This window comes from Centruroides sculpturatus, unplaced genomic scaffold (assembly GCF_000671375.1).
Source record: "Centruroides sculpturatus isolate CEXI.00-Female unplaced genomic scaffold, Cexi_2.0 scaffold997, whole genome shotgun sequence".
NCBI lineage: Eukaryota > Metazoa > Arthropoda > Arachnida > Scorpiones > Buthidae > Centruroides > Centruroides sculpturatus.
Window position 1 is genome coordinate 71953 of NW_019385146.1, and position 69311 is coordinate 141263.

Below are 69311 nucleotides of genomic sequence, written 5' to 3' on the forward strand. Positions count from 1 at the left end.
TATTTTCATTTTTGGGGGGAACGAAAATCCGAAAACCGGTTAAGCCCGGTTCGGTAGAAAAGTCGAGATTACAAAAGCGGTATTCTAACGAGTCGATTTTTATATAAACCCTAGGAGGGACGGTAATAAGCCGATTTCGCTGGGCCCCAGGGGAGGAGGTACCCAGATTTAGCGCGGAGTAGAAGCTTAAATTACATAAATCGGTATAAAGTTATAAAATATATTACGTATTTTAAGGATTATCTCGGACGTAAAACCAGATATTTTCCGCGCGGATTAAGCATTTTTCCTCCGGCCACCAAGGTCTCTCCGTAGTAGCCAAGGACGAACGTCTAATTAAAATTCTTTGTTTTCTTCCGGCAGCGTAGTTTTTTTTTTCAAATAATTGGCCTGGGAATAGATAAGTATCTCGGTCCTTCCCGCGGTGGCTAGCAATTAAATGCCTACCGATTATTTTCAATTTTAAGCGTAGAGAAAAATTTATAACCGTTTAAACCGCGTGGAAACGAATTCCCCGGGACGAAGTTTGGCTTTACGTCTTCGATTCGGAATTATTTAACCGGGAGCGACGTTACTCGAAGAGAATTAAAAAACCGTTTTATTATCCGGTTAGACTGGAAATTCGAAAGTTTTGCCGGTCTAACCTTCCCCGGCCCGTTACTAAAGCCGAGAGAAAGCCTTTACTTAAAATTTGTCCGTCTATTTAAATAATTAAACTAATTATTTTATTTTTCTCGCGTTAAACCTTTGGAGAGAAAATTAATTTTATTAATTTCGTGGAAGTCGACGTTGAAAAATACGAAGCGCGGTCGTCGCGCGGTTTATAAATCCGAAAGTTACCCGGCCAAACCCGTCTTCCGATAAAGTATCGTTTGTTAAAATAAAAAATAAATCGGTTCCATTTTGTCACGGGCCGTGGCCTCGGCCCGTGACAAAATGGCAAACTGCCAAGTTGGCGCGTTAACCACTTTCGGAGTTCGTTTTTTTTTCTCGTAATCGGGTTTATTAGCCGGAGACTTTCATAATATCGATCGTTAAGGAAATCGGCGGAAAAAGTTTTAAACGATACGTCGTCGGTAATATTATATAACGATTCAAATTATTACGAAAGAAGACGGGATCCGTAAATTGCTCTACCCCTAAAGCTCTTCTTTGTCGAGACGGGAGAACCCCTTACTAAATGTACGATTTTGCGCGACGGAGGACGTTTTTTCACCCCATCGCGCCACTTACCCCTTTGAGCCGGAACGTTAACGCGTACGTAATTCTTATCTCTCGAGTAATCCGCCTATTCCCACCCAGCCGTAATTTGGAAATCGTAAAGACTTTTCGATTCGCTCCTAAATAAACCCGTTTCGACCGTAATTTGTTAATTCCCATTGTATTTGGAGAGACGATTTTCGTTTCTGACGCGTCGAACCGCTTTTACCCGAACGACGTCCGAAGTCAACGACACGGTCGTTCGTTTCCAGTTCGCTCGACTTTGCGCGTGACCGACGTTTCCGGTCGATTTAGAGGTTACGACTCCGGTTTCTATCGGATGAGACGCGTAAACGGCGATCATGTGTCTGAGGATAAACCGCTTCTGTTGCTTCGACGACACCAGAAAAGGATCGACGGCCTGCGCCTTCTACACGGGTGTAAGTCGCCTATTTACCCAAATCTGTAATCGGATAATAACGTAGATTCTTACCCACCGGGGTCGGTCTCCGTCATCGAGTAACTAACGATAAAACTGCGGGGGTCGGACCGGCACCCCGGCATCGACGATAAGTCCGACTCCGACCTATCGAAGTCGGATTAGTGGCGATTAGTCTAAAATTTTAGGCCGCGGTACGATTATTATAGTTATTTTGTAGTAGTGTTCTATTATACGAAAATCTTACCCGGTTTACTAATGGATTGTCGATATTTTGTCTGTTAGTTATGTTAATTATGTTAGTTATGTTAGGATGTTAATTAATTTCCTTTATAATTAAATATGTAATTAATGTTAATAATTGCAGGTATTATCCGTCGGAGGAATCGTGGGAAATTCCGTAATTCTCGGTTTATTCGATAAATACAAACGAAAGATATACGATTTTAATAATGGAAGTAAGTAAATTCGTTGGTAGTTAAGTTTAATCTTCCTAAAAACTAGAATATTGGTAATTAAATTACGACGTATTTTGGTAAATTCTTAGAAAGCGATTAAAAACTAAATATTCTAAAGCGGTGTTTCCCGACCTTTTTGCGCTACGCCCCACCTAAGCCTTTCTAAAATTCTTACGCCCCCTAACCTATACGGCGGCTATACGATTAACGTAAACTCCGGACGAGTCCATTTTCCAATTGCCCCCCTGTGGGGCGTGGGGCCCACGTTGGGAAACATTGTTCTAAAGAATTGTTCTGGCAAACGAGTCGATTACACGTACTGTACAGTACACCGGGGAGTCCTTTACGTCCGGAGATTATACAATTCTATACTCTCGTCTCGCTAATATTCGGAATGACGATTTTTAAAATTTACAAATATTTCCACGAAACGAACGTTCCGCGTCGCTTCTAACCAATTCTTATTAACCATTTATCTGTTTGCGTCGGATTCCTTCGTCCCTTAATCCGGAAGAACGAAGACGAAAGTGGACGAATCGGCTCTCGGAATCTATCGAAATTGTCGTCGTTATTATTTTAATTTAATATCTGTAGATTTCCCCCGCAAATTTAAATTTTTCGTATTTTTCTACAGAATACGTGCCAAACTTAACAGTAAGTATCACGAATGGCTCGTTAACTTCGTCCACTTGGTGATATTTTTCCAATTTCCGACCACGGTATATTCCCTCGGAACGTACTGTACCTTTGTCCAGGAAATTAGAAACGTATAATTTACGCATACGATACAATAAAATACATGTAATTTATACACTTTTATACAATATATAAAAATCGAATAAATCGTATCGCCGGTAATTTTATTGCCGCGCGAAGTAATAAAATTATCGACAAATAAATCTACAAACGTCGGTTTTCCAACTCGTATAAACATCGTCTAGCATCCGTCAACGTCTACGTCGGACGACGTCGTTTGGACGTTTCTCTTTACTTTCTTCCTTAACGTGATGCGAAGGTCACGATTAAGCGAATTTCTCGTCTTTCCTCGGAGAAAGTTATAATTATAATACTCGATATAACGTATAACACCGAAATAAATTAAGAGACGGCGATATAGACGAATAATACGATAATTTTGAACTATCGAATGACCGGAGGGTGCCGCCACTCACCGGTTCGAATTCGTTTACGTTCGAAACTACGAAGGGAACGTAAATAGAAATGGTAAATTTTTGCTCGTATTACACGAATTGTATTATACGAATTTCCTTTTAATTTGTCTATTTGAACTTTGAGGGAGTGCGGCCGGACCCTGTCCGTCCCTAAATCGACCGTTACGTACCGTAATTATGTACGGACGTCTACGGAAGGCCAGAATAGAGATTCTTTAATTACCATCGGCCGGTATACAGTAGGCCGCATACTTTGTTTTTATTGCAGAACTAGATTACGACGGAATAAAATTGTACGTCCTGATAACTTTATCGTCGTCGGTGATGTTTCTGGCCGCCAGCGCGTTTCTGTTAATCGCCGTTAAAAAGGTATTTTAAGCTTTTATTTACGTCCTTTAAATGTACAAAAGACCGAACAATCGTTTTCGCCATTTCAGGAGAAACGTCTGTTGATGATTCCTTGGATGATCTGGATGGCCATTCTGATAAGCGCTCAATTATCCACCGTCGTCTTTCTATTATTTGTAATCACTGCCAGTCCGGTAAATACCTTAACGTGTCTTTTAATATTTATCGTATAAACCGATTCTTCGTTACGTAATTTCAATTTTCTCGCGTTTCGTCGCCGGTACGAAACCGATAAAATTGCGTGCCGACGAATTATTATACCGTTTTCCGGCCCTTTTGTCCGTTTTTATATTAACGAAAAATCGTCGCACCCGACAAACGACTCCGGCCGGGGATCTCGAAGATCGTTTTAGGCGCGATTAGAGGCAATTAGAATCCATTGGAAAGGTCTAACGATTTAGCGCCGAAACGTCCAAGTTTTATAATCGACGTCGTGGCACCGGTAACGTCTACTTCCGACGTTTTCTTAGCGATGGTCCCGACTTACGACGTCTACGTACGCAATTTGCTCCCGGTCGCTGGCGGTTTCGCGGTAATTTAAAGTTTTTGACCATGTTTGTTTTCATTTTAAACGTAATTTGTATGATTTTTATTTTATTCCCGGCGAATGCGTAAATGTAACCTCGAGTCGTATCGAATTGCCATCTCCGAGATATCGTTTTTCGTGTTCGTTATCCGAGATCCGCCGATAATTTACCGGGTGGGTGGCGCCAAACCGGTTTCTTGCGTTCTAAAGGCAAATAAGAAAAAAACCGAGTTTTGGGAAATATTTTATCGACCTCGCGGTTCGATTTCCCAGATATTATCCTCCGCTACGGCAAGATGGTGGAATAAATTCCGGAATGATTAAAATGTAGGTCAAGGAGTTACATCTAAATGCCCGTAACTCCGCGTAACGGTTAAATTTACGACTGCTATTATCTCGGCAATTTATGTAAATTTACGTTAGAATACATTAAATACGATTTAGTATTTTTATAGGCAATTATTATTTATTACGTATTTTCAGAAGATTCTTCTTCAATGCCTAATCATCGTCGTCTTCTGTCTGGTAAACGTGAGTACAAACCCATCGGCCCGTCTCGTAATTTACGCTTTTGACCGCGGTCCGTAATTCTTTTGTCTTTCTTTGCAGTCGTATTGTTTCTCTTGCGTCTATTCGCAATACAGGACTCTACGAGAAGCTCGATATTCTACCCCGACGGATAAACTTTAGTTTTTCGTTTTCGTCCGCGCTAACGAAAACGTCGAGTAATTTATCTATTAAAATTTCTTTTATTTTAAATTAACCTTGTTCTTCGCATTCCTTTCTTATTTAATCCCAACTCGGAAACCGCGCCGGGCATCGTCCTCCCCTCGAGTATTTCGTCGGAGTTTAATCGACACTTCTCCCTACGAATTAAGAAGTTTTCTAGAAGAGCGATTCCCAACCTGTGGTATGCGTACCCCTAGGGGTACGCGATAGGTTGTTTAGGGGTACAGAAAAAAGTTAGTTATTATGTCAGAAAAAATAATATATTACGTATCACAAACCAATAGTATTAAAAAATTATTAGATAAAAAATGTTCCTTGCAACAATCACAACTTTATTATGCATTTTTTTCATTTACTTTTTTTTCTTTAATTTAAAGTTACAATATGTAAAATTAACAATACTGGTAATCACTAAATTTCTTAAATGAGGGGTACAATCTAGAGATATGACACGTCACGGGGTACGCTAATAAAAAAAGATTGGGAACCACTGTTCTAGAAGATCGAGTCCCAAAGTATTTTATAGAAAATCTTCCGGAAGATCCATCCGATCGACGAAGAAGTTATAATAGTAAAATGAAAATGCAAAGTTTTTCGACCGATAAACAATTAATTAAGATCCTTTACTACCCATTGTATCGCCGTTAAGAACCGACAATTCTGTATCGCCATCACCCTGCCGGGCGGCAGTTTTTAATCGTATTTTTAGTTTATTTCATTTAAAATATACTCATTCCACCCGAAATTAGTAGTGGCCGGCCCCCGTACGTCGTACTTTTCCTTTACGTAGTTACGTAAATTACGATTTGCCGGTCGTCTATTAACCGTTTTCGGGAAAATTTTTCGATGGGAATAAAATTTGCGACGTTCGGTTTGCGCCGGACGTTCGTATATACAGTAGAGCTTCGTTTATCCGAATCAATTGGGGACTGGGGTTGTTCGTATAACTGATATTTCGGATAACCGATTATGTACAAAAAATATGCTAACCTATCCCGTGTTGAAATTTTTCTCCGTTGCGTGTCGCTTGGCGTTGAATTCGACGTTAAGCCTAACGAAGACTATTGTATCGTTAAAAATTATTTTTTTATTTTGTACAAACAAAATAAATATATTGAAAAATATAAAAACAATAAAAAATTATACTTCAGAAGTTAATTTAGTATCAACAACGTAAAATATTTGAGTAGCCCGAGACATAGCCAAAGATTGCATCGCCACAGCACTGGCGAAAATTTAAATTTGCCGACTGGAATTCTTTGGGATAATTGACTTTCGGATAAACGACGCTCTACTGTAGTTAGTCCGGGCATCCCGCCCCTAAGGTTTTCGTATACGGTATCGTATTTCGCGTATCTAACTCGGTTCCGGAGATTAAGGAAAGACGTACGAACGGAGGACGGTGGGAATTTCTACATCTACGACGTATTCAAATTTCAACCGGACAAAATGCGAAGTAGAGATAAAAACTGGAAATAAAAGCGGTCCGTACGCTTCTATCCGCAGCGGGCATTTGGACGAAAACGATTAGGAGGTTTCTTTTATGGGTAAATTAAGTTAAACTTTCTACTTTATACGTTTTACCGAGTGTTACCCGGTGCGAGTAGAACGACTTTTATTCGATAAACACTGTACGATATACCGTACACTTAGCGCTTCTCGCGGTTAGGCTAGGTATTTCCTATTTACAAAGTCAAATTTAAGTCTAAAAGCGCGCGAGTTCTGGTCAAAATCCTAGTTAAACATACCCATTACGGACGGCGTTGTTTTTTTATTAATTAATCGTTAACTAGTCTTTGCGGCCTAATAATTTCTCCATCTTAATACCGTATCTGATTTTTGAACGAATTTCCTTTTTATAATTATATATTATTTATTAGTTACGTCGGGTGTAAGATAAAAACAGCGAGAGGAAAAACTAAAAGCGTCATTTTTACAGACCTACTTATCGTTTTAAACCGGTGTTTTTCGGAACGTTCTGCCTTTGTTCTCGTCGTCTCGGCTCCCGATTCTCTCCATTTCTTTCCGAATAGCGCGACCGTTACGTTATTTAAATCCGGGTTTTTATCGGCGGATAAATTTAAAACTTCCGGCCGAGTTTTCGCCATTTTACCGCTACCGCCGACGCTATTTGTTTAATTAAAACGCTCGCTCTTCGTTAAGTAATAAGCGTGGTTTTAATTTTTTTGCGCAGAAAACGGTTAATCCGATGCGTAATTACTTGCCCACCCCGACGCCTCCTCCGCGGAGAGCGAAGTTCGTCTTTAGTACTTTTTCCACCGATAGACAGCGGCCCGCCAAACGCCGGGCTACTCTCGACGGCCCGGAGTCACCCGCCGGATCGACCAAAGTTCTGTACGTCCGTGTATTTGAGGTACAGTACAGTACGTACAGTACGGTGTTCGAAGCGTCGCGACGTTCCCGACGAAGCGATACGACAATTACAGCGTCGTTTTATTTATTATTTTTTTCTAGTTTTGGACACGGATTATTCGATAATAATTTTGGCTGGACCGCGGTTAAAATTAAAATCTAGTCCGGGTGTCCGGTTATTTCGTAGATCGCTCCTCCGTTTAACTAAATTAGTCGCGATTTATTCGTCGCGTAAAAACGCCAGCCGATAAACGCGCTTTCTATTACAGCCAGAATTCGTCACCCTTAACGGATATAACTAAATCGAAACGATTTAGGCTACTTTTAGTCCGTCCGTTTCGTTACGATTGGCTCGGCCGCCCCCCGTAAGTAGCGTAACTTACCTCGGCCGCGATGTCATTCGCGTACGTATATGGCGGCGGCGCCATTTATTTTCCGACGTCCCATTCTACTTAATAACGTTTAAGTTTCTTCCGTTTTTACCGTTTTCTTTACCTTTCGAGCAATTTTCTCGGAATGTCGATTTAATTCCGTCGGTTTTTGCAAGCCGTCCGATATTAGAAAGACCTTCGTTCGGAAACCGTGTCGATAGTTCGGTGTTTCTTTACACTATTAGTTTTCGATAAATGATTTTTGCCGACGATAAACACGCGACTAGAAACTACCCGTACCGTACGGTCCGTACAGCGCTCCGTCGTTCTTATCCCCGCGTTATACTTTTCTGTACGAAAGAAACGCCGAAAAGGCGGGTCCGAATTAGCTAACTTCCTCCCGAGTAGGCATTATACAAAAATAACTTTGGCTTTTAATAAATAAATTACACGAAAACCGATTAAAAGGAAGGGAGAAGACTAGGCGGTGCGGGGACTTCGAAGTATTTGCGTTTCCTTAGAACACGGAATTTCTTGTAAGGTCTTGTATTGAGAATACACGCAGGCGAAACAATAAATCTGTAAACACAAGAAATTCGTTTTACCGGAAGGCGGTTTTCTTCCTTAAAATTTTTGTTTTACTTACGTTTACCGCGGAGAATAAAACGATAACGAAGCACTGGAGAAGAATTATCTAAAAATAATAATAAATAATACTTTAGAACGTACTCCACAGCACTGGCGAAAATTTAAATTTGCCGACTGGAATTCTTTCGGATAATTGACTTTCGGATAAACGACGCTCTACTGTAGTTAGTCCGGGCATCCCGCCCCTAAGGTTTTCGTATACGGTATCGTATTTCGCGTATCTAACTCGGTTCCGGAGATTAAGGAAAGACGTACGAACGGAGGACGGTGGGAATTTCTACATCTACGACGTATTCAAATTTCAACCGGACAAAATGCGAAGTAGAGATAAAAACTGGAAATAAAAGCGGTCCGTACGCTTCTATCCGCAGCGGGCATTTGGACGAAAACGATTAGGAGGTTTCTTTTATGGGTAAATTAAGTTAAACTTTCTACTTTATACGTTTTACCGAGTGTTACCCGGTGCGAGTAGAACGACTTTTATTCGATAAACACTGTACGATATACCGTACACTTAGCGCTTCTCGCGGTTAGGCTAGGTATTTCCTATTTACAAAGTCAAATTTAAGTCTAAAAGCGCGCGAGTTCTGGTCAAAATCCTAGTTAAACATACCCATTACGGACGGCGTTGTTTTTTTATTAATTAATCGTTAACTAGTCTTTGCGGCCTAATAATTTCTCCATCTTAATACCGTATCTGATTTTTAAACGAATTTCCTTTCTATAATTATATATTACTTATTAGTTACGTCGGGTGTAAGATAAAAACAGCGAGAGGAAAAACTAAAAGCGTCATTTTTACAGACCTACTTATCGTTTTAAACCGGTGTTTTTCGGAACGTTCTGCCTTTGTTCTCGTCGTCTCGGCTCCCGATTCTCTCCATTTCTTTCCGAATAACGCAACAGTTACGTTATTTAAATCTGGGTTTTAATCGGCGGATAAAACTTCCGGCCGAGTTTTCGCCATTTTACCGCTATCGCCGACACTATTTGTTTAAAACGCTCGCTCCTCGTTAAGTAATAAGCGTGGTTTTAAATTTTTTGCGCAGAAAACGGTTAATCCGATGCGTAATTACTTGCCCACCCCGACGCCTCCTCCGCGGAGAGCGAAGTTCGTTCTCGAACGGAAACGTCTTTAGTACTTTTTCCACCGATAGACAGCGGCCCGCCAAACGCCGGGCTACTCTCGACGGCCCGGAGTCACCCGCCGGATCGACCAAAGTTCTGTACGTCCGTGTATTTGAGGTACAGTACAGTACGTACAGTACGGTGTTCGAAGCGTCGCGNTAAATTTTTTGCGCAGAAAACGGTTAATCCGATGCGTAATTACTTGCCCACCCCGACGCCTCCTCCGCGGAGAGCGAAGTTCGTCTTTAGTACTTTTTCCACCGATAGACAGCGGCCCGCCAAACGCCGGGCTACTCTCGACGGCCCGGAGTCACCCGCCGGATCGACCAAAGTTCTGTACGTCCGTGTATTTGAGGTACAGTACAGTACGTACAGTACGGTGTTCGAAGCGTCGCGACGTTCCCGACGAAGCGATACGACAATTACAGCGTCGTTTTATTTATTATTTTTTTCTAGTTTTGGACACGGATTATTCGATAATAATTTTGGCTGGACCGCGGTTAAAATTAAAATCTAGTCCGGGTGTCCGGTTATTTCGTAGATCGCTCCTCCGTTTAACTAAATTAGTCGCGATTTATTCGTCGCGTAAAAACGCCAGCCGATAAACGCGCTTTCTATTACAGCCAGAATTCGTCACCCTTAACGGATATAACTAAATCGAAACGATTTAGGCTACTTTTAGTCCGTCCGTTTCGTTACGATTGGCTCGGCCGCCCCCCGTAAGTAGCGTAACTTACCTCGGCCGCGATGTCATTCGCGTACGTATATGGCGGCGGCGCCATTTATTTTCCGACGTCCCATTCTACTTAATAACGTTTAAGTTTCTTCCGTTTTTACCGTTTTCTTTACCTTTCGAGCAATTTTCTCGGAATGTCGATTTAATTCCGTCGGTTTTTGCAAGCCGTCCGATATTAGAAAGACCTTCGTTCGGAAACCGTGTCGATAGTTCGGTGTTTCTTTACACTATTAGTTTTCGATAAATGATTTTTGCCGACGATAAACACGCGACTAGAAACTACCCGTACCGTACGGTCCGTACAGCGCTCCGTCGTTCTTATCCCCGCGTTATACTTTTCTGTACGAAAGAAACGCCGAAAAGGCGGGTCCGAATTAGCTAACTTCCTCCCGAGTAGGCATTATACAAAAATAACTTTGGCTTTTAATAAATAAATTACACGAAAACCGATTAAAAGGAAGGGAGAAGACTAGGCGGTGCGGGGACTTCGAAGTATTTGCGTTTCCTTAGAACACGGAATTTCTTGTAAGGTCTTGTATTGAGAATACACGCAGGCGAAACAATAAATCTGTAAACACAAGAAATTCGTTTTACCGGAAGGCGGTTTTCTTCCTTAAAATTTTTGTTTTACTTACGTTTACCGCGGAGAATAAAACGATAACGAAGCACTGGAGAAGAATTATCTAAAAATAATAATAAATAATACTTTAGAACGTACTCCACACTATATAAATTCTTTTAAAGATAACGTATTTGTTACGGTCGAGACGATATTTGCGCGCTTAATAGTGTCGGGACGATTCTCGCTTCCTACCCATCGATATGGCGTCGTAGGCGAAATCCCCCGCCGTAAAGTCCGAACGAGATACTCGTACGGGTCTACAAATACCTAAGCGCGGTGTTCGAGGACGAAAGAGACTCGGCCGTCGGCTATCGAGCCCATAAGCTACGGCGGAACCGGCTTAGGAGAGATTTACCGGATAATCGGACACCGGAAACACCGAGTAAACGTGCGACGGATAATTAAAAAAGGAGAAAAACTGCGAAAGAAACTAAAAATATATATGAGAAATAAACGAACTTTGACTTCTTCCACCATAATTTCTCCAACCCAAAGTAACGATTGCGTAATTACGTTACGCGGTGGCCGCGGAATTGACGACGGAAAGAATATTAAACCTCGCCAACTTCGTCCGAAAACATTTCCATATTTTAAACATTAAATTATGCAAAGTTATAAAATCCCACGGTACTTATTAATAATTATAAATTGAACCGCAAAACCGGGCATTCGAGTGGTAAGTAGTCGTTTAGCTATCACACCGATTACCCAATCTAGTATTTATATAAATAAATAGTGTCGAAATGTCTCTAAATATTTATAAAAGTGTTCGATTCTAATCTGTTTCGGGTCGAAATTAAACCGTTTTGACGGGAAATTCGTTTAACATGGAATGAAAACTGCCGGCGCCATTGTCACGCGCGTGGCAAAAACAACGGTAGAAACGGGTAAAGACGGCCGTAGTTTACCGAATCGAAAATAATAATATATTTCTGTATCTTTCTAAAGAAAGGATCCTATTGTCGGGGTTTATCGTTAATAAAATCCCGGATTCGACCGTTATTCGAAGTAGGAACGCACTGTTAGAAGACGTCCCAGTATTTATCTTCTTTCTTTCGTCCGGTAGTTACGGGGTAATTACTATCCTTTATTAATTTTTTCTGTTTTAAAAGTTCTAAAAATACTCCCACCGGCAGTGGTGGAAATTCTCTTATTCGCCGGGAGAAAGAGTTAACGCCTCCTTTAGAGAGCCTTCTTTTCCCGTTCTTTTATCGCCTCGATTATCCGGCCGTCTATTATTTTAAAAAAAGCCCGGAAAACTTACGGGATTAGCTTTAATGATGAGGAATAAAAAGAAAACCGAGCAGAGTTGAACGGCGATTAGGACGGCCATCCACACCATCCAGGGGACGGTCAGCCGGCGCCTCTCCTGAAAATATTTCGTAACTTTATTAGTAATTATTTACGCGTAATTTTCCGCGGCCAAATTGGCTACGGGAAGGTAGAAGATTCCCACGCTCTTTACCTTTTTAATGCCTACGTATAAAAGTGTACTGACCAGGAACAAGACCACGGCCGACGATAAAGATAACCGAAAATATAATTGGATGGAAGCCTGATCTATTTCTGAAACAGAAACGAAAGGTTTTTACACTACGCAAATATTTAATTTTATTTCTAATAATTTACATATCGCGCGAGTAAGTTAATCCGGCCCCGGGTGCCGGATTAACGCGTTTAAAGGTGGCTTTTTTTACGTTTAAAGAAGGAGAAAAGCGAAAGAAACATCCGGAGATTTTATGGAAAGGAAACTTACGAAGTACTTAAAGTAATTACTTGGTTCGATAGACCGTAATCGGGAGGAAAGTTTGGAAAAACGAGAGAAAAAAGTACAGTAATTAATAAACGCAGAAAGAATGTTAAATCGTTATTGCCGTAGCGACCACTCGGTTTTTAAATACGTTTTTGGAATTTAAATACGTTATCGAGCTTTAGTTTAATATTTAAACGGGCGAACTACGGGAGAAAAGACGTTACCGGTGGCTTTCGAGGGCGCGTAAAAGGAAAGAGACTGACTTCCCGCCACATACCGGTAGTAATTTAAAGTTTTTATTAACGGAAGGTCGACGATTCGAAAGTAATTTAACGGATTTAGGGACCGTCACCCGTCGGGCGTAATAAAATATACGGCGAGGGGATGCCGGCGGTGTTACGTCGCCCTCCGCATTTTAATTAAACGTATCTTTCGAATATTTCGCTAACGATTTGTTCTTTGGCCGTTCCTTCTCTTTCCGGATCCCGCCGAATAAGTAAACGATATACGATACGGCACGCGAACCGTCTCCCGACATCCCAGATGCAATCCGGAGAATAGAAATTTTAAATTATTAAATGCCAACTTAACTCTCCTTAATTCATTAATATCCTGGTAAAACGTTTATAGTCATTTTTTCTTCCGTTCGACGGGCGAAACGTTCGATTTTAAATTAAAAATCCATTCGTTCGTTCTTTAATCGACGGAAAGGGGCAGTTTCTTACGCATTAAACAAATATAATCGGTCGTAACCGTCTTCGGTCTAGGCAATTTCCAGATATTTCTCGGCCGTCGACGGACGAACCAAACGAACACGTGGCTAAAAATAATTTACGCCTAATTAACGTATTAAGCGTATAATTTTTCGGGACGTATTTACTTTTACGCAAATAAACACGTCCCGAAAAAAATTATAAATTTATTCCAGACGTAAATAAAAACGAACTTTTAGCCATTATCCTAGCCGGTGTCGAACGCCCTTAATGCCCGTCGACGAATGGTATAAACGACGGCGACGGATGGAGAATTACGCACAGTCGTAACTCTCCGTCCTTACGCGTCGGCCCGTAAGCCCCACGCGCCATATTTTAAGTCTACCCTACTTATTAAAACCAGGCGAGGATTATAAAAGTAAGCGGGACATTTATAGCGAGAAAAAATTCGCTAACTTCGCGTAAATACTTTACGCACGCAACTACATTGGCGGCCGTTGGCGATAACGCGAAACCGATAAAAGAAAAAAACGCGTACTCGTTTCTGCCGGGAAATAAATATTATAATTAATTGCCAAAAAGACGAAAACCGGTTCGGCCATTAAATATTCGATTCGACGAGAATAAATAAATTGCGTAAAATCGACGATATTTGTACTTACTGCCTTTGTTGAAGTCGTAGAGCTTCTGTTTGTATCTGTCAAATAAGGCCAGAACGACGGAGTTGGTGATTATCCCTCCTAACGATACGATCTACGACAGAACGGATATACGTCACTCCCGCATCCGCACCACCCGTTTTAAATAGGTAAAATCCCAAGCTTTACCGAGTTAGAAAATACGTTTAATTTAAAATACCAGTTATACTATTAACCGACTTTAATTAACGTCCGCTACCTTTTTCCCACGGAGAATTACGTTAAAACTAACGCCGGGCGCCGTCCCAGCGGCGCGCGGCTTTAGTTTCCAAGTAAACTGGCTATCCCGATCGATAAATAACGAATCGGGGCAATTAGCGCCTACGGTTTAAGTAGGTTGGCCATTACTCGGGCCGCTACCGTCTACAACACCGCGTAAGATAATATATATAAAGCATACTACCCCCGTGTAGAATGCGCAGGCCAGCGATCCGTTTTTAGTGTTCTTGAAGCAACAGAAGCGATTAATCCTGAAACACATAACTGCGGACGTGTGGCCGACCAGAAGAAGTCCAGATCTCTACCGCCTCTACCTATTTCTCCCGTGTAACTCGTGACGGAGTCACCTGACGCGTTACGCCAACTCCAGACGACTCGCCGGTATCTCGACCGACAACTTTTACCGGATGGTTACACCTACCGGGAAAGCCGGGTTAGGCGCTCTCGGATCTTTCCCGCCGGGAATCGGACCTTCTTACGCGTTCGTCCCCGGACGCGTAACTTTACTTTATAAGGATTTATCCGAGGGACGACGGATCGTAATTTAGTTTACCGTATTCGCTCCCCCTTCCCCTTTCGCGCGTTATTTACATATTTAGGTCGCGTAACCAACGACCGACTTAAGAGTTTTTCGGGCCGGAGACGAGTCTCGAATTAATTTCCGTACTCCATTTAAATATCGGCCGAACGGCGGTGGCCGTCTTCTTCGTCGCTCGTCTGGCGGCGTTTATTTGTTCGTTTGTCTTTATCGCCGTCGCTTTTATTTCGCCCGATGGTTATTTTTGGCGAAATTCCGGTCGGCTTCCGCCGTTCTTTGTAATAAGGCGATAGAAGCCATTTAATAATAATAATATTATTACAATAAGAATTCCGAAATTATAGTTATGGAAGAAAAACCGGTTTTTGCACGAAAATATTCCTTCTGGTGAAATTACGCCAGCGCGTTCGACCGGGTCTTAACGTTCTCCGTTTAAAAAATATTAATATTAATCGACGTAGCTTTTAAGTTCCTTCGATATGGACGACAAAAGTCGCGTTATTAATTTATCGTCGGTAATTGGGCTTCTCTCCCTATAACGCTAGACCGAGTCCCAAAGTATTTTATAGAAAATCTTCCGGAAGATCCATCCGATCGACGAAGAAGTTATAATAGTAAAATGAAAATGCAAAGTTTTTCGACCGATAAACAATTAATTAAGATCCTTTACTACCCATTGTATCGCCGTTAAGAACCGACAATTCTGTATCGCCATCACCCTGCCGGGCGGCAGTTTTTAATCGTATTTTTAGTTTATTTCATTTAAAATATACTCATTCCACCCGAAATTAGTAGTGGCCGGCCCCCGTACGTCGTACTTTTCCTTTACGTAGTTACGTAAATTACGATTTGCCGGTCGTCTATTAACCGTTTTCGGGGAAATTTTTCGATGGGAATAAAATTTGCGACGTTCGGTTTGCGCCGGACGTTCGTATATACAGTAGAGCTTCGTTTATCCGAATCAATTGGGGACTGGGGTTGTTCGTATAACTGATATTTCGGATAACCGATTATGTACAAAAAATATGCTAACCTATCCCGTGTTGAAATTTTTCTCCGTTGCGTGTCGCTTGGCGTTGAATTCGACGTTAAGCCTAACGAAGACTATTGTATCGTTAAAAATTATTTTTTTATTTTGTACAAACAAAATAAATATATTGAAAAATATAAAAACAATAAAAAATTTATACTTCAGAAGTTAATTTAGTATCAACAACGGTAAAATATTTGAGTAGCCCGAGACATAGCCAAAGATTGCATCGCCACAGCACTGGCGAAAATTTAAATTTGCCGACTGGAATTCTTTCGGATAATTGACTTTCGGATAAACGACGCTCTACTGTAGTTAGTCCGGGCATCCCGCCCCTAAGGTTTTCGTATACGGTATCGTATTTCGCGTATCTAACTCGGTTCCGGAGATTAAGGAAAGACGTACGAACGGAGGACGGTGGGAATTTCTACATCTACGACGTATTCAAATTTCAACCGGACAAAATGCGAAGTAGAGATAAAAACTGGAAATAAAAGCGGTCCGTACGCTTCTATCCGCAGCGGGCATTTGGACGAAAACGATTAGGAGGTTTCTTTTATGGGTAAATTAAGTTAAACTTTCTACTTTATACGTTTTACCGAGTGTTACCCGGTGCGAGTAGAACGACTTTTATTCGATAAACACTGTACGATATACCGTACACTTAGCGCTTCTCGCGGTTAGGCTAGGTATTTCCTATTTACAAAGTCAAATTTAAGTCTAAAAGCGCGCGAGTTCTGGTCAAAATCCTAGTTAAACATACCCATTACGGACGGCGTTGTTTTTTTATTAATTAATCGTTAACTAGTCTTTGCGGCCTAATAATTTCTCCATCTTAATACCGTATCTGATTTTTAAACGAATTTCCTTTCTATAATTATATATTATTTATTAGTTACGTCGGGTGTAAGATAAAAACAGCGAGAGGAAAAACTAAAAGCGTCATTTTTACAGACCTACTTATCGTTTTAAGCCGGTTTTTTTCCGAAAAATCTATCTTTGTTCTCGTCGTCTCGGCTCCCGATTCTCTCCATTTCTTTCCGAATAGCGCGACCGTTACGTTATTTAAATCCGGGTTTTTATCGGCGGATAAATTTAAAACTTCCGGCCGAGTTTTCGCCATTTTACCGCTACCGCCGACGCTATTTGTTTAATTAAAACGCTCGCTCTTCGTTAAGTAATAAGCGTGGTTTTAATTTTTTTGCGCAGAAAACGGTTAATCCGATGCGTAATTACTTGCCCACCCCGACGCCTCCTCCGCGGAGAGCGAAGTTCGTCTTTAGTACTTTTTCCACCGATAGACAGCGGCCCGCCAAACGCCGGGCTACTCTCGACGGCCCGGAGTCACCCGCCGGATCGACCAAAGTTCTGTACGTCCGTGTATTTGAGGTACAGTACAGTACGTACAGTACGGTGTTCGAAGCGTCGCGACGTTCCCGACGAAGCGATACGACAATTACAGCGTCGTTTTATTTATTATTTTTTTCTAGTTTTGGACACGGATTATTCGATAATAATTTTGGCTGGACCGCGGTTAAAATTAAAATCTAGTCCGGGTGTCCGGTTATTTCGTAGATCGCTCCTCCGTTTAACTAAATTAGTCGCGATTTATTCGTCGCGTAAAAACGCCAGCCGATAAACGCGCTTTCTATTACAGCCAGAATTCGTCACCCTTAACGGATATAACTAAATCGAAACGATTTAGGCTACTTTTAGTCCGTCCGTTTCGTTACGATTGGCTCGGCCGCCCCCCGTAAGTAGCGTAACTTACCTCGGCCGCGATGTCATTCGCGTACGTATATGGCGGCGGCGCCATTTATTTTCCGACGTCCCATTCTACTTAATAACGTTTAAGTTTCTTCCGTTTTTACCGTTTTCTTTACCTTTCGAGCAATTTTCTCGGAATGTCGATTTAATTCCGTCGGTTTTTGCAAGCCGTCCGATATTAGAAAGACCTTCGTTCGGAAACCGTGTCGATAGTTCGGTGTTTCTTTACACTATTAGTTTTCGATAAATGATTTTTGCCGACGATAAACACGCGACTAGAAACTACCCGTACCGTACGGTCCGTACAGCGCTCCGTCGTTCTTATCCCCGCGTTATACTTTTCTGTACGAAAGAAACGCCGAAAAGGCGGGTCCGAATTAGCTAACTTCCTCCCGAGTAGGCATTATACAAAAATAACTTTGGCTTTTAATAAATAAATTACACGAAAACCGATTAAAAGGAAGGGAGAAGACTAGGCGGTGCGGGGACTTCGAAGTATTTGCGTTTCCTTAGAACACGGAATTTCTTGTAAGGTCTTGTATTGAGAATACACGCAGGCGAAACAATAAATCTGTAAACACAAGAAATTCGTTTTACCGGAAGGCGGTTTTCTTCCTTAAAATTTTTGTTTTACTTACGTTTACCGCGGAGAATAAAACGATAACGAAGCACTGGAGAAGAATTATCTAAAAATAATAATAAATAATACTTTAGAACGTACTCCACACTATATAAATTCTTTTAAAGATAACGTATTTGTTACGGTCGAGACGATATTTGCGCGCTTAATAGTGTCGGGACGATTCTCGCTTCCTACCCATCGATATGGCGTCGTAGGCGAAATCCCCCGCCGTAAAGTCCGAACGAGATACTCGTACGGGTCTACAAATACCTAAGCGCGGTGTTCGAGGACGAAAGAGACTCGGCCGTCGGCTATCGAGCCCATAAGCTACGGCGGAACCGGCTTAGGAGAGATTTACCGGATAATCGGACACCGGAAACACCGAGTAAACGTGCGACGGATAATTAAAAAAGGAGAAAAACTGCGAAAGAAACTAAAAATATATATGAGAAATAAACGAACTTTGACTTCTTCCACCATAATTTCTCCAACCCAAAGTAACGATTGCGTAATTACGTTACGCGGTGGCCGCGGAATTGACGACGGAAAGAATATTAAACCTCGCCAACTTCGTCCGAAAACATTTCCATATTTTAAACATTAAATTATGCAAAGTTATAAAATCCCACGGTACTTATTAATAATTATAAATTGAACCGCAAAACCGGGCATTCGAGTGGTAAGTAGTCGTTTAGCTATCACACCGATTACCCAATCTAGTATTTATATAAATAAATAGTGTCGAAATGTCTCTAAATATTTATAAAAGTGTTCGATTCTAATCTGTTTCGGGTCGAAATTAAACCGTTTTGACGGGAAATTCGTTTAACATGGAATGAAAACTGCCGGCGCCATTGTCACGCGCGTGGCAAAAACAACGGTAGAAACGGGTAAAGACGGCCGTAGTTTACCGAATCGAAAATAATAATATATTTCTGTATCTTTCTAAAGAAAGGATCCTATTGTCGGGGTTTATCGTTAATAAAATCCCGGATTCGACCGTTATTCGAAGTAGGAACGCACTGTTAGAAGACGTCCCAGTATTTATCTTCTTTCTTTCGTCCGGTAGTTACGGGGTAATTACTATCCTTTATTAATTTTTTCTGTTTTAAAAGTTCTAAAAATACTCCCACCGGCAGTGGTGGAAATTCTCTTATTCGCCGGGAGAAAGAGTTAACGCCTCCTTTAGAGAGCCTTCTTTTCCCGTTCTTTTATCGCCTCGATTATCCGGCCGTCTATTATTTTAAAAAAAGCCCGGAAAACTTACGGGATTAGCTTTAATGATGAGGAATAAAAAGAAAACCGAGCAGAGTTGAACGGCGATTAGGACGGCCATCCACACCATCCAGGGGACGGTCAGCCGGCGCCTCTCCTGAAAATATTTCGTAACTTTATTAGTAATTATTTACGCGTAATTTTCCGCGGCCAAATTGGCTACGGGAAGGTAGAAGATTCCCACGCTCTTTACCTTTTTAATGCCTACGTATAAAAGTGTACTGACCAGGAACAAGACCACGGCCGACGATAAAGATAACCGAAAATATAATTGGATGGAAGCCTGATCTATTTCTGAAACAGAAACGAAAGGTTTTTACACTACGCAAATATTTAATTTTATTTCTAATAATTTACATATCGCGCGAGTAAGTTAATCCGGCCCCGGGTGCCGGATTAACGCGTTTAAAGGTGGCTTTTTTTACGTTTAAAGAAGGAGAAAAGCGAAAGAAACATCCGGAGATTTTATGGAAAGGAAACTTACGAAGTACTTAAAGTAATTACTTGGTTCGATAGACCGTAATCGGGAGGAAAGTTTGGAAAAACGAGAGAAAAAAGTACAGTAATTAATAAACGCAGAAAGAATGTTAAATCGTTATTGCCGTAGCGACCACTCGGTTTTTAAATACGTTTTTGGAATTTAAATACGTTATCGAGCTTTAGTTTAATATTTAAACGGGCGAACTACGGGAGAAAAGACGTTACCGGTGGCTTTCGAGGGCGCGTAAAAGGAAAGAGACTGACTTCCCGCCACATACCGGTAGTAATTTAAAGTTTTTATTAACGGAAGGTCGACGATTCGAAAGTAATTTAACGGATTTAGGGACCGTCACCCGTCGGGCGTAATAAAATATACGGCGAGGGGATGCCGGCGGTGTTACGTCGCCCTCCGCATTTTAATTAAACGTATCTTTCGAATATTTCGCTAACGATTTGTTCTTTGGCCGTTCCTTCTCTTTCCGGATCCCGCCGAATAAGTAAACGATATACGATACGGCACGCGAACCGTCTCCCGACATCCCAGATGCAATCCGGAGAATAGAAATTTTAAATTATTAAATGCCAACTTAACTCTCCTTAATTCATTAATATCCTGGTAAAACGTTTATAGTCATTTTTTCTTCCGTTCGACGGGCGAAACGTTCGATTTTAAATTAAAAATCCATTCGTTCGTTCTTTAATCGACGGAAAGGGGCAGTTTCTTACGCATTAAACAAATATAATCGGTCGTAACCGTCTTCGGTCTAGGCAATTTCCAGATATTTCTCGGCCGTCGACGGACGAACCAAACGAACACGTGGCTAAAAATAATTTACGCCTAATTAACGTATTAAGCGTATAATTTTTCGGGACGTATTTACTTTTACGCAAATAAACACGTCCCGAAAAAAATTATAAATTTATTCCAGACGTAAATAAAAACGAACTTTTAGCCATTATCCTAGCCGGTGTCGAACGCCCTTAATGCCCGTCGACGAATGGTATAAACGACGGCGACGGATGGAGAATTACGCACAGTCGTAACTCTCCGTCCTTACGCGTCGGCCCGTAAGCCCCACGCGCCATATTTTAAGTCTACCCTACTTATTAAAACCAGGCGAGGATTATAAAAGTAAGCGGGACATTTATAGCGAGAAAAAATTCGCTAACTTCGCGTAAATACTTTACGCACGCAACTACATTGGCGGCCGTTGGCGATAACGCGAAACCGATAAAAGAAAAAAACGCGTACTCGTTTCTGCCGGGAAATAAATATTATAATTAATTGCCAAAAAGACGAAAACCGGTTCGGCCATTAAATATTCGATTCGACGAGAATAAATAAATTGCGTAAAATCGACGATATTTGTACTTACTGCCTTTGTTGAAGTCGTAGAGCTTCTGTTTGTATCTGTCAAATAAGGCCAGAACGACGGAGTTGGTGATTATCCCTCCTAACGATACGATCTACGACAGAACGGATATACGTCACTCCCGCATCCGCACCACCCGTTTTAAATAGGTAAAATCCCAAGCTTTACCGAGTTAGAAAATACGTTTAATTTAAAATACCAGTTATACTATTAACCGACTTTAATTAACGTCCGCTACCTTTTTCCCACGGAGAATTACGTTAAAACTAACGCCGGGCGCCGTCCCAGCGGCGCGCGGCTTTAGTTTCCAAGTAAACTGGCTATCCCGATCGATAAATAACGAATCGGGGCAATTAGCGCCTACGGTTTAAGTAGGTTGGCCATTACTCGGGTCGCTACCGTCTACAACACCGCGTAAGATAATATATATAAAGCATACTACCCCCGTGTAGAATGCGCAGGCCAGCGATCCGTTTTTAGTGTTCTTGAAGCAACAGAAGCGATTAATCCTGAAACACATAACTGCGGACGTGTGGCCGACCAGAAGAAGTCCAGATCTCTACCGCCTCTACCTATTTCTCCCGTGTAACTCGTGACGGAGTCACCTGACGCGTTACGCCAACTCCAGACGACTCGCCGGTATCTCGACCGACAACTTTTACCGGATGGTTACACCTACCGGGAAAGCCGGGTTAGGCGCTCTCGGATCTTTCCCGCCGGGAATCGGACCTTCTTACGCGTTCGTCCCCGGACGCGTAACTTTACTTTATAAGGATTTATCCGAGGGACGACGGATCGTAATTTAGTTTACCGTATTCGCTCCCCCTTCCCCTTTCGCGCGTTATTTACATATTTAGGTCGCGTAACCAACGACCGACTTAAGAGTTTTTCGGGCCGGAGACGAGTCTCGAATTAATTTCCGTACTCCATTTAAATATCGGCCGAACGGCGGTGGCCGTCTTCTTCGTCGCTCGTCTGGCGGCGTTTATTTGTTCGTTTGTCTTTATCGCCGTCGCTTTTATTTCGCCCGATGGTTATTTTTGGCGAAATTCCGGTCGGCTTCCGCCGTTCTTTGTAATAAGGCGATAGAAGCCATTTAATAATAATAATATTATTACAATAAGAATTCCGAAATTATAGTTATGGAAGAAAAACCGGTTTTTGCACGAAAATATTCCTTCTGGTGAAATTAAGCCAGCGCGTTCGACCGGGTCTTAACGTTCTCCGTTTAAAAAATATTAATATTAATCGACGTAGCTTTTAAGTTCCTTCGATATGGACGACAAAAGTCGCGTTATTAATTTATCGTCGGTAATTGGCGAAATTCGAATAAACTCGGTAATTGGGCTTCTCTCCCTATAACGCTAGGAGACCTCCGGTCTCCGATAAATAGAGTATCGCCGACGGCCGATTACTTATAACGTACGACGGCGCCAAATCCGCGCCTTACGGCAACGATGGAAGTTTGCGCGGAGAGTAGAAATGACTTAGATAAGCCCTGGGCGAAAGCCGACGAATGGCGCCAGGATAACGTTAATTAAATACGGACGGATTTTCGGAAGGGATAAGCCGAAATCGAATTAACCAGGCGTTTACCGGCGGAATTTTAATAGTAAAAACAAAAATAAATTTGCCGTATAAAATTGGGTAAAACCGTCGGCAACCGAGCGAGACCGAAGCTGGTGGAAACTACGTTTTAAACAATTATTCGTACGTAAGCCAACGAAAGAGATTTTTAATTTTAAAATATATTAAAATTTTTCTTAGCCGTTTACAATTACGATTAAATAATACGGAAGCCGGTATATCGGGAGAACTTCCGCCCGTTTCTAAGTATTTAAACCAGCGGAGTCGACGCGGAATTCCTTTATTTACGAAATTAAGTTACGGGACTTTCGACCCCGCGGCGCGATCGTCCGGTTTCGGCGGAAGAAAAACCACGAAAATTATTATCGACGACGAGTGACGACTTAATACAATTGCCTAACGTCTTACGGCGGCGGGAATATTAAAGGAAAACGTTGTCTAAAAGCCATTATAATCGCCTTTCGTAAACTTTAGGGAACCCAATCGAATTCCGACGTCCGTAGCCATTTCGTAACCGTCCCTCTATTTCCTCTCGTATAAATTTATAGATAATTTTAAGCCGCCGAGGCATAAATTTCCCGGTGAAATTCTTTGAAAATGATGTAGGATGGTAATTCGTTCTATCACGCCAATCTTCGAAACAATCGCGCCGGAAAATTTTACCTATCGGCCTACCCCCTCTACGCGCCTATTAAGCCAGCCATCGGTCTTTTTATTCCGTAGATACTGGGCGGTAGGCGAATTACGACGTACCGTGCGGTACGGTACGGTACAACGTAAAGAATGCGATAGGATGCGGAATATATTCTACCTTAGCGCGACGGGGCGCACCCGTATCGTCGCTAACGTATATTCCGCGCCTTACGGGGGACCGACCGGGTCGTTTCGTATTAAATGCGGGCGGGAACGGGTGCCGAACGATAGTCGCGGGTGGTTTTAACTCTTCCGGATTTTCACGGATAGTCTTCCGTGAAAATCCGGAAGAGTTGTTTATTCCCTAAGAGACTTTTGTTACGGCCAGACGGGTCCCTCCGTCGTCGGAAAAAAGAAGATGTAGGCCAGCGGTTCTTCACCTTTTTATACTCGCGGCCCACCAAATATTTCGTAATTTTTTGTCACCCCCCATTTTTTAATAATAATTTACATTCGTTAAATTATATATAATAAATTGATTTTATTATTATCGCTTTATTTTTAAAATTCCAAGCGTTAATAGTTTCTTAGAATTACTTTGGAATAAAAGAAGTAAATACCGCGGTGTAATTAGCGTATTTGCATTCATTTCTTCTGTAGACTACTAACAAAGTTGTATGTAGGAAGAAATAAAAAATAAATAAAAAAAACCTAAATACGAAAACTTTATTTTTTTTTCGCTTTTCCATACGATATTCGGTTATACATCAATTTTTTTTATTATATTCCGAAGGAAATTTCGGATAATTTGGCGGCAAACATCTTACGGACCCCGGGGGCCGCGGTCCCCCCGTTAAGAAACACCCATCTAGGCCATTCCTTTCTCTCTCTCCGGCACGGGGCACGTTGCGACGAGGTTTAATCCCGAATGAAATACGATTACCCGACATTAAATTGTTAATTCGGTTTTGCCAGTTTAATTTCCGTCGGAAGACGGAGAACCGCGTCTTAACCCTTTCTCGCGCAATTCGGTATGGCCGAGTGGCGTAAAATGTTGGCAAAATACAATACGACGGATCCGCTCCGCGTATTGATTAGCCACAAAGTAAACTCCACCACGCGTTTGCTTTACGGCTAATTTGTTCGGCCATCGGTAATTCGTAGGCATTTAAAGCTTAGTCGTGTATTTAGCGCGGAGGGGAAGAGGGGCGAGCCGGTATCCGTCGGACTAGCGCTATTTAAAAAGACTCTATATCCGGGTTCGAGCGTATTCTTTCTCTACCGATAATCGATTTATAAATATTTAAAGTACGGTACGTAGGCTATATTAATGGCCAATGGGTGTCGGCCACGCCGCCCTCTTTTCGCGTATTTAATCGTATGGATAAATATTAATCGTAATTATCGACGATTCGTTTACGCCCGCGCTGGCCGAAGTAAGTTACGAAACCGTATTTATCTCGATTTCTCCTCCAAATACGCCGCGCCTCTTCGCGCCGTCCCTCTCGGGCTTTCGGACGATTCGTCCTCCGGCGCGTAACCCCAGTTACGTAGCCGGGCGAAAGGGAACCGGGTCGACCTCACCGGCCACGCCATCGCCTGATCAAGAAATTCGGTATTTCCGTCGCCGGAACGCTTTCCGACGGCGCCCGGCCCGGTCGCGCCAGGTTTTTCGAATTTTCTCGGCCTTTCTAACACTTAAATGGGGGAGGTGGGCGTATTCCCGGAAACCCGGCCTTTAGAAAGGTGGCCCGCGCTTCCTTACGAGTTAGAACGGCAAACGACGGCGACGAAGTACAGTAGGTCGGTCGGGAGTTTGCGATATTATATTACAATCGATAAATTCCGCGTATCCGGCGTTTATTTTTAAATGGCGGTCGAAAACGATTTCGATCTTTGTCCTCGAGCGCGTAACTTGGTCCAATTACTTATCTCCGGCCAAGGATACAGTTTTTAATATTCCAAATGGAAAAACGCCTTTATCTCCTACTCGATAAAATTATAATTTACTTTATATTCTCGTCCCGTTACGCTAACCGGAACCGTACGCCGCCTAATTCGTCCTCCGTTCCCCGTCGCCCGCTAAATTTCCACATTCGGGTCGGCCGACCGGGCAAAGTCTCTTTCCTCCCGTATACGTTACTCGAATATACTCGAGACGACCGACGAAATCGGTAAATCGTCGACATTTTACTAATATAAACGTCTTCCCCGGGTAGAATCGGTCGTTTCCGCCTAAAATATTCCTCCTCGCCGGCGTTTTAGCGTTTCGAGTTACGCTAGACGATCCGAACGGGTAAATATATGCGGATTTCGTTAGAACGGTAGACGCGGGGTGGAGTACCCACGGGGAGGGGACGCTCCCCCCCAGTTGTTGTTTCGAAAAGTAAAAGACAAATTTGGGTTTTTAGGAATAAACTCTCCGCGTAATTAGACGACGGCCGAGTTAAATCGGCGCGGGACGGTCGGAAACTCTTCGGGACGACGGGCGAAATTAAACTCGGACGGTGGTTAATATAAGTTTGTTTATTAATTGGTATTTAAAAGTTTCGTACTTCAGACTCCACCCCGGACCCTTCTAACGCCCGTCGTTTTTTACCGGCCGTAAGTGCAGGCGTCTCTCTACGGGAGACCGACGTTTTCTTGTAATTTTTCGTCCCACTTTCGCCCTTCCAACCGTGGTTTCGGACGTTTTAATGCCTCGTATAATTATTATTTTTTCTATTAATGCCGCGATTGGCCCGCCTTTCGTTACAAGCGGCGCCGTCGTCTACTCCGTAAAACGATAATTAGCGGTTCCGGTACGTAAAATGACCACATTTATAGAAAAATCAAAGTGGTATAATAAACTATAGTACGGGTATACCGCGCCTTACGTCGGTAATCGGTTCCGGGACAGGCGACGTAAGTCGAATTTATTCGTCACTAGGCTAAACCATAAATTACCATTCCCGGTTCTGTATTTTATTGACTTCGATATTGTAAAGTCGAATAAAATGACTTAAACTCGATTTTTATTTTTCCATATACTTTTTTGACAAACGACGTATAATTGGGAACGACGTAACTGGAAACGACGTAAGTGGAGATGTACTGTACCTGTATATCCTAACTTACGTACGGTGGCACCATCTGTCGGAAGTAAAAATAACTTTTCTCGATCCGGATTTGGTCCGCCTTAAAAAATGGCCGGTCGCCGTCTCGACGTCGTATCTCGCCGGGGGTCGGACTTAATAAAGATTTTACTCGTTGCTACTATTTACGGCTTTTATAAAACTCCTCTCCACCACCCTGGAAATTAAACCCTTTGCTAAATAATAATAATAATAATAATATAAAAGCGTTTACAACCAAGTCTGGTTACGGATGGCGCCACGTATTCTATTTATTTATTTATTATTATCAATTGTTAAAAATAATTATAAAAAATCCGGCGACCGGAGGTGGGTAATTCGCTGGGCTGTTAAATAAAAGAATTGCGCGTGCCGCCATCTGTTACGAAATTTTGTTATAATAAATTTCTTATTTTAATTATTATAAAACAGCAAAAAGCTTAACATTGCGGATAGGAGCGAGTTTTATCGAATAAAGAATGAATTAAACTAAAAATGATAATTAAATTTAAAAATAATAAAATAACTAAAACTAAAAATTAAAATTATAATCGGATTGATCGAAAATAAAAATGATTTTAAAAAGCGTTTTTTTTTTTTCAAAATTTAAATTTTCAAATTTACGTCATTCGCCTGCGGTGTTTTTAATATATATACGGATAAGGTAGCCCAAAATTGGCAAATTGCGCGAACTTATCTAACGGAGTGGGAGAAGAAAAGTATACGACGCGTGATAAGTCCGTACAATCAGTCGACTTCGAGCCACGCGGGCAAGCGTTAACCACACAAGAAGACGGAATATTTACAATATAAAAGTTATATTTTAGGTAAAGTCCCGTAACGGTGGGAAAAGTTACGGTAGATTTTTTTAATTAAACTTCCACCGCGTTGTAGGGGACGGCTCCGTCTCTACCGTCCTCCCCTCCCGGAAACCCACCCGACGTAGAATTTCGCGGCCGCGTAAACGCACGTAGCGACGTAACTGACGGGGCCGGGCCGTTCCCCCCGGTAACGTCACCGATAAGAGGTGTTTTCTAAGTTATATTAAAATTTGTTTTCCACCGTTTTTTCCTAAAAAATAAAATACGACAATTTGGGTCGGGCCGGGTAAATCGTTTAAAAGCGTAACCGTCCTGGTAACTCGGTTTTAATTACGGTATAACATTTTATACGGGAACGGCTCGGCGTCGGCCGACGTCATCGGCTTCCGAACGGCAATTCGTATAATTAGTAACGTAGGTAAAGAACGTATTAGTTACTAATTTCTGTTTCCCTTTATTTATAGAGCGGCCGAGAAAAAACATCGGCGTATGGCGCCCCCTCCGGTTTCGCCTTCCCGCAAATTTCCCTTTATTCTCGTACGGGCCCACCGAATGAAGGTTTTGGAAGAGGTCCAAAATACCGTCTCCCGTATTTAATAAAAGTCCGGACGTTAAAACCGTGGATGAAAGTTCCGGTCCGGTAACCGGCGAGTACTTATAACGTTAATTCTACTATTATTATAATTATTGATTTAGATAAGAGATGGCGCTTAACGTCTACCTCTTATACCGGATTACTTAATATCTAATTATCGACGATAGCAAAATAATAGCCGGATTAATTACGGCCGTCGTTCGGTTTAATATCCATGCGCCGGACTTCGGGACATTTATTACTAATTTTACTATTAAAAAGTTACGTAGGCTACCGGCCGTTCCCGTCCGACTCTACGTAACTTGGGGCTTTTATTTTGCGCTTACGTAAATATTCTTTGCGGCGGGTTTACGCCCGCCCGTAGGGAAATTAATACGCGATTTGTATTAATGTTAGCGCGACGGAAAGATCGTAATACGCCAGTACGAATCCCGCGGTGGGTCAAGGTCTTAGATTTATAAGGTTGCCTCATACAGCCGATTTAGCCACTTCCTGCCAGATTCCGGATATACGTCATCCGTAGTCGAGCCCAAGGTCTAGCGACTGCTTCACTACTGTAAGCGAGGGAAGGAAATTTTGGAATTTAACTATTTTTTTTTTAATTTGTCGAGCGTTTTTAGACTCATAATCTTCGAAGGTAAATATATCTATACTTATTGCTATTATTAAACATAATTATGTTGATAATTATATCGATAAAAATTGTTCGGAAGTAACAAAAGTGTTCCTAGAACAGTTTGATATTCTGTTGTAGTCTTTACTCTTCGTTCTGTAGAAATTACAGAATATGGTTACGGATAAAATATATTTATTAATAAAATACTTTAAAATACTAAGAATAGTTTTCTGCATGTATAAAAATAGTATCTGCTCAGTGAAATGACGACTACAAATAATAAGCTGGCCGGTAACAGGATGGTAACACTTAAGATAACCTGCGATGTAAAAGAATATTGTTTATTATTAATTAATATAACTTTTTAAAATATGCATATTTACGCAAATACCTAAATTTTATTATTATTATTTTTAGATGCCAGGAGCAACATGTGCTGTTGCAAATTGTGATAACAGCCATTGTAAAACAAAAGTCATTAGACAGGAAAGTCAGTTATTTTAGATTTCCTAAAGATCCAATAATAAGAAGAAAATGGATCCATAACTGTAAAAGAAAAGACAAATTTAATCCTGATTCTTGTCATGTTTGCTCTGATCATTTCACAGAAAATGATTTTGAAAGAAATTTAAAAGCTGAATTATTAGGTTTATTGGCAAGACCTAAACTAAAGAAAGCTTCACTACCAACAGTAAATTTAGGAAACATAGAAAATAAAAATATTAAGCAGTCAAATGAAAGAAAGAATAGTGTATTAAAAAGAAATAGAAAAAACCTGATAGAAAAACTTTTAGATGTAAATAAACAGGATAAAGGAGAAGAATCTTTTAACAAATGTAACAATTGTAAAACTTTAGAAGATCTTAATTTTAAATTAAAACATGAAAATTCTATTTTAAATATGAAGATTAAACATATTGAGATAAGAATGCAAGCAATCCAAAGAGATCTGAAATTTTGGAAAAGTAAAACTGTCATCCTTCAAAAAGAACATGAAAAATTGAAAAAAATAAATGAAAAAAATAAAAAAGATTTTGTTATATCAATATTGAAAGGTACCTTTACAGAAACACAAATATATAATCTGCTGGAGAGAAAAAAGAAAATTAAATGGAAGAAAGAAGATATGAATTTGGCATTTACTTTGAGATATTTAAGCATAAGATCATATTTATACTTAAGAAATCAAATGAATATCCCGTTACCTGCAGTTTCGACACTTCAACGATGGGCTTCAAAAATAAATCTTTGTCAAGGCATATTAAATGATGTTATAAACATCATGAAAATTAAAGGCTTTGAACTTTCAGAAGAAGAAAAACTTACAGTTCTTCAGTTTGATGAGATGAAGGTAAATACTGTATATACTGTACTCATATTGATAAAACCACATAATTCAATAATTATTTTAATTTTCTGTTTTAACATTTTACTGATATTTCAGGTAAAGCATATATATGAATATGATAAAGTGAGGGATAAAGTTATTGGACCCAATAATCAAGTTTTAGTAATGATGGCAAGAGGACTATTTGCATCATGGAAACAACCAGTTTACATGGATTTTGATGTTAAAATGAAAAAACAACTTTTATTTACTGTTATTTCAAAACTTTTTGATGCAGGATATACTGTTGTTGCTGTTGTTAGTGACTGCGGTGGACAAAATATAGGATTATGGAAGGAATTAGGGATAAATATATTCAATACTAAATTTATACATCCATCTAATGGAAATAATATATACTATTTTCCAGATGCACCTCATTTGTTAAAACTCATTAGAAATTGGTTTTTAGATACAGGTTTTCTAACTTCAGATCATACATTAATAAACAAAGACTCATTACAACAGTTACTTCAAATAGATTCCAATGAAATAAAAGTTTGCCATAAATTAAAAGAAGAGCATATTACATGTCAGAAATTTCAACGACAAAATGTTAGGTTAGCTTGTGAATTATTTTCTAATTCTACAGCTGTTGCTATTAAAAGATATATTAAAACTGAAAATGCCTTAGCAGCTTCTGAATTTATATCATCAATTAATGCATGGTTTGATGTTATGAATAGTTCAACACCCAATTTTCATTACAAAATTGATTATCCCTCCAAATGTGCTTATGGCATTAACATAACAGAACAAAATAATATACTTGATAATACTTACAGAATAATTGAAAGTATGAGATGTGTATCTAAAAAATCACTTCAAACATTTCAAAAAGGAATGCTTATATCTATTAAATCTATTAAAGATTTATTTTTCGACCTTAGTTCAAAATTTCCTAAATACCATTATATCTTAACATGTAAAGTAAATCAGGATTCTTTAGAAAATCTATTTTCACAGATTCGAACTAGAGGTGGTTTAAATGATCATCCTAGTCCACTTGAAGTAATATATAGAGTAAGAATGATAATTTTAGGCAAATCACCAGGAATATTGCAAAATAAATTAAACACAGAAGATCAGATAGCTGAAAATTATTTAATAAATGAAATGTTTGAAGAGGCAGATTTACTGCAAGAAGTTTCAGATATGTCTAGTTCTAAAGAACAAGGAATATCTGAAAATTCATGCAATGTAAATGATGATGATTTATGTGATATATCTCAGGAAAATGTAGAATTAAAAAATGATGAATTAGATGAATTAAAAAATGATGGATTACAATATTTAGCAGGGTGGATTGCAAGAAAATAAAAAAAAAATATCCAAATTTAGGAAGTGTCAGTCACCAAAATAAAAATGAACATAGTTATACAATGATGTCCCTTGTTCAGGATTTATCTTTTGGTGGACTGTCACAACCATCAGAAGATTTCTTTAATTTAGTTAAAAAAATGGAATCAATTTTTACAAAAACTGTTAAACTGCATTTGAAATGTAAAACGGTTTCATCTATTACATCATTAATTAAACAGACAATTAACTTGCCAGAAGACATTATATACACATACGTAAAGCAACGTGTATGGATTAGATTGAAATTTTTGAATAATTTAATTAAACATGATCGTTTCGCTGTGAAAAGAAAAGTAAATTGTAATAACAATAGAAAATTAAAAAAAGTTTGTACCTGATTTAATTAATTGTTTTTATGTAGCATTTAATTTGTACATATTGACATCAAAAATGTGTTTATAACATAAAAAATTGTTCTTTTGAAACTTAATTTGTATATATTAATATCAATAATATCGTTTTCGGTACACGAGTATTAAAAATTGAAAAATAGACCAATATTATTTTTAGTTCAAAAAAAAATATATAACAGTTTGACGATAGAAATTAAATTAATTTACTTATATATAAATCACCTACGTAGGATTTACCAAAATTAATCGTTTTAAGAAACTATTGTTGTTATAAAATCATAAAATAGATAAAATAGATTTCATTTACAAAGTAGAAAAACTCATTTTAACTTCAACTTTACACGTAAAAATTACGAAGATTTGCTCAATATTCCGGATTTTTCTTATTTATAATCAATTTTTATTTTTATTTAATTAAGTAAGTATCGTAATTAATAAAATATTAGCGTGTAATTAAAGCTACGAGCCTCTGATCGGTAACGTTTCTACCATAAGGACATAGTAAGATGTTTCGTTTTCGACTACGAGTGACGTCAAATAAGCAACCAATGAGAAGCGTTTCTTCTCTATGAGGCAACCTGATAATCTAAGACCTTGGCGGTGGGTAGGTAGGAAGTAATGGTCGGAGACGTCGGACCACGTGACGGCGGTGACGCGGCGGTCGGACGAGTAACGGAAGGGAGAAAAAGTATTCGTCCTCGACCCAGATTATTTCGTCGTAACGCGACCGGTAAATCTCCCACCCCCGAAATAAAAATTACGTCAACTGTTAGACAAAAAAGGCAAATTATATTACGATTCCTCCTTGGCGAAATTCGACATTTGTTTCGCGGCGCGAGGAAGTAAAATCGCCGAATTTTTCTTTATAAACGAGTAAACGGGTGTAAATTTAAGTGGAGGAATGGCAAAAAGGTTTACATTTTTGAACTTTCGCCTTTTTTTCTACATTACCGCTTAAGTTAAAGGCGGGAATGTCGGAGTGGAGGGGTTCTTTTTGCGGTTCGGACGTCGGGTCGTCTATTAGTGCGCGAGTAAAGTACCCTTTGGAGAGAATCCAGATGGTGCCTCCTCCTCAAACCGCGGCGATCGAATTTCGCCATATTTGTCTTAACGCAAAATAAACTCGTCCTTTGTTCTCCGCGTGATCGGAATAGGAAACTCGCCGCTTTCGTTTAACTCACGAAATTAATGCGTCTGCGTTTAGTGCCCTTTTTTATAGACGTTCGTTTTCCCCGTCCTTCTACGGAAAATTATATTTTATTCCACAATCCAGTGGCTTAATTCGAAAGAATAACTTTTAAACTCGTCCTTAAGTGCGGCTCCGCCGAGGGTGAGAGGGGGAACCGCTTAATCTTTATTTTTGTTTCGAGAACCGCCATACTCGAAATATCTATATTATATATTTAAGAAATAGTTTTATCGATTAAACATTTTGTTATAATTACCCAAAAACTCGGTATAAATGGCCCGCGGGAAGGTATATTTATTGTCGGTTTACTATTAAATTTCTCCGAGTTTAGAGCTTATAACGCGCCGATTTCGGCGTCCTTGTAACGCTTATAGAATATTAAGCGCGCTTCTTATTAATGTCTCCTTCGAAGGAAGAAGTTGCCGATAATATTTCCGAGTTCCTCGGCGGTCTGGCGCGGATTTACCCACGAAGCAACGAGAACGTAAGTTTCCATTGTTACTCCGCCTATCGAGTTACGAAGATATCGTCTTTCGCCCGCGCAATAAATCAATGGCATTTCCCAGTTACGCGCCTAACGTCTGGAAAGGTTTTGACTTTAACTAGCTTTTGAACAGATTACGGAAGGACGGTTTCCTCCTTCGTTTACGCTTAATTTATTGGCTTTTTTAACGGTTTATAATTACTCCGAAAGTCGACGAATTAAATTAATCACGGTTAAAAAATGCTAATATAACAAATAAATTGGAATCGATGTAGTCGGCGATTAACGACGTTTCGAGCCGTAATAATTGTATAATTTCCAGATTCGCCGTATTTAAAAGTCCGTAAAATGTTGGCAATGTCGCGGAATATAAGCGAAAAATCCGGCCGGAGTTATTACGAAGAGAACTGGGAATTACGTAAGAGAAGCGCTCGAACGCTACACCGCAACTTTCCACCAATTACGCCACGTTCACGTGACGTACGACGCCGGGGTCGGGCTATTTCAGAAAGACGGTCGACTTCGCCACGAGAATCTCGCCGCTTCTCCTTTCCTCGGGACTAATTAAACGATAATCGAAGATGCCGTTTCGCACGGAGACGTGTTGCTGCTTCAAGGATACCAAAAGGGGGTCCTACTGCTGCGGAATTTATACCTTGGTAAGTCACCGTAATGGAATATACGGATTTTATACCGGAATAAAGACGTATTTTTAGTTTATCTATTTCGTTTCTAGACGGCATCCGTGATAATAATCGTAGGATCCGCAGTTTACTTGGCTATGGAACCCTTCAAGAGCCACGAATATTATCTAGTCGAAGGGGAAGGTGAGCGGATTTTACTTATTTAAAACTCTTCCTGTTTACCGATTATATAACGCTCCTTACGTAAACTGCCTAATGTATGCAAAATACCTTCCGCCGTTTACGTCATCCCTAGAACGCGCTTATTAATATTGGTAAAAGGGGTGGCCCGGCGCATTCGTCTTCTTAAAATAATCTTATATTATTTCTAAGTGGCGCTTTCTAAAAAAAGAAGACTTACGACGCGGCTATTTTTGACGGCTTATTTTTTAATTTATCGTCGTAACTACTTGTTTTTATGACCGACGTCCCCGGTAAAAAATATCCGTGTAAGAATTTAATTATAGCATCTCCCTAACGCAGAAATTACGTAACTTCGGAGTGTTTTTTGGAGGTCGCCAAACGTTCCAAAAGTCTTTTTCATTGACTCGTACCGGTCGTAACCTAATTTTAAACGCGTTAAGTTTAGAGAATTTATAATTAATGAAACCTAATTTGTAGGAGAATAAAAGGTACTTTGGGTATTCGGGAATGTAACCCAATATTTGTAAGTGGGACAAACATTATATCCACTTATGCCACGAAGTATTCGCTCTCCAAACCCACCCAACTACCCCCCTTTTCTCGTATTTACAACTTTTGAAGGTATCAAACTCGAAATCCGCCGGTTTCCACCTTATGTATCCCGGTTATTTAAAAGTACAGGGGTGTATTCCGCCGTGTTTGTTTACACTTTATACGGTTTTAAAGGCGTAGCGGCAATTTTTGGATACGTTCTAAAAATATATAAACTCATTTTTGTATATTTACAACGTTTTTAAGCGATTGGGAACGTTCGGTGTACAAAAACAAACAAATACGCCAACCTTTATTTAGTTACGTTTTAAAAAGTTGGACGAAGAATTCGCATTTTGTAACTGTCGGAGATCGATAAATTAGATACTGTTTCAATATAAAATAACATTTGACCATCCTACGCGCGGTAATTTTGTTTTATTTAAATTAACCGATTCGATGCCGCCGCGTTTCCGGTTAGTCGTTCGAACGCGGAGGCTACAAAGGAGGTATTTACGCTCCTTCCGGGAATCTCCGCGAGAATTTATCGAGAAACAAATTCCGACGTAATTACTCCATAAATATTTATATATTCTATAAGTGATGGTTTAAACAGTAATAATTACGTAACGTTTACGCGTTACGGATGTTTAGGATAAGACGAAGATACGGAAAATATAATTTACATCCCGTGTTACAGTCGGAAGGAATATAAGGTGGCCAACAAACGAGTTACGTAGGAAAATAATGATAATTGTAAGGCGTCCAAAAGTGCGGTACCGCCGTCGGCATTTGTTTTCCAACGTAACCGCGTACAGACCTTGATCCCTCTTCACTTATTAACCTCTATTGTAAGTGTCGAGTTTTACAATCTTTCCGATATTCTTCTACCTCTACCTTCTATTTAACTCTCCGTACGCTCCCGTCTCGACCTCGATCCCGGTTCGCCCCCGGCCAAACGTCGTCGTAACACTAGCGCGCGTTTAAACTGTACTTCATTCACCGGCCCGTTCTCGAAACGCTACACCGTTCCGTAACTCTTCTTAACCTTGGTTATTACATTCGATACGCGTACTTCCCGCACTTAGAAAATGCAAAAATATCAAAGGAACCGCCGCCAGATTGTAATTAATCGATGACGGAGATCCTTCGGTTGTTCTTGGATTCGCTCCAACCAGTTATAAATAAATTATTCACCGACGTAAACAAATCGACTAGAACTTTGTATATCGCGCGTTTGACGACGTTTTTAATATTCGTCCCTTTAAAATTCCATGTTTTAAAATAATACGCTTTACGAGAGAAGCGTCGTCCGGTCCCGGAATATCCCCGACCTTCTTTCTGTCCGGTGTATTTTGGTCGTTTTCGCTTTTCGTCGCTACCTCGACGTAGATTATAAGTTTAAAAGGGTTTCGATTTCTAATTTATAAAGTAAAGAAAGGCTTTACACCTACGTCTCTTACACCGCAACGACCCGTTTTTAACGGTATTAAACGGAAGTCGTTGCGCGAATGACGACGACTTCTTTTATTTACGCTAGAAAGGAAGACGAAGCGCGTTTAAGTACGATTAAAATCCCACCGAATTTGAAGCGGATGGCGTTACGGCGGTGAAAAATTTCGTAATTACGCCGAATTCCTTCTCTATAACTTAACAAGTTAATTACTTTTTATTCCCTAGATTATTGTCGTTTCGATATAACTTGGTGCGGTGACGGGTAGCGTCGGTTAACCCGTAGTGGTCGGACCGCTCGGACCCCGTTCCGCATTCTGCGGACGTACGGACGAAGGAAGAATTACTAAGAAGGAAAACCAGGCCGGTTTCTTCGTAAATTATCCGGGAGGTGGGCGACGTTGCGCGTGTGGGTCCGATACCTCTTATCCATACCCAATTTTTTGTCGTTAGTCCCACGCGCGTGATGTCATCGACATTTACGCGCGTAACCTTTATACGTCTACCCGTCCAATCTGTTTATTATTAAACCGGTAAAGCTAAATTAGAGCAGTTCCCGAACGATCTAATCGCATTTTCTTAGTCATTACGGGGACAAAGATAAGAATAGCGAAACTCCGCGCCACCATTCTTTAAATAACCTTTCCTCTCGAGAAATGACAAAATATAAACACCCCATCGATGGGTTTTCCGGGTTTTTTCCGCTTATAAATACGAGCCGAAGAGAGAATTCGAAGGAAAAGTAAACGAAGTCGGAGGAAGCCAACGGACGTTCCGAGGAAAAAATCCGGTCGAAGCGCTCTGACGGATCCGATTTCGTATAAAATTAAACCGAATTAAATAATTGCGTTAATAAACGTAATCCGAGTAATTAACTAGTAAAGAAAATCGTCCAATTAATTAATTAATACTTTAAGTTGGGAATTGTTAAAAACGAATAACGTTAATCCGGAGTAATAAATTTCGGTAAAAAGTAATTCGTCGAGGGAAGGAAATAATTATTTCTCGGAAATTTACGGCAAAGTCGATTGGAAATATCGAAAAACGTATATTTAAATTAATATTTGTTAATTATATTTAAATCTGAAATGCGGGGCCCTCCGAACGGATACGTAACACTCGACGCGTTAATACGTATTTATACGATTCTATCGATACAATTATAAGCCATAAGACTTTATAACCACGAGAATTCTTCGCTTCCGCGTATTTATATTCTTAAAAATACGACGCCAAAGTCGGGTGTTTTAGACGAAGGATACGACCGATTGGCAACTTTACGGACCAGGCGCGGCGCGGAAGACCCGGGCCACTTCTTACTTCCTAATTAGAAAGTAGAGAAATATCGGTAAAAAAGCCGGGTCTTTAATAGAAGAGATTGGGAGTAGCCGCTCAAGGTTAATCGCCGTCGCCTCCCACCTTCTCTGGCCGGAACAAAGAGAAAATTATAGTCGAGGAGGCAATGGCGTTACGTAAAACCGTTTAAATTGTTACTCGAGAGGCGGTAATCGATCCGTTTACATTTGCCCGTTTCGTTCGTAAACGAATTACCGACGATCCGTCCGTTTACCACTCGGAATATTTAAGTCAAATACGGTTAAATAAATGACGTTGGTTAATTGTTTTTAAAAAACATGTTTTTATAGTTTTATACGCTTCGTCACCTCGGGTTTAAGTCTAGTCACCAGACGGTCGCGTAATACGAATAGAAAACGGGAAATAGTAATAAGAAGAATTCGAATTTACTTATTGCCTGGCCGCCATCTTTAATGACGTTTTAATTTAAATTATCGTAAAGGTCGATTGTATACCTACTCGGCGGTTGTACGCGGTGGGACGAAAGTTTCCAATGCCAGCGGCGCCGCTTCCGGTCTGGATTTCGTCTCCGGAAGGACGACGACCGCCGTTCGAAAATTGCGCGTTAACGTAGTTAATGGCTCGTGCCCGGGAATTAAATGCTAATAAAAGTAATTAAAAAATGTCGGATTATTTCCTTCTCCGTAATATAACTTTTATTTTTATCCGACTAAGAGACGTATTTACCCGTTTCAGCCGTATACGACGTGATGAGGATTTCCTCCATCATTCACCTGTCCATGGCGATATTGTTGTTCTTGATCAGTCTATTGTTACTGGTCGGAGTCAAGAAAGTAAGTAATCCTCGCTAATTCTTCCGTCCAAATATTCCTAATTTCCCGTCGTTATTAAGTTTACCTACGGAAAGAGGCTGTTGCCGGGAAGACACCCGCGCGCTATTTCGCCAGTTAGTTAAACCGGCGGACGGCGGGGATGGGCTTGTCCGCCGTCGCCGCGGTGTTTTTACTACTCGAATACTCGAATTACGGTTTTGTACGAAAGATTAAAGTAAAACGATCTTTTTCTTCTTTAATTATTACGGACTAGCGGACTCCGCCACGCGTTGTTGCGTCTCAAAATGTACTGTATCTATTATAAATGTATAACACTTCCCCCGGGGGGGATTTTTCGAAAAATCCATTAGCGTACATTTTCTCGACGTACCCTATTATATAAAACGCAATCATAAACGCAAAAAAAAAACGCATCTGAAATAGTATAATAGAAGCCAAGTTCTTCACGGTAAGCCTTAATCACCGTCCATCCCCCCGGGGGGATTTCGACACGTATATTATACAAAAACACGCGCGTATTCGAATGCGGCGTTGTGTCTTTATTTCAAAGGAATCGGTAGGAACAAACGAACATTACATTTTTATTTATATAGACAGATAGAAGATGATCCGCTTTAGTTCATTTTCACAGAAAAGCGTAATGCCTGGCAGAAAAGCAAACTTAGGGCGTCGGATTCGTAGCGCCATCCGTTGGACGTAAAAGCCTTAACCTAGATTATATACTTTAATTTATACGAATGTTTAACGGAATAATATACAGCTTACGTCCACCCCCAAAGTTCCATTGTAAATATTGGTGAAAGAATTTTTGAAATCGGACGAGTAGTTTCGAGATTACCCGCTGCATACGAACTTACATACTTACAAACATTACCTCTTTATAATATTAGTATAGATATAGATTAGCCTCCGCCTCCGCCAAAAAAATAGTATTTATAATTAAACGCATTTATCCCGTTTCAGGATAATCGCTTCCTGTTGATACCTTGGATGGTCTGGATCATTTTCGTATTGGTCATGCACGTCATTTACGTAATTTTTGCCATCATTGCCGCCATCAGAAATCCGGTAAGTCCGTAAATGCCCACCGGACGTTTAACGTTTATTAGATTCTCTCCGAGAGCATTTAATTATACGCCACCCATTTAGTTTTGTAAGTAAGGAGATAAAATATACAGACGTTTCCTCACCCTCCGATCCGCGAAACGGGCGAAAAGTCGGAGGTCGAAGACGAACGTAATTCCGGTTACGTTTTCCTAAAATACGCGGAATTTCGCGTCGACGTATTAAACGGGGAGTAGGAAGAAGCCGGTTTGCGGCCGAACTTCCCCAACCCCACCAGGGTCCGGCGGGATCTGACGAAAAAGGAAAACAATTAAGGGATTTATGCTAAGAATTTTCGGAAAACGTAACGAATTCTAAGCCCGACGTTTACCTAAATTCCGAAACTTTTCGCGTGTATTTCCAGATGCAGCTGATACAGGCTTTCTTCTTCTTGTTGTCCTTCTGTTTGAACGTAAGTAATTGGAATTCGTATCCCGTCGACGTTCGAATTTATTTAACCACGATTACTTTTTAATTCTAAAAATGCACTTTTTTATCTTTAGCTCTATTGTTTCCGATGCGTGTATTCTCAATATAAATTATTGCAAGAAGAAGAGGAGTCGAGAGCGAGATTTCACAAAATTAAAAACATCAGCGGCCCTTTGTAATTCTTTCCGACGCTTTCTGTCTTAAAATACACGCTTCCGATCGTCGGGAAACGTCCGTTGTTCGAAAAAGTACATTCAATTTTAATCCTTTTTTTTTATAATAATCGAAATTTTTAGAGAAATTCGACGAAAAATGTACTATTTTTACAAATTTTCTGGTAGAAAATGGTAGAATACCCGTTAAAAGTCGGTAATTTTACCGTTTATTCGGTGTATAACTAATATTTGCGAAAAGATGGCGAAAACGTAACGTAAATACGCGAAAAACGATGAATTCTTAACGATTTTAAGAGCCGTCGCGGCGTATTTTTATAATATTACCAGGAATAAACAAATTTTTATTTTTGTAAAGGTTTTTAAATTTAAAAAGAATTTTTAAAATTAAATAACAATATTTTACTCGTTTTCCAGTTATTAAACGGTGGCTTTAATATACGATGGTAAAGCCGAAAGGAAGGAATTACGAAATTGGGTTACGGCGGACCTTCCGTTTTCGTCCGATTTCGTTTTAAGTTCGTCTTTCCTATTAACGATTAAAGTCGTATCGTATAATTACCGGCGTCGGACGTGGTAGGTCCGCGCCCAATTATGTATAGAAATTAGACTTTTATCTACATTATTTTTATTTATATATTTATGACCTTTATTTTGGAAAAATTCCATGTAATTACGGAATAAAACGAATAATTGTGTTTTAATTCTATCCGTTGTTAAATATCCCGTACTAATCTTTTGCCTTTTATATTTTTTATTCCGAGAAAGCGCTTAATAAATATTATTTAAAACTGTTCTTTATTCGCTCCCGCATCCTGGAACGCCCGGTCGAGCGGTAGACTCGGGCGACGTCGAACCAAAAAAATATACGGAGGGGACCAGGCGGAAGACTTAAGTCGTAATCTAAGTAAATTTATTTTTAAAATATCTTTACAAATTTATTAGGCCGAGGTTTCCGCCCGTCGGGGTGGAGAAGACGACGACAGGCGTTTCAATAACCGTATTCTTCGATATCTTTGTAAACGGAATAGACGCAAACGAAGGAAAGAGCCTGCCAATTGCCTAAAGGTTAACGCCGTAATTTCGCCCGGCCCCACAGAAATCGGAAATTATACCAACCGATAATAACGGGTCCACCCAGTCGACTGCCGCCAGAGTCGCGTGACCCTAGAAAGGAAGTTCTATTAAAGCGCGCCAGTTTTGTTTTCTACCGGAGTAAAAATTGCGAACTTGTAGTGGGAATTTAAAGTTTAGCTCACTCGATAAAGGCCGTAAACGACCGGAACCACTCGTACGGTCAGGTAGAGAAATGCCATTATTAACCAGGGACGTATTAATTCGTGGTCTTCCTGAAAGTAAAATCCAAAGTGAATTTCTCTTCGTAACTTTAATTAAGTCTAACTTTGTATACCGCGTGGCAAATTATTATTTATAAACCGTATCGGTAATTTTAAAAGGGGAAAATACTTTACCAGTTTCACTCCTAATACCATGAGCACGCTGAACAGGAAGGAAAATACGTAAACCATCAACTGTACGGCTATGGTGGCTTTAATCCCTTTTACGTCGTAAGCTGAAAATAAATATTAACGAAATTTCCTCTGGCGTCCGGCGTAATTGCGGGACACCGCCTTTCTTCGTCGGCTTAAAAACGAAAGCGTTATCACTCACGACTTTTGTCTTTCAGAAATTCTTCGTCGTCTTCGTACGTGGCGATGATGTAACAGTATAAGAGTATCTTGGCCGCGAAATATACCTGGAAATACAGAAATAAGTACAATAATCGTCTTTTGTTAAGATTTGTGCCGAACGAACGGCTGTTATTTAAATATTTATTTACTTACTAGCTTCGCTGGCGCCGATTTTGCCGGCAAACCCTATTTACATTCGTTATTTCGACAACCGTAGTAATTGTTATTTAACACCTACCGCCGAGAATGATGAGAATTGATCGAAATCAAACGAACCGTTTTTAATTCGATCGATTTTCTGGAACGCTTACGATCGTTAAGCCAGGGGTGTCCAACCCGCGGCCCGAGGTAAGTTCCAATGCGGCCAATAAACGTGTAAACAAAACCGACAAATGTTTTAATTTTATTATTATTTATTTATTTCAACGGCGTAAACTCAAAAAAGAAGTTTCACAAAGCCGTAAACCTTTATTCGTATTTTATTTTTGAGTGGAAAGGAAATATTTTCAAATACTTGGAAATGTGTGAATGAGGAAGGATTACTAAATAAAGCTGGAGTTGTGACTCAAAGGAGTGTGGACTCAAATTCGGGGAAAGGAAAGAAAGGCCAAATGATAAAAAGTAGTGAGAAAGGTTAAATAGACCTTCTGTTATGCAAATATTGATCCTTAATTTTCCAACCTTTCTCACTTTTTTATCTTTTGTCCTTTCTCTCCTTTCCCCCGCATTTGAGTCACAACTCCAGCTTTATTTATTATTTCTTCCAACGTTGCAAGATTTGGCTACATTGCGCCAAATGTGGCTACTTTCTTTTGTTTGACGTAAAAAATATTATTTGGCGCTTTTTATTAATTAGAGACCCAAATAAAACAAATATTTGTGTTTTTTTAAATAAATTTTCGTTTTTCTCTTTTATAATAAATGAATTTATCTATTTCTAAGTAAAAATTGAAAGTGTCCGTACAAGTAATTCTTCAAAACATCCTTTTTTGTGATAAAGTTTTAATACTTATTATTATAATCTAGACACGTTAATCCTTAAATATACTTGTATATTGGGCCACAAGTATATATTATAGGGCCTATACTTGTGGCCCAAAACTCCTTGATTTCTTCCAATGCGGCCCAGAGAAACGAAAAGGTTGGACACCCCTGCGTTAAGCCTTAATTAATTAACGCTCTCCCTCTCCCCCCGCGGGGGAATTTCGAAAAATTCCTTTTAAGCGCGCGTTTTCGCCACGTACCCTAACTGCGTACCAAATTTCACCTCTAGGTTCTGGAACTTTCTAGAAAAGCCTGGAACATTCTCGACTATTAAACACAAGACTGTGTTATTAATTAAACACTGGGCGTTTTTCCTCTTTATTCGGAAAATGGAACATTCTCATCGAAGCGTCACACATTTTCGAATTTGACCGCTTTCAAACCCCGTATCTCGCACCCTCGTAGCTATCGAGACGCGACCACCGTAGCGCACTATAGAAGACTCGGGGCTACTACCGCACGCAAACACCATTCGTGCGCGATGCGTACTTTTGGCTGCGGACTGAAATATAGGCACAAACGCGTCTATTTATATATATTTTTATAGATATAGATTTAAAATGTCCTTATATAAAATTTTTACTACTTCGTCGATATAAACGCCAGCCAGGTGTTAAAAATTCTTAAAATAAACGCGTAAGGTGTTTCCGGTATTACGTCGGAAAAAAATTACCCGAATACTCGAACGGTCCCGTATTTTTACAAATTATTTACTAGAATTTCAGTTTTTACGTAATCCGGCCATCGGGTATTACTTACGACGGATACGATTCCGATAATATACGAGGCGAAGGTAATGTCGCACGGGCAGTATCTTTGAAGGCGAATGCACATCCTCTTCGTTTTCCCGCGGATTTTTACGATGGTTAGCCGCGCAATTCCTCCGAAAAAACGAAACGTCTTTCCTCTTGCGCCAAACAAAACTCCGGCGACGATTGTGACGACGAATCCTATTTGTTAGAAAACAATAGAAACGAAACGCGCTGGTTACGCATCCGCCTTCTACAATTTCCTTACCGAATGTCCGCTATTTTTCGCTACTTCGAGTTCGATCGAAGAATTTATTTTTAACGAATTTTATAATCGTAAAATACACCGAATACGATACCGTTCCTATAGCTTTTGTGGCGGTTATTATCGTTTTCTTTCGCTTCCTTTCCGAAGTGCCGTCCGTTGGCGCGGACCTTTCGATTATCTCGGTGTATATTCGATCCCGGACGTCCATTTTATAACTTCGATGACTAAAATTTTAAACTTTTACGTAATACGTCTTTAAATATTCAAAGGTTTAAAACACGTTGACGTCGGAATAACCCGTATAAAAATATTCTTTCGACATTCCGCAGTTTTGCACGAATTTTACGTAAATATCTGGGAATCGGTCCATAACGTGTCGGAACACGTCCGACGTAAACGACGGGAATCGACGATCCGAATACGAATTTTTGGGGTGGTCTTTCCCGATTATTAATTTATAAATTAAGAGCGGTGAAGAAGTTTTACCGAGGAATAAAAAACAAATTATCTTAAAAGACAAACAAAAGCTTTTAATAGAACTTTTTCCCGGTCGAATTTCGTCCAATGATAAACGTTACCGACCTACCGGCCAGCGAACGGATAATAAAAAAATAAATTAATTTATAAAAATAATAATTAGCGGGTAATTAATAAATAAATTAACCGCAAAAAATATACAATGTATTTTACACCGGTAGGGAACAATGGAGAAATCGTTTCCCGCTAGAGACGTCACGGGGGACTTTCCCGGACCGGTTCCTTTTTCCCCGTCACGTTACCGCGATACGTTTTCGTCGTCGACGGTGGGGTGAACATGTGCGTTCGAATAGATTCTTGCTGCTGTTTTAGTAACGTTAAAGACGGAACTTTGGCCACGGGAGTGTACACGTCGGTGAGTTACGCAAATGGCCGCGCGTAAAACGAGCCATATTTGTAAATTACGAAAGGTAATGGTGGCAATAATTTCTAGATTACGTCTTTGCTGTCGTCGGTGGCCTGCGCGGTTATACTCGCATATTCCGACGTGGAAAGTTACGTCCGTCGTCCCTTTTTAACAGGTGATTTTAGTTAGAATTAAGTAGAAATAACTAACATTTAACCTATTTCCGACTTACGAATCCGAAGAATTACTTACGACGATATTAAAGACATTTAGCGGAAACGTATTGCCTAAGTCGGCGGTAATAAGTGGGAAAACGAAGGCTTTCGTTCCGTCCGTTTCCTCGTACTTCAGCCACTCCGACAATCGCCGACGTTCCGGGACAACGCTTAAACGTCTCCTCCCCTCTTAAACGCCGTCTTACGTAAATGTCGGGATGGATTTTACCGGTTTTCCGGCTTGTAGGAAACGACGTTATAAATTTAGTAAATCCGAGATTTAACGCCACCGGATTTTAGTTTAAAGTCGGGAAACCCGCGTTTTCTTCGTAGTTTTCGTCTCCGACTTTCCGGGGGAATTCGGGTCGACGTTCGGCTCCTTTTGTCCGAAATAGTTTCCGACTTATTCGGAGTTATACGTAATCGCCCGTGCGGAGGAAAAGCACCTACGGAGTATTAGCGTACCGGCCGGGGGCGAAAGGACTAGTTTTTCCCACCCGATCGGATTTTCCGACCCCGGGCCCAGGGGAGGAGAACTATCCGTCGGGCTAATTTCTTCCGCCAGATATTTTAATTTAATCGTTATTTACGATATCGCCTAAAAATAGAAAGAACACGGGATACTACCGAGCAATTTCGGTGTTGCGTAGATTAATTGCGCGGACTCGGCGTACGGTTAAGCGGCCATTTTGTGGCGCGACGGTGGCCAGTGTAAGAAATATCTTACGTCGACTCCGACTAATTACGTTTCGGAGGAATTGAACGCGTTTATCCGTAAAAAAGCGCGCGGCAAAAGTTCAAAGGTTATTTTCTAACCCCGCGAATAGTTTTTCGGTAAAAGTTAAAACGAGAAACGGCTAACGAAACTAATTTATAACTAGCGGCGACTAAAATTTAACCGAATATTTCCGAAATATTACGTTTACGTCGGTTTCGGAAGCTAAATTAAGTATACCCGCGCTAATTTATAATTATATATGAATAAATAATGGCGATTTACCGTCCTTTCCCCCTTTTTTTCTCTCGTACGCGGCCCTTACGTAGCCCGTCCTCGGTCTACGCGGCGGTCTTCTTTCCGACTACTCGATTATTCGAAGGAATACTTCGTGGCGTAAACTTCGATTAGCGGTAAGAAAGGATCTGTTTAAGTGGAAGTAACGTTTTTCTCGGAAAAGACTTTTCATAAATTAGCCCGGGCCATTCCGTTTTTTAACGCGGGTGCTTTCCGGGTTTTACCGCGCTCTTTCGCCCCATCCTCGTCCCGGGCGTAAACTTCCTCTCTTCTTACGTAAGTTTTTAAACAGATTATACGTTATTACCCTCCTTCTTTTACGTACGGATCCCTGTTTTTTACATTTTATGCGTAAAATTTACGAATAATTTTTGGTAATTTACGATACGTAAATGATGGATGGGAAAAACGTCTTTATTTTTACTTTCCCGGCCGTTGTACGTAACGGAGAAAAAACAGCGATCGGTGGAAAAATGATCCCCCAAGATTTTTACATTTTTGGACTTAAAACGACGAAATGCGAAATAAGAAAGAATTGAGGGTAATTTCTGCGCGTAAAGACGTTAGTGCGGAGGGGGCGATTTCGTTCGCCCCGTTCGAAGCTTATTAACTCCCGCGCATTCCGTCGAAAACTGCCGAAATTTTGCCGGGAAGTTCGTTTATTAGGAGGATGGACGCCGTTAAATTTCGGTGATTAAAAAGTCGACGAGGCGGCGCGTCCGCGGTAGGGTGGCCGGTTATTAGCATTCGCAATTTTTTTTATACTCACAAATTAAACTTCCGCGCCTAATTCTTCCACTTAGAAACGATGCGGGCTATCGTTACTTTTTGCCTACGCGGCTTATACCAGACATTAAATTACTACCCGTCAAAGCTACAGAGTCGTTCCCGGGTAATTACGGACCGGATGGGTATTGGGTTTCGAGGATTTTCTATTTCGTGTACGGGATAGAAAATCCTCAAAACCCGCGCCAAGAAAACCCGTTTTGCCCGCGCGGGTGTCGCCACCCGTTACGCTCATCGCGCGAAAACGTTTTAATATTCTTCTCTTAATTTTCGATAAAGCGCAAGTTAATCGAACGGCTACTTTTACCGTCGCAGGAATCGATGCCCACTCCCTCCGAGTATGCCTGGCCATTCTTCTGGCGTGGGGCGCGGTGTGTTTTTTAACCAGTCTAATTTTACTCTACGGAGTTAAAAGGGTGAGTGCGCCGTCTAAATCTCTCTTCGAATTTCCTCCCGTCTTAAACGGGGCCAAAATATAATCTAGTGGCTTTAATTTTTAAAATACCCGGGAGGAATTTTATTAATCGCCTTCGAAGTATAAATTACTTAGCGATTAGCCCGGGGTAAATGTTAAATTTCCGCTTCAGGACCACCGTTATTGTCTGATACCTTGGATGATTTGGAACGCGGTGGCCGTCGTCGGACAAATCGCTTTATTCGTTTCCAGCATGGCAGCGGTAAAAGCCAACGTCGTAAGTACATTTATTATATTATTAATCATTAAAATTGTTAAATAAGAGGTTCGAAACGGGCCGTTGGTTAATTAAGACCGAGGCTAAAGAAGCCGTTATTTCGTACCGGCTTCTCTTCCTCCCCGAATCAAATATATTTCTGTCGGATGTTACCCAGCCGTATCGCTAATCCGAAATACCGCGTCGGGGAGTACGAAGGACCGTAATTAGAATAACGGCTTCTTGGCGTTAATTACGCGTAATTAAATACTACCGAATTTCGATTTTTTGCGTCTCTAAATATTTTCCTATATGAACGAAATTGTAATTATTAATGTTTATTATCGAATAGGCGTCCGTGGCCAGGATGGTGATTGCGGGATTTTCCGTCGTTTTCCACGTAAGTTTTTAAACGAAAAACGTAAATATCGTCGGGTCGAGTATTTAATTGTGTCTTATTATTGTTACAGTTATATTGTTACAGTTGCGTTTATTCTCATTACGCCATTCTGGCCGAAAGCCACGGAGGAATCGCCTATTATATGGCCAAGTTGTAAATCTATCGGCGTTACGTTCCGAGAAATCCTCCCGTTCTCGTCCTGGTATTAAAATATCTTTGGTCTCCGACCGGACACCGGCCGCCACGGGCATTCCAATCTTCTCGTTCGTTACGACGGTTTTTTATTCGAACTACGCGACGAAGCGTTTTAATTTAGAAAATTGTGAAATTTTCCTCCGCGCGTGTTTTATGTGTTTTAATAAAAATAAAGTTTCGTAATAAAGAAATCGTCTCGTACTCCGTATTTATTTGATCTTCGGACGATTTTCTAATTGTTAAATTTAAGAAAACTTTCGTTTAACCGAGCTCTTCGGGAGGAATTTCTTAAAGCGAAAAACGGGTATAAGTAATTTACGCGGCGAATTACTAACACCGAATCTACGTACGTCGTTAAATATCTCTTTCCGTTAACGTTAAAGGTACGGCATAAAAATCTTCCGTCGGGTGTAATTTAAGTCCTTCCCCGAAAGGAGCGCGCTCTTATCGGAAAACGTCCTCGGATAAGGCTGGTTTTCCTATTTCGCGAAAACAGCGACCGTTTCGAAACGTTTGTAGATATAGTTCGGAGGGGGGAAAATCGGAATTACGGAATACGTGGACCGGAACAAATCCTCCAAATTACTACCGAGTTGGATTTTTACTTTTGCATATTCCGATACCTTCGAGTCGATAGCATTTTATCGCGATATTAAGTCGTAGCGACGGACAGTTTAATATTAACACCGCGATAAACCAACTTTTGTTTTATTTTAAAAAAAAATTATAAAAATTGATACGGAAGCTTCTTCCACGGGATTTTCTTCCGGTAGAGTAATTGGCAATCTTTCCCGGCCGTTGTACGTAACGGAGAAAAAACAGCGATCGGTGGAAAAATGATCCCCCNATTAAGTCGTAGCGACGGACAGTTTAATATTAACACCGCGATAAACCAACTTTTGTTTTATTTTAAAAAAAAATTATAAAAATTGATACGGAAGCTTCTTCCACGGGATTTTCTTCCGGTAGAGTAATTGGCAATATATATTTAAGATACTTTTATACATCGAGCCGTTAGAATGTTAGAAAAGTGACTTATTTATCATTAATTACGTCGCTAATAAGTCTTCGAAATTAAGTTTAATCGCGCAAATACTAGAATAAAATTTCATTTACGCGCCCGAAACAATGTCGAAAGTTTTTCGCCGTTTTCCAACCAAAACCGTAGACCCCGGACCTTTCCCCCGTCTCGCGGTTTTTAACAATTATCGTCGGTCGTATCGTTTAGTTTGTGGCCGCCAGCGCCAGAGATCCTGAACACTGTCTGGCAACACTTGCCAAGATCACGAACTCTGACTGGCAACACTTGCCAACAAGAGTGGCTGAAAACGTCAGAAAAGAAAAGGCGCGAAAGTTCGTTGGATTTTGTCCGGGTGTTGCCCGAGGATGTGTGTGACAGTTCTAACCTTTTCTAATAAAGTTCTTTTTTGTTACTGTTCGCGTTTGCCTGCTTAATGTTAGATCTAAACATCAGTAGGATTGAATGACAAAGTGGTGACCCGAACGTGATCCGATTAATGAACTACCTGGACTTTCGACTGAATTGGATAGCGAACAACTCTGTGTCTATGATGGAACTTTTTTAACAGGATATGCAGGTATGATCAGTTTCTAAATCGTAAATTCGATAGGAAGACGGTGGGTAAATCTTACCGAAGACTAGGAGTACGTGACTCAGGCTAAGCTTTATCCAAGACTATCCCGCTTTCTTTGTAGCCGCATAGTTAAGCGCCCGGAATGGCGGAACAGAACGAGTTGGAAATCGGACGTGTACAGGCAAAAATGCCTATCTTTACTAAAACCAACATCAAATTATTTTTTGTGCAGCTAGACGCGGCTTTTGCCATTAATCGGATTACAAGTGAGAACACTAAGTACAACTATTTAATCAATTCCCTGGACGCGGAGATTCTATCTAATGTTAGTGACTTAGTATTTGACCGTCCAGCCGAGGCTCCGTTTTCTAAACTTAAAGATCGACTCCTCGAAATTTTCCAGAACTCCGCTGCTAAAGAGGCTAAAATTCTGCTTGAAGATCTGGCGTTAGGGGATCAGAAACCCAGCGTTTTACTCCGTAAAATGAGGGAGCTTTCAGCGGGCAAAATTACCGAAGAATTTCTTAGAAACTTGTGGCTCCAACGTCTCCCCAAAAATATTCAGACCGTATTGGCTGTTAGCAGTGATGAACTAGACAAGCTAGCCATCCTTGCTGACAAGGTTGCTGAACTTACAGAACCAACCCAACTGGCCAGCATCAACTTGAAAGACGAAAATCCCGTAATCAAAAACCTTGAACTGCAGATTTTAGAACTCACAAAGAAGGTTGCAGAACTTAATGTATCGCGTACTGCTCGTCCCCGTTATCGTAGTAGAGAGAGAAACCGACATAACCCGAATTCGAGGCACCGCGTTAGTTCACGCTCTCGGGGAAGAAGCCTCAGTCGTCAGGGATATTGTTACTACCACAGTAAGTTTGGATCAGCTGCTTGGAAATGTCGTTCGCCGTGTTCCTTTAATCGAACTGCTGATCAGGGAAACGAGAGCAGCCAGCCGCAGTAACGGCCTGTGGGTCCAGTCTGGCTCCTAAATATAGCCGTTTGTTTGTGTATGACAACAAAACTGGCCTAAATTTCTTAATTGATTCTGGAGCAGATTTATCGATCATTCCCAACCGCACTAAGAATCAGCCTACAAAGGTTGAATTGTATGCTGCCAACGACTCTAAAATCTCGACGTATGGAACAAAAGTGCTAGAACTTGACCTCAACTTAAGACGTTCTTTCAGATGGGAATTCACCATAGCTGATGTGCAGAAGCCTATAATCGGTGCAGACTTTTTGGCCAACTTTGGACTCATTCTCGACATCAGAAACAGATTACTGGTTGACCCCCTGACTTCCCTTACTACACGAGGAAGATATTATACAGGACCACCTACTTCAGTCAAAACTATAATCAGCAATTCCCCAATGCAGGATATCCTCAAGGACTTTCCACATCTCACTCGTCCTCGACCGTTTTCAGATAAGGTCAGGCACAACACAGTGCATTATATCGAGACACACGGTCCACCCGTATTTGCTAAACCTCGTAGATTGCACCCGGCTCAACTGCAAGTAGCAAAGCAAGAATTCCAGCACATGATGGAGCTAGGTATATGCAGACCATCAAAGTCCAACTGGGCTTCTCCCCTCCATATGGTGCCGAAGGGCCGTAACGATTGGAGACCTACGGGAGACTACCGTGCCCTGAATAGGATAACTGTTCCCGATCACTATCCAGTGCCACACATCCACGATTTTGGTCAAAATCTACACGGAGCTCGAATATTTTCCAAGATCGATTTGGTTAGGGCCTTCCATCATATACCAGTTAACCCAGATGATGTGCCAAAGACAGCCATTACGACGCCATTTGGGCTATTTGAATTCATTTTCCTCCCTTTTGGTCTCTGCAATGCAGCCCAATCATTTCAACGATTCATGCATGAAGTTCTGCGAGGCCTAAACTTCTGCTTTTCATACCTAGATGACATCCTCATCGCTAGCACTTCGTGGGAGGAACATAAGATGCACATGCGGCAAGTGTTTCAACGCCTAGACAAGTACGGTCTGCAAATCAATGCATCCAAGTGTACTTTTGCTGCCTCACATGTATCATTCTTAGGATACATGGTGTCTCCCCACGGCATTATGCCACTTCCGGAACGTGTATCTGCCGTAACTCAACAGAAGCGACCACAGACCCTCAAACAACTGAGAAGGTTCTTGGGCATCTTGAACTTCTATCGTAGGTTCCTACCCAATGCGGCCCATCACCAAGCTCCTTTGCACGACCTACTTAAAGGAGCAAAGAAAAACGACCAACGTGAGATTAAATGGACTGACAATTCTATTCAGGCATTTGAGTCATGTAAATCACAATTAGCAGAAGCCACCTTACTACACCATCCTTCACCAAGTGCTACCCTTGCACTTCACGTCGATGCATCTGATTCTGCTGTGGGCGCTGCCCTTCATCAAGTTACAGCACAAGGTCTCCAGCCACTGGCGTTCTTTTCCCGCAAGCTGAGTAACTCTCAGCGTCAGTATTCTGCATACGACCGAGAACTTCTGGCTGTGTATTTGGCTGTGAAACATTTCCGATTTATGCTGGAAGCACGACAGTTCACCATTTACACAGACCATAAACCATTGACGTTTGCTTTCCAGCAACGACACGACAAATGTACACCCCGTCAGTTGAGACATCTCGACTTTATAGGACAATTCTCGACAGACATCAGACACATAAAGGGAATCGATAATGTTCCAGCTGATGCTCTCTCCCGTATTGAATCAATTAGTAGCCCATCTATAGATTATAGCAAAATTGCAAAAGACCAACAGCAAGATCCTGAGCTCCAGTCTCTCCTGACTTCAAGTGACTCATCACTTGTACTTAAGAAGTTTAAACTTCCTGATAGTGATGTCGAAATTTACTGTGATGTATCGACAGGTCGCATTCGTCCATACATTCCACCTAATTATCGTCGCACTGCTTTCAACACTGTCCATAACCTGTCCCATCCAGGTGTAAGGGGCTCAACCAGATTGGTAAAAGCAAAATTTGTTTGGCCGTCCATCAGTAAAGACTGCCAGACATGGTCTCGCACCTGCATTTCTTGTCAGCGGTCGAAAATCCAGAGACATGTCGCTAGCCCTTTGGGAACCTTTCCTATTCCAGACGCTAGATTTTTAAACATTCATATTGATATTGTTGGTCCATTGCCACCTTCCAACGGCTCAACATACTGCCTCACAATCATCGATAGATTTTCTCGTTGGCCTGAGGCAATCCCGTTGCCAGATATAGCGGCTGAAACAGTAGCTTCAGCCTTATATTCAGGTTGGATATCTCGCTTTGGAGTGCCTGCCCAAATAACATCTGACCAAGGACGTCAATTCGAGTCTAGCCTATTCAAATCCCTCACTCAACTTCTTGGTGCCAAAAGAGTTAGGACAACAGCATACCACCCAATTGCGAATGGCATTGTTGAACGCTTTCATCGTTCACTTAAAACTGCCATCAAATGCCACTCTACTGACAGGTGGACGGAAGTACTACCTACAGTCTTGTTAGGATTGCGAACTGCGCTTCGTGAAGACACCAATATTACTGCAGCTGAAATGATCTATGGCACCAGCCTCCGATTGCCTGGAGAATTTTTCGTCCCAGGTTCTCAGGACATCAATCCATGTTCTTTCGTCGAAAAACTCAGAACGATGATGGCGAACTTAAAACCAGTGCCTGTTGTGCACCACTCCTATCGCAACCCATTTATCCACAAAGAACTGCACTCATGTTCCCACGTATTTCTCCGCAATGATGCTGTACGGAAGCCCTTGCAGCCTCCATACGATGGACCCTACGAAGTCGTGTCACGCGGTAGCAAGACATTCACTCTATGCATAAAGGGAAAAGAAACTGTAGTTTCTATTGATCGCCTGAAACCGGCTTTTATTCTCGCAGCGAGCGAGTCGGACCAGTTACCCCCAACGTCTCCAGTCCGAATTTAATCATTCTGGTTCAAACATGGGTAAGATCGAGCCCCAGCGCGACCAACTACCACGCGCTCTGGCCGACATGTATCGTTTCCCGTTCGTTTCGTGTCTCAGACACTGGTGGGGGAGTAGCTGTGGCCGCCAGCGCCAGAGATCCTGAACACTGACTGGCAACACTTGCCAAGATCACGAACTCTGACTGGCAACACTTGCCAACAAGAGTGGCTGACAACGTCAGAAAAGAAAAGGCGCGAAAGTTCGTTGGATTTTGTCCGGGTGTTGCCCGAGGATGTCTGTGACAGTTCTAACCTTTTCTAATAAAGTTCTTTTTTGTTACTGTTCGTGTTTGCCTGCTTAATGTTAGATCTAAACATCAGTAGGATTGAATGACAAAAGTTTAAGGTTTTAATACGTTTCTTTCTCGCTCGCTCGCCCTCCGGAGGGACGGTCGGGCATTAGTGACGTTTCTTCGTAGATTTTCTACGAGAGCGACGTTCTCCGGTAATTCTCTTCGTTGGCTTCTACTGTACTGTTTTACACGCGATTTTTTTGTTACGTTTAGTCTTCATCGAGTACTTAAGTGTATTAAATTGATAACATTTCAGACACTGTTATAAATATTTTTATATATTTCGATTTTTTAACCAAATGTTCGAACCGTTTTAAATTCGAATTTGTTATCGCGTATCGGTTCGATTATAGAACGATGGTAAACGTTGCAGAAAATTATTGATCAAATTGAAAATAGTTGGTTTGATTCTCGTCATTCTCGGCGGTAGGTGTTACATAACAATTACTATGGTTGTTGAAATACTGAATATAAATGGAGTTTGCTGGCAAAATCCCCGCGGGTGAAGTGGCGGGTAATAGCTAGTCTTAAAATATTTTAAAACTCTTCAATAATATTTCCTCCCGGATTTTTTCGGCTGGATTTTTGTATTCCGAGTACACGCGGCCGTAACAGTACATCTACGGTAAAATAAAAGTCAAATATAAACGTAAGAATTAATTTATAAATCTGGAATATTTCGTAATTCGAAACTTACGTGGAAGGCCAGGAACGGTCCGACGACCACCGCGTAAACGGCGAAGGTCTGTTAACGTTTTAATATTGTATTTGGCCGACGGATAAATTAAATGCGGTAAAAAGGAAATTATTAACTTACGGAATTACTAAACGAGACGACGATGCACAAAACGCAAACGGCGATTTGTCCCACCAAAATAATTGTCATACATATCAGCCAGGGTAGAGAGAAAAAACGTTTCTTCTGGAAAAAGGGAGGGGAAAGTTAAACGACGCTACGGCTATTTAAGGAGTATTTTCTTTCGGATTTAGTTCGGCGGGCGCGTAAAAGCCAACTTTAAACGTTATCGAGACTCGTCGGTCGTAATTTGAGTAATAGCGTCTATAGCGGAGTGTCTATATTCGATTATCCGTCTACCGTTTGCCATTCTATAACTTAGACTTGCGAGTTACGATTCTATAACCTTTATATTCCGAGTTTTCGACACTTTTAAAGCCATTCCACCCATAATATGACTAATAATAAGAACCGACCTTTTGCCATTTTTGAACGCATTTTGCTTAAAGAAAAATACTTTGTAATAAACTTTTAAAGTGTTTTAAAGACGGGAAGGAGCGAGTCGGCCGAGATGGTGCGGGGGCCGCGTTGGGCAGAGTCGACCATCGTAACCCAGTAAAGTTGTCGCCATCGGTAGCCGTTACGTAGCCGAACGACGTAGTTTTGTAACCTTTGTTCTTTTTTCGTTATTGCGTCCAAAACAACCGCGGAATCCTTCGAGTAAGCCAAATAATAATCCGGAACGAAAACGTACCTTTGAATTTCACCAAATAAATCATTATAGTAAAAAATATTAATTAAATTTCATTAACAGTTGCGCTTACCTTTATAGCGCCGTAAATTAAAAGCAAACTGCTTAAAAACCAAATAATATGAAAAATCAGAATTCCCATTAAAAAGCCTCTCTGCCATTTTCCATATTGTGCGTCTGAAAAAATTAAAAGGCAAACGTAAAATAGGCAGAAATCGCACCCCGTACGAAACGGCTTCCGTCTTAGACGGAGTTTTACGGCACAAAAGTAGTCGGAGATTTTGCCTAGGACCGTATAAAATAGGATTTTTCTCTTCGATACGCTTTCTTCCGTTTTTCCCACCCGGGTGCGGGAAAATTTGACGGGCCCGAGGTAAGATTCCTTCCGCCAAAATCGCGGATGACTGGCAATCTTCTTCTATTTTAATTAAGGCAAGAATTATTTAATACGTTGCATTTATTTTATTCGTATCCTAAACAACGATGACTCGACGTCGTCGGAGAGCGCTTAGTACGCGCGTACGCCGATTAATTTCCCGTTATCGGTCGTCGAGACTATCGTTATCCTTCGTTCGAAAGTGGCCTCTACGTTGCGTCCGGGACGCCAGTAGATACCAGGCGGCAAATACGCTTTACCACGTATAAAAACTGATTGTTTTAGCCATTACCGCTTCTTCCACCCGGTTCTCGCCTTCGGGTACCGGACCGGGCCGGAAATTTATTCGATATACGGGCCGCCGCCGTTTAAAGGCGCCGAAGATACTTTGCCGAAACATTTTAAACTTTAAAAAGTAAACGTCGCGACTTAAGGATGCAATTCGCCTAAGTTGTACTACTGACCTGTCGATTCGTAGTCCGGCGGGAGTGGGTAACTCTTAAAGATCCGGCTGGACTGACAAAACGCGCAGGAAACGTTAACCACGGCCGCCGACGATATCACCTGTAATCGTTTTGGCCGTAGTTAAGCCCGGGTAGATGTCGCCCGGACAAGGCGATATCTACCCGGTAGCCTTAGAAACGAATTTAAGGAGGTTAAACAAAGACGTCTCGCTCACCGCGGTGTAAATACCGACGGCTACCGAACCCTTCTCGGTGTTAAAACAACAGCAGCCACGGGTCGTTCGACCGCGCATGACGACGTCGCACTTACGTCCCGGACTTTAGATTAAGGCGGAAACCGAAGACGACGGTTATTATCGACGCGTTGCGGACGATTTACGGAATTATATTTGATTAATTGGCGCGTTTAGCCGTAAAAACGACTTAAACCAGATATAAATAGGTTACTTTAATAAAAAATACGGATAATATCCAAAGTGGTGTGGCGATATAAATACGTATAATTTTACCGTCCGCTGCCGTTTCGGGTCTTACCCGCGCCCTTTCGGTCGACCGAAGCGCCGGACGAGTTTAAACTCGAAAATAGAACGGTGGTAAAAGAACGACACCCAGGCGCCACCGCTAAATGACGTTTATCGTACAATTTTCTGTCGATAGACATTTGTGGTCGTCTGTGACATTATAAAATTACCTACTTAATAGGGCTATTTCGATAGGTAAAATCGGCACGAATAATAGCCCGATAACTCTGTATTAATTATTTATATATATTTTATTTAATTACGGTATTAGAAAGTTAATTAATTATTAATAATAAAGAATGTAGTCGACTGCATTTCCATATATTTTTCAGCCGCTCGCCAGATTAGAATCGTAAATTCTATACAGGTATTCTAAATTTGAAATTATTTTATTACTTCGATAAGAAACGATACTAGAAGTTGGCCGGGCGGTAGAACAAATTCCGGCGTGACGCCTACAGTAGGGATTTCTTTGGAAATTATCGAATCTTCGCCACTCGAAAAACGCCTAACAAATATAAAACCGCGGCTTCCTTCTCCGCAACCTCCCTGGCCAATTACAGAGGTTGGAGGAGTAAGGCGAATCCGCTTCTTTCCACCTTTTTATTAGAAGTGAACCGAATCCGCAATCCGGGTTCTCGGATCTCCAGAGGCTGGGGAAGGTCGAAGCCGCAATACACCTTCTTCTTCTTTCTTCTCCACAAGATTAATTTATCGAAGCAATAATTCTGTCAACGAAATAAAAGGAAATTTACCGCCAGTTGGATTACGTTAAAGCCGGGAATGTCTCGGTAATTACTTTAGATTTATCTACGTCCATGTGCAGGAAGGTTATACGAACGTTCTCGTTAAGAATCTTCCAGGCGCAATCGGCGTTACTGGGGTAGAGATCGGGATAGGAGGGACTGGTCACCACCATTTTCTCTTTTACTTCTAATTCTCCGCCACACGTATTGACGAATTCTAACGAATAAGATTTGCGTAATTACGTATTTAAATCTAATTATTTTACCTGGGAATGTCGCTTACTTTCGCAACTTCTAGATCGGTTAAACCAGAGTTTGCCCTCTTCGCATTGGCAATAATAACTTCCTACGGTGTTAACGCAGACACCGGTACAACCTCCTTTATCCGGTAGCTGGCACTCGTTAATTTCTATTAAATTTATGCAACTTTTAAGAGCGGTTACTCCTTAACGGAAACCGTAAACGTTGACGTTATAATCGGATTAAACGTTGCCTCACCTTTAATGAATGTGGCAGAAAATCCGCTTTTAACGTTTCTTTCTTCGGACGAAAATATCACGGTTAAAGTTTCGTTGCTGGACAGCGTGTCGCTCGGCGCTTTGTTTCCGCAGAATCTACTTACTAATTTCCTACCGGAACTCGATTGTCCGTCCGTGACTTTCACGTAATCGGAAAAACAATTCTCGTCGCCTTCGATCTAACAAAATACCTCCAAAATTCTGGCAAATCTTGGTCAAACAAGAGAAATTTATGAATTATATTCTCGCTTACGTGGAAGGTCTCGAAGTGTAAAGCCACTCTGTAACCGCGAGGAACGGTAAGGACCCATTGGCATATCGAATCGTAGAGATACGATTCGTCAAACTGTGGACTTTGTATCCTTCCGTGATCCGCTTTAATTGTTCCGCTACATATAACTATAAAAAATTCCATAGTAATAATTTATAAGTTAAATTTAATAGTCTGGGTTATATTTAAATCTATGGGCTTCGTCCTTAGAGTCTAAGCTTTAGAATCTAAGATTTAGAGTCTGGACTTTTAAATTTAATATTATTTGAAAACGGTGAGATCCTCTCTTACGGTTTAAGACCAAAACAATCTAAATCCAGCGGTAATTTTAGTATCTCTAACTTTCAATCTCATAAAGTAATTGCAAATACGAATTTCAAAAGTTATACTTGGCACAGATTACAATTATTACTAGTAAAAGGTTTAATGTAACTTAAAAAGGTAAGAATTATATATATTTATACCTCTGTATTTTACGGAAAATTGTTCGGTGGCCGAATTTGCGGAAGACTTTTTATAAGTGATTAACAGATTGTTGGTCTTGGTGGTATACAATTTTTTCTCTTCTCTCTTCCCGCACACTCGATCTAAATTAAATGAACTTTAAAATCGTAAGAATAATCTAAAAAGATCGTTTCGACTCTTAAGCACCGTCGATCCGGTTTAATTAATTAATCGAGCTATTATAATTAAACGAAAACCTATAATCGGCGATTTGGACCAGTAGCCGTCTTGGAACTGTAAATAATTGGAAGAACAATTTTCGCTTTCCAAAATGTCGACGTTTTCCACGTAAAATTCTATAAATTCGCCGGGATTTCTCTCGATAAACCATTGGCAGTAACCTTCTTTAGAAGCCAAACTATAATTAGAAAGGGCAATTTCGTCCATCTTCTTAAACAGTTTGACGTAACATTCTGTCCGCGTACGTAAACAAGGAACATTTACGTTATTCTCTGCTAAATTTCGTTAATCGTAAGCCTAGAAATAAGTTAAAAACCTTCTTACTGGGACACTTGTACAGTTTGTTAGCGGCGGCGATGTCCGTCCGGCTCAGTTTAACTCTCTTTTCTCTCAAAGAAATGCTGGGATTTAACGCTCGAAAGGTTTCTCCTCCTTTCAGCGAAAAAGCCTTGGAAGAATAATGCATTATGCTGTTGAAATCGTAAGCGAAACCCAAGGTGTTCACGTCGCTTTCGGCCATTTTGCGGAAGTTACTCTTGTGTCCTGACGGCGCCAAATTAACAAATACGCGTTGTAATTTCGGGCAAGAAACACTAACCTTAAAAGAGATTTACCTTTCTTTATGTTCTTAAACATTACGTTAATGTAATTATCGCGATCCGGGCGATTCTGTTCGTGGTGAAACCCGATGGCGTGTCCCAATTCGTGCATTATGGTGGATACGGAATTGCAAGTTTCGTGAAAGACCGTTATCTGCCTTTCCGATATTCTTCCCACGTAAGAGCAGCAGCTGAAAATACCATATTAATACAAATAGCCGGTTAATATCCGGGCCTTTTCTACCCGCACTCACCCGCAGTGTCCTCGGTTATCGATGATCAATCGATATTTGTGGCTGGGTTCCGCCGGTACGAATTTTATGCAGGTTTCGGACTCCCATTCCAGCATGGCTCGATGTATGGTTTCTCGCAAGCCCTCTGCAAATTAGCCATTTTACCGGGAAATTCGTATTTTATATTAATTAATGGAACTTACGGCTGCAATTTTCGCCGATTTCGTAAGGCAGAACTCCCTCTTCCCATAGTTTGTTAGGATCGGCGGTGGCCACTCTTCTCCAAATTTTACTAAAAATTAAGACGAAATGGGTTCCCGTCGGTTTCTTACTATCGAATGGCAATGAAAAAGTTACCTTTCTTCGGCCTCTTTTGCGAGAACGGATAAAAATAAAATAGCGGTAAGTGCGTGGCGCCCGATGCACCCCATGGTTCCTAAAGTATAAGAATATTTACCCTTCGACGGCGATAAAGGTATAGGAAGTAGGAGATTTTTTTCCGAAAACATAATAGTTTTCTTGGAAATTTATTGTTTATAGAAATGCGATAAAGTTCAGAAAAAGGAAACAATTAGTAGTAATTGGGTTTTATTTGTTACGATAAGATTACGCGGAGCAAGTTTTTTATCTTCGATCATTCACTTTGGCGAATTAACGCTAAATAATGACCATTTAACATTGTGTCGTTTCGAGTAGTCTATCTTCTCTCGTCGTGGACGGCAACGAAGAAGACGACTTCATTTATATCGATATTTCACGAAATATTTAAGTTTTCTCCATTAAAATTTTAAAATATTTCAATTTTGTTTTTCAAATATTTTCAAAAGTCTGAATTACTGTCCATCTTCGGGAAGGACGAGTTAGAGATAGACGGTTACGCCGACATCTCGTGCTAGATTTAATTATAATAAATTTTCTGAAAGAAAAGTCATAAGTGGCAACTCGTCCGCGCGGTAAACGGCAGTTCGGGTTCGAGTCCCGCTCCGGACCGATTCTTTTCTTCCGGAAATTCTAAATTAAATAAAACGTATTAAAATTATTTAATCCAGCACGAGATGGCAGCGTAACCATCTACCTATAAGACTATTTAATTACCTACGTAGCCGTATTACAGCCAGATAATTCGGCTTTTTCCATAACTCGAATGGTGCAGACAGCCAAGTTTTCTGCAAAATCTTCGATTGTATTTCTGTAATAACTATCGGCTACAACGCGATATTAGACCGAATGTTTCCTTCATTACCATAATTTACTCGAATCGTTTCGGACTCGTTCTACTCTGGTTTAAACGAATCTCCTTCAATTTTATTTCGTCCGATTAATGTTTCGGAGATAATGAAGTAAAATTAAATTCGGAAGGGTGTCGTTGATAAAAGGAGAACGGGCAGACAATACCGCTCTTTCCGACCCGCGGGCAACGAGAGAGCCTCTTATAGCTAGCCCGTTCCAAACGGGTGGCCGGGGACGGGCTTCGAAAAAAAAAAAGTATCGTTTTTAGAAATTCCCCCGTGGGCGGCGAAAGAGTTGGTCGCATCCGGACCTTCGAATAAAATAAACGATTTAATTCCCGAAATCGGAAACAAAATTTGGGAACGTTTCCGTGGTAATAGAGCTCGGCCAACTTTGGTAACTAATGCGTGGCCGCGTTATTTCTCGTTCTACTCTATAATTTCTAAACAGATGCGAAAGAGGTGAGAACTTCCGTTCGGTGGTCTTATCTATAGAGAAGTTTCTAGTCCACGTCACCGGTCACGTCACCAGCGTGAGCGATTGTCCGGCGCCATCTTTGTGGTTCGTTCACGTTTTATTTGTGTTTACGCGCGCTTTAGCAGGAGTTATCGCGTTGTTTATTCGTGGAGAATACCGCGCAGCTACCGAGGAGCAGTCGGGGCAAACTGCTCCGGGCGCACGAATCACCAGGGCGCTTAGTTATAAAGGGCGAAATAAACGCCGGTATAAACATTTGTAAAAATATTTTTGGGTTTTATAATTAATCAATTAACTATTGGATTTGAATCCGTTGGACAATTGCGTACACTTTTTAAGCGCTTCTCACCCGAATATCTTGTCGCGTCATCCGATAAAAATAATTGGGAAGGATCGGTATTGTTACAATCGGCATAGCCTCCGACATTTCGCCTAGTTTTGGACATCGACTGCTTCGATTTAAAACGTGTTTTTATACTCATTAAAAGAAATTACTTCCATACGCCGAGTTGCCGAACAACTTTTAATTCACGCCGCAGCCTCGAGTAGCTTCTCCCGTATTATTGCAGCGTGCCTCGTTTTTTTTTTAACTTCACCGGCAACGACAGCGGGGGCAGAGCCAAGTTTTTCAAAACTAAATTTAATCGAAACTTATTTAAGAAGCGGCGCGTCGAAACACCGTATCGGCTGTTTAGCTAATGTATCGATTGAAAAACAATAGCTTTTCAACGCGATGCGGAGAGTGCGGTTGGCCGATTTGCGAACGAAATATCCAGAAAACAACGATTTTGAAGTGATTTTTTAAATGTATTATTATGTATTTGTTATGAAACTTTTTGTCAATACAGTTTACATAATATGTAGTAAATATTATTAGGTACTCAGTACTTAAAGAATTGTATTTTGTTTTATTATTATACCAGCAGACGAGCCCGGCGTTGACCGGGCAAAAACAACAAGATTAAGATTATTAGGTTATTTCGTACTTCTACTCCTTCTATTCTTGTAGCCCGGGACGCCCCCTAGTGGGCTTTCCGCAGCAGCGGTGTCATTCCGTGCACTAAATAATAAATTCCTATTAAAAATAAAAATAATAATATAATGAATTTCTCACTTAGAGATCTGGCAATACGTAATATTCTATTAATTTCTTTCTGCCTATCTAACACACTACTGCAATAGAGAAAGGCCCTTTGGATAAGGGCACGGAAGGCAGCCATTTTGCCAGATCTCTAGGGTACAGAGAAGATATGATAACAACATTGATCAGAAAATACAAAACAAATAAAACTAAAACGCAAAACGGCGATTTCGGCAGAATCACAAAGTTCACGTATGATAGAAAGAGAAAAGCCATCATGAAAGAAATCTCAGCCCGCAAAGAGTCAAGGTTAATTTTCAAGAGAGCTCCTAATCTGTACAGATTATTAAGGAATGACAAAGACAGCATAGATAAAGAAAAAAGAGCAGGTGTATACAAGATTCCATATGAAAATCGTGAACTAGACATTAATAAAAATTACAGTATATTGGTGTCACTAATAGAAGTTTAGGAGTCAGATTAAAAGAACATAATTTGCTTGTTACCTCATAAAGCGTAGTATTAATAAATACATTTTAAATATTTATTTCATTTATTAATTCATTATTTACTTTAAACATTGTAAAAAAAGTTTCAAAAAGAAAGGAAAATAAAAGAGATATTGGCGAATTTTCTACCAACGTAATTTGGTAGGTGGGAAATTTTGACCACGTGTTCGGTATTTAAAATGAGTGGCAGCGTCGAAGACGACGAGAAATATTTTAAAGAATACGAAAAACAACTCAAGAAAGGGAAATATATTAAATGTTTATAATGTTTGGAGGAATTATTGAATAATTTGCCTTCAAAAGGCGCATCGGGCAGATTTAGAAAGTTAAATTTATTAATAAAACAAATTTAATTTTTATTCAATGGTCAGTTCGGCATAATATTTTATTATGTAAATTATTAGTGAGTATATGTTCTTATTGTCAAATTTAATTGTGTATTTTTAAATTCTTAATTTATAATTAAGTATACAACATCACTACATCCTTTAAGAAATTATTTTTTAAAAATTATGTCAAGGGATAAAGATTATTACATCAATATCTGTGCAGTAAATAAACATTCGGCATTGCTGGTACCGTTAACGTCACGGTAATATAGGTTTGATAACGCGTCGCCGACTCTTATCGATATTACGCGTTCGACGGCAGTTGTGCGTTTGTTATCCTACGGGCAAAAACAGCAATTGCCCGGGCCTCCGTCGGTGGGGCCCGAGCCGATCTTTTATAATAAAATATTTCCCCAAAAAATTCCTCCAAGTCGGCACTATGTGGGGTTCCCTAATTCGAATTTGCCCGGGTCCCGTGAAGCCGTAATACGTTGCCGTTCGACAGATATCGCCGATAATACGTGGAAATCCCTTCCTAAGGGAATTTTGAAAAATCCCTTAGTGTACATTTTCGTGACGTACCCTAACTGTATACAAAATTTCATCTCTAGGTTCGGCGGTTTGCTCTGGGCCGTGATGAATCAATTGCTCACTCGGTCAATCAGATATATATATAATTATAGTCATTAATCAGATTTTAAAAACTTTAAATTTTTTGTTTTTGGATTTTCATATCAGAAATCTTCAATAATATCTTTGCATTCTAGCCATTCGAGAGTATCTTTCTCAAAAGTGTTGCTGAAGACCTTAGCCTTTCCTGTCCTATTGAATTTAGTAAATAATTTTTAACTTGTTTTAAAATGGAGAAAGATCGTTTGGGTTTCGCAAACTGTATTGTCACCATTAAAATAAATTGTCAGCTCGTTTGGTTCTTCAACATTAATGTCATCGAAGTAAATTTTTTTTTATTTCACTTGCATAATCCGATACATTCTTTTAATCTTCAAAGGCTTTCAAAAATACTTGAAATATTTTGTTAGTATCTTTATACGTTTTGTATTTTGTATCAATTTTGCTAAAAATTTGGTCACAAATAACATTGAATGTATTTATTTTAAAGTCTGCTTGACCGGTCAAATTGATATCTTCGTCTGTTTGGTTTTCGTCAAAAAATCCTTTCTGTTTTCTACGTCTTTCTTGAGTATTAGTGTCACATTTTGTTGGTGCACAAGGATAGTGACACGACTCAAAAATTTCCAATTTCGAGTTTATTGTAGAAATGTATAGCAAACTCCCCATATTTTTATGTGGAAGAACGAGCACTAATATTTATTTCCAAAAAAGATTTGAAAATTTTAAAAATCCAAGATTGTGACAAAGCCTTGCAGGAAACAAGAAACTTTTAAATGGCTGTTCTGGAAGATCTATTTTTTTGAGTTGTGTCACTATTCTTGTGCACCAACGATTTGATGTTGGCTATTGTCAAATAAATAAATAAATGTTTATGTTACTTGTTACAATAGCAACCGTAGTTGCGTACGGATGAACAGTGAACGGAGAACATACAGGTACGTACAGTAATTGCATATTTGGAGTTATCATGTACACTATACACTGGTACAGTATTACCAAATCCAACTTTATTAGTTTATCAATTATTATGATGACATTTATTTGATATTACATGTTCAAGGGCACATTTAAAAAGTCAGCATCAGTATTCATACTGATGTTGACTTATGTGTTCTTGAAACATATCTAGTTGACTACACATCTACAGTAAAGTTTAATAGAAATGTTCATTTTTCATGTTTTATTACAATATTTATGATAAATCAATTTTACAGTATACAGTATTGAATTCTCATTATACATAATCTGCAAAACCTATTACAATAATTAATTTGAAATTGGCACATGAAACTATGTTTGGTACTAAATATTTTAAATTTCAATAAATAAATAAATATATATATATTTTTTTAATTTTGTAAATTTTTTAGATTATTATTCATAAATAATTATAAAAATATATATAATTTAACTTAGTTGAAAACAGAAGTTAACACCAATAGCAAATAATCAAACTGAAGAGAAAGATGATCTGGTTCTATTAGAACAACTTTAACATCTTTGTTTTCAAGTGAGAGGTAATCTATAAGAATTTAAGTTAATATTAATACTTTTACATGTTACTAATTTGTAAATCTTTAATTTAAGGTGTTCCTGTAACAAAAGAATCTATAATTTTGGAAATAATAATAATAATAATACACAATTGGTTAAATTTCTTACTATTGAAAGGTGAAAGTAAAATAAAGACTTTTTGTAAAAATGAAGTATGGCAGCAAATAACACTAACTTTACAGCAGTGTAAGTGGTTTATCAATTAAATTTTTAATATCTAATTATTCTTTATTCATTATATGATAAGTAATGAACAGGGTACAAATGCAGCTCTGAATGATGATGTTGGCACCTTTCCATACCCTTAGAAGTAAAATACCTCAAAGAAACTGATGATTTACGTGCATCCCTTTGTGAGATATAATCCACTAATATCTTGACTGACTGCTTGTTAAACTTGCAATAGTCTTATGGAACATGCGGCACGACTCCAATCGTGCCCCAGAAGTAGTCAGTGCAATGGTGTTTCTTGTATTTTAAGAGCTTTTAGCCATCTCTAGTAAAGTGGAAAACAATTGATTTTTAGCATTGTTTTGAGAGATAGTTCTTGATTTTTTCACTTAAATTTTACCCCATTTTTGAGAGTCTTCAAAATTCTAGAGAATGATTTCAAGAAGCTATATCTTGTAAATCATCACATGTAGAACATCAGTTCCTTTGATTTTTACTCCTATGGGCATAGTCTACAGCTGATAATTTTCCAACTGCCTTGTTTAGAGCTGCATTTATATCGTAAACAGTCTAAAATAACTTAATTAAGGAAGTTAGACTTTAAGAACTTAATAGCGAGGTTGAGGCCGAAGTTTTAAATGCAAAAACATGTATGTCAGACGTTTAGCATCGCTTTCTTATTAGCCGAGAAGTTTTGACAATGGTGTTTGGATCGTCAGTGGAATCGTGCTCGACATTCCAAACACCATTGTCAAACTTCTAGTCTTATAGGTAAGCGGCACTGAACGTCCGACGTACACGTTTTTGCATTTAAAACTTTGGCCCCAACCTCACTAATGTTTTTTCTACTGTTCTGTTTCATCTTCAGATAACTTCTTAAAACTTGCTGTAACTCATTGTACTGGAAAATAACTAGACTCAAAAAGTCTAGTTATTGCTGACTGTTCATTATTAATTTTTGAAATAGTAAATTGAAATAGATATGGGCATTAAATTCCATATTTTTAAACAATATTTTATGTAGCATATGTTATAAAACCAACTTCAGATTCAGTTGATGTTACTACTGCTCTGTATCTGTAATCTTTATGTACAATTTAGTCTCTACTGACACCACAATGAGATCTAGAAGGAATTGGGCATCATTTAAATGGTAAATATTTAGTAAGCTTGAGCTTAATATTTAAGCTTGAATTTAAAGCTTTTCTTAATTTCAGAGTTGAAAGACCTTAAGAAAATAGCATTGTTATTTTTCTGCACCATTGCTTGGTTCCTTATACAACATTCAGATGTTAAAAATGCTTTGTTGTTATTGAAATCTGTAACCTCATTATTAAAAAAATTGTGTCTGAGGACGAAGGTGATGATGAAGAAGTAAGCAGATGTAAATTTATAATTTTTAAATATAAAAAAAAACATTGTCTAAATATTCATTAATATTTAACTATTAAATAATTATTTAAGTATTAAGTAAATTCTAATTTATTAACAGATGATAAATTTCACTTGATTTATATAAATTATCAAACAAGTAACACACAAGCAAGAAATTTTAGGTATAAAAACCAGTGCCACTCAAAGAAAGAAATGAAGAGCCAGAGTCAAATGCTACAAACTTTTTTTTTTTTTTTAACTCTTCTCCCTGTGTGTACTATGAAAGCTACTTTTTAACAAGCCCTTTATGAGTTTGGCCAGACCCAGAATGAGACAGCCAGGTTGTGAGGGATAAGTGCCGACTTATCCAGACGCATCATCCCAAAAGTAATTGGGGTTTGTCGATCCATCCAGATTTGATCCGGGATCACCGGAGCAGTAGGTTGCTAACTTCGCCATCTGCTGTAAACAGTTAAGACAGGGATGCACAACCTTTTCTGAAGAAGGGCCAAATTAGGATTAAGTTTACTGACTGGGGGCCAGACCTCCAAGTGATTAATGCGATGGCTGAGATTGGATGCTGGCAGCAATCTTCTTGATGTCTAGCGTAATGGCAGATGTTGAAACAACCAGCAGATTTTCCAAATTCTTGTTGGTTAACCNGTTATCGAAATAGGATTTATGATATAAAATTATACACTTTTAGGAATCCCTTTTTACTTACCTTCCATCATCTGACGATAAACGACTTCATTAACGCGTAATTGAACTTCTTTTCCGTCCGGTAAAGAAACGGTAACATCGTACATGGACGCCGCCATCTTTGAACTAACGCCAAGCTCGTTGTAAGTTCTCCGGGCACGCCGAGCGCGCTAGGAATGCTAGCAATGACGTCACGGGTGCGAAAAGTATACGCCGTGCTCGTTGGTAGCTAACAAAAAGTATACAGGCTGAGCGCGCTAGGGGCGAGATCGGAGCTAAAAGTATACGCACCCATAGACTTATCCCTGCCACTTCACATCATAGCCCAGCCAATATTTGTGAAACATACTGTATGTTTGTGGTTTGTGTAGTAACTGAGATGTTGCATCTGAAAACTTTAGTATAACATTTAGTAATGTTTCATTACTAAGTTAAAAGTAATTAATAATCACTTTTAACATGTTATATATAGTTAATGATATTATTTTTATGTACTAAAAGCAACATGAATGTCATACATTCAATATCAGTAGAAAGAAGAGCAGATGTCTTAACTAACTAAATAATCTAATTGTTCTATTCCATCTGTAAAAAATAATTAAAGTCGCAATACCGACTAAAAAACTGAATAAATCTTAATTCAACACTACACAAATGTTTTTGAAGCTTAAAAAGTCATGCAAATATTTAATGAAAAGTTATGACTTTGTTGTTAATGAAAAGAGTTTTTTATACATTGGCATCACTCGAGATGAATTGGCTTGAATCTTAAGTGGTAGTTAAAAGCTGGCAAAGGTTCTTGCTCAACTTTCCTGGCCTCAGACAAGAAATTAAGGGTCCCTGGTAGTGCCTAGCGGAGTGAGATGGCACATATTTGTTTAACAAATAATAATAAAGAAGAAAGGAAATTAAGAGTAACATTAGGAAGTCTAATAATTTTTAGTTGAACTAGTATATAAAATTTAAATAATAACAAAAGCTTAGAGGGAATAATTTTGTTGAATTATGTTAAAAATCTCCATTTAAAAAGCACTATAACGCATGATCCCCTCTAAGTTCCCATCCCCTGAAGTTCTGTACTCCAAAATTTAATAGCATCAATGTCCCTTATATTAAAAGTTATGCTAAATTTCATTTATCTTTACCCCATCCTGAGATATGAAATGAAACAGACACTAACACACTAAAAACACTGCATACCATTCATACTGTCTCCAGCATAATAAAATTTAATAAAAGCGCAAATGTTTTCAGCTACTTTTATGGATCGTCAGGCAAGAGAGCCATTTTTTTACATTGAATAAGTTACCTTCAACTGAAAAATGACTCTTTTGCCTGATGAAGGCTCTAACAGTAGCTGAAACTGTTTGTACTTCCATTAAATTTTGTTGTGCTGGAATAGGTGAAAGGGATGTGCAGACTTTCTAATAACTGTTCCAGTTTTCGAGACTTTAGAAAAATC

General features: G+C 39.9%; 8 protein-coding genes and 2 long non-coding RNA genes across 13 annotated transcripts; 5 read left to right on the forward strand and 5 right to left on the reverse strand.

Moving 5' to 3' along the window:
- The first annotated feature begins 1389 nt into the window (after positions 1 to 1389).
- Positions 1390 to 4929, forward strand: LOC111635408. 2 transcript variants are annotated; one of them, XM_023380365.1, is made up of 6 exons: positions 1390 to 1640; positions 2007 to 2097; positions 3538 to 3638; positions 3707 to 3811; positions 4687 to 4734; positions 4813 to 4929. In XM_023380365.1, the coding sequence occupies exons 1-6, from the start codon at positions 1563 to 1565 to the stop codon at positions 4891 to 4893; spliced, it is 504 nt and encodes a 167-aa protein (XP_023236133.1). In that variant the 5' UTR covers positions 1390 to 1562; the 3' UTR covers positions 4894 to 4929. The 2 variants fall into 2 exon arrangements, with proteins under 2 accessions (XP_023236133.1, XP_023236134.1); XM_023380366.1 differs by having other exon boundaries at positions 4690 to 4734.
- Positions 4930 to 8087: 3158 nt separating this feature from the next.
- Positions 8088 to 8370, reverse strand: LOC111635418. The gene is made up of 2 exons (XR_002758373.1): positions 8323 to 8370; positions 8088 to 8255 (listed from the first exon to the last, which is right to left on the reverse strand). It is a non-coding gene; the product is annotated as an uncharacterized LOC111635418 (long non-coding RNA).
- A 2218-nt stretch (positions 8371 to 10588) lies between these two features.
- LOC111635409 lies at positions 10589 to 14537 on the reverse strand. The gene is made up of 6 exons (XM_023380368.1): positions 14378 to 14537; positions 13939 to 14029; positions 12276 to 12376; positions 12075 to 12179; positions 10824 to 10871; positions 10589 to 10756 (listed from the first exon to the last, which is right to left on the reverse strand). The coding sequence occupies exons 1-6, from the start codon at positions 14453 to 14455 to the stop codon at positions 10658 to 10660; spliced, it is 522 nt and encodes a 173-aa protein (XP_023236136.1). The 5' UTR covers positions 14456 to 14537; the 3' UTR covers positions 10589 to 10657.
- A 3394-nt stretch (positions 14538 to 17931) lies between these two features.
- LOC111635428 lies at positions 17932 to 21880 on the reverse strand. The gene is made up of 6 exons (XM_023380387.1): positions 21721 to 21880; positions 21282 to 21372; positions 19619 to 19719; positions 19418 to 19522; positions 18167 to 18214; positions 17932 to 18099 (listed from the first exon to the last, which is right to left on the reverse strand). Exons 1-6 carry the CDS (start codon positions 21796 to 21798, stop codon positions 18001 to 18003), a joined length of 522 nt encoding a protein of 173 aa, XP_023236155.1. The 5' UTR covers positions 21799 to 21880; the 3' UTR covers positions 17932 to 18000.
- Positions 21881 to 33894: 12014 nt separating this feature from the next.
- Positions 33895 to 40788, forward strand: LOC111635417. The gene is made up of 6 exons (XM_023380377.1): positions 33895 to 34077; positions 34155 to 34245; positions 38281 to 38378; positions 39342 to 39446; positions 39847 to 39894; positions 39986 to 40788. Exons 1-6 carry the CDS (start codon positions 34000 to 34002, stop codon positions 40088 to 40090), a joined length of 525 nt encoding a protein of 174 aa, XP_023236145.1. The 5' UTR covers positions 33895 to 33999; the 3' UTR covers positions 40091 to 40788.
- Positions 40789 to 40935: 147 nt separating this feature from the next.
- On the reverse strand, positions 40936 to 56723 carry LOC111635415. The gene is made up of 8 exons (XM_023380374.1): positions 56433 to 56723; positions 56218 to 56317; positions 55451 to 55554; positions 41756 to 41840; positions 41557 to 41657; positions 41344 to 41433; positions 41204 to 41251; positions 40936 to 41135 (listed from the first exon to the last, which is right to left on the reverse strand). Exons 1-8 carry the CDS (start codon positions 56508 to 56510, stop codon positions 41076 to 41078), a joined length of 666 nt encoding a protein of 221 aa, XP_023236142.1. The 5' UTR covers positions 56511 to 56723; the 3' UTR covers positions 40936 to 41075.
- Positions 43914 to 48369, forward strand: LOC111635416. Of its 2 annotated transcripts, none has more exons than XM_023380375.1 (6): positions 43914 to 44728; positions 44807 to 44894; positions 47012 to 47148; positions 47320 to 47424; positions 47756 to 47803; positions 47874 to 48369. In XM_023380375.1, the coding sequence occupies exons 1-6, from the start codon at positions 44651 to 44653 to the stop codon at positions 47958 to 47960; spliced, it is 543 nt and encodes a 180-aa protein (XP_023236143.1). In that variant the 5' UTR covers positions 43914 to 44650; the 3' UTR covers positions 47961 to 48369. The 2 variants fall into 2 exon arrangements, with proteins under 2 accessions (XP_023236143.1, XP_023236144.1); XM_023380376.1 differs by having other exon boundaries at positions 47048 to 47148; positions 47874 to 47967.
- LOC111635413 lies at positions 49422 to 50683 on the forward strand. The gene has a single exon (XM_023380373.1). It carries the CDS (start codon positions 49736 to 49738, stop codon positions 50555 to 50557), a length of 822 nt encoding a protein of 273 aa, XP_023236141.1. The 5' UTR covers positions 49422 to 49735; the 3' UTR covers positions 50558 to 50683.
- Positions 56724 to 57005: 282 nt separating the features above from the next.
- On the reverse strand, positions 57006 to 60241 carry LOC111635411 (tolloid-like protein 1). 2 transcript variants are annotated; one of them, XM_023380370.1, is made up of 13 exons: positions 60147 to 60241; positions 59993 to 60081; positions 59811 to 59934; positions 59572 to 59747; positions 59282 to 59500; positions 58975 to 59190; positions 58738 to 58860; positions 58256 to 58401; positions 57983 to 58181; positions 57768 to 57893; positions 57538 to 57701; positions 57269 to 57466; positions 57006 to 57222 (listed from the first exon to the last, which is right to left on the reverse strand). In XM_023380370.1, the coding sequence occupies exons 1-12, from the start codon at positions 60218 to 60220 to the stop codon at positions 57296 to 57298; spliced, it is 1827 nt and encodes a 608-aa protein (XP_023236138.1). In that variant the 5' UTR covers positions 60221 to 60241; the 3' UTR covers positions 57006 to 57222; positions 57269 to 57295. The 2 variants fall into 2 exon arrangements, with proteins under 2 accessions (XP_023236138.1, XP_023236137.1); XM_023380369.1 differs by having other exon boundaries at positions 57006 to 57466.
- A 3007-nt stretch (positions 60242 to 63248) lies between these two features.
- LOC111635425 lies at positions 63249 to 67130 on the forward strand. The gene is made up of 5 exons (XR_002758375.1): positions 63249 to 63489; positions 65465 to 65565; positions 65636 to 65788; positions 66798 to 66926; positions 66991 to 67130. It is a non-coding gene; the product is annotated as an uncharacterized LOC111635425 (long non-coding RNA).
- Positions 67131 to 69311: the final 2181 nt, after the last annotated feature.

Coding starts and splice junctions, on each gene's coding strand:
- LOC111635408 (XM_023380365.1), top strand. CDS start 1,563: ATGTGTCTGAGGATAAACCGCTTCTGTTGCTTCGACGACACCAGAAAA. Junction 1,641..2,006: donor CCTGCGCCTTCTACACGGGT/GTAAGTCGCCTA, acceptor TAATAATTGCAG/GTATTATCCGTCGGAGGAAT. Junction 2,098..3,537: donor ATACGATTTTAATAATGGAA/GTAAGTAAATTC, acceptor TTTTTATTGCAG/AACTAGATTACGACGGAATA.
- LOC111635409 (XM_023380368.1), bottom strand. CDS start 14,455: ATGTGTTTCAGGATTAATCGCTTCTGTTGCTTCAAGAACACTAAAAAC. Junction 12,377..13,938: donor CTACGACTTCAACAAAGGCA/GTAAGTACAAAT, acceptor TTTCTGTTTCAG/AAATAGATCAGGCTTCCATC. Junction 12,180..12,275: donor TATACGTAGGCATTAAAAAG/GTAAAGAGCGTG, acceptor AAATATTTTCAG/GAGAGGCGCCGGCTGACCGT.
- LOC111635428 (XM_023380387.1), bottom strand. CDS start 21,798: ATGTGTTTCAGGATTAATCGCTTCTGTTGCTTCAAGAACACTAAAAAC. Junction 19,720..21,281: donor CTACGACTTCAACAAAGGCA/GTAAGTACAAAT, acceptor TTTCTGTTTCAG/AAATAGATCAGGCTTCCATC. Junction 18,100..18,166: donor TTTTATTCTCCGCGGTAAAC/GTAAGTAAAACA, acceptor TTGTGTTTACAG/ATTTATTGTTTCGCCTGCGT.
- LOC111635417 (XM_023380377.1), top strand. CDS start 34,000: ATGCCGTTTCGCACGGAGACGTGTTGCTGCTTCAAGGATACCAAAAGG. Junction 34,078..34,154: donor GCTGCGGAATTTATACCTTG/GTAAGTCACCGT, acceptor TTTCGTTTCTAG/ACGGCATCCGTGATAATAAT. Junction 39,447..39,846: donor TTGCCGCCATCAGAAATCCG/GTAAGTCCGTAA, acceptor GTGTATTTCCAG/ATGCAGCTGATACAGGCTTT.
- LOC111635416 (XM_023380375.1), top strand. CDS start 44,651: ATGTGCGTTCGAATAGATTCTTGCTGCTGTTTTAGTAACGTTAAAGAC. Junction 47,425..47,755: donor CAGCGGTAAAAGCCAACGTC/GTAAGTACATTT, acceptor ATTATCGAATAG/GCGTCCGTGGCCAGGATGGT. Junction 47,804..47,873: donor GATTTTCCGTCGTTTTCCAC/GTAAGTTTTTAA, acceptor TTATTGTTACAG/TTATATTGTTACAGTTGCGT.
- LOC111635413 (XM_023380373.1), top strand. CDS start 49,736: ATGGCGGAACAGAACGAGTTGGAAATCGGACGTGTACAGGCAAAAATG.
- LOC111635415 (XM_023380374.1), bottom strand. CDS start 56,510: ATGCGCGGTCGAACGACCCGTGGCTGCTGTTGTTTTAACACCGAGAAG. Junction 41,658..41,755: donor ATTTCTGAAAGACAAAAGTC/GTGAGTGATAAC, acceptor ATTTATTTTCAG/CTTACGACGTAAAAGGGATT. Junction 41,434..41,556: donor TGGTATTAGGAGTGAAACTG/GTAAAGTATTTT, acceptor TTTTACTTTCAG/GAAGACCACGAATTAATACG.
- LOC111635411 (XM_023380370.1), bottom strand. CDS start 60,220: ATGGGGTGCATCGGGCGCCACGCACTTACCGCTATTTTATTTTTATCC. Junction 58,402..58,737: donor ATTTTCCGTAAAATACAGAG/GTATAAATATAT, acceptor AATTTTTTATAG/TTATATGTAGCGGAACAATT. Junction 57,467..57,537: donor TGGACGTAGATAAATCTAAA/GTAATTACCGAG, acceptor TTTCGTTGACAG/AATTATTGCTTCGATAAATT.